Here is a 72089-nt window from a genome sequence, read left to right as displayed (position 1 = left end):
TAGTTACTTGCCACTTTCCAAAATTTGTTATTTTCTCCAACAGCAGTCCTAGTCAGAACTGCAGGGTAATTTAGGTTGGAAATAATGAATTCAGTAGCAAAACTTGAAAACACAATTGGTTTTTAGAATTATTCCTGACTTCTGAAATCATTCTGTTTATTTGCACTTTTCTAAGTAGAATTGTTAAAAAGGACTTTTAAATTTTATTAGAGAATTTAAACAGAAACAGCCTATCCTGTATTCCTGTGTTACAAGTTTCCATTACTCTCTGTCATGGCAATCAATATCTTGTAGATAGAACAGATCATATGAAAAAAAAAAACACAACAAACCAAATGAAAAATGCAGAGACCGTATGTGAGCTGCAACACACAGATGTAATGAAGTTTTCTCTCCTTGTACTTCAACCATAGAAGCAGGGATTCTCTTTACAAAAAATGCCATATCGACTCTTTCCATGTGTACTGTGTGTATCCAAGTAAAGTTCCCAGCAGGAATCCATACTGGGATGTGTGCTTTTCAGGATATATATAGACAGCACAGAAATTGATGAAGGAATAGAATGAAAATGTTGCAGATGACACAGTGTTTTTTTGGGCAGTAAATGCAGGTACCAGATACAAAGAGTTGTAGGAATTTGTGAAAGAATCTGACGTGGAAAAAAAAGGCATATGAAAGGAATATCTCTATAAGTATTAAATGATGCACACAGGAAAATTAATGGTAACTTCACATGCAAAAACTATGAGCTTTGAGGCAAGTGTGATCCTATAGAAGCAATGTCAAGACAAGTGATATGATACATGTGGTATCTTACCTTTACGTATTTACATCCATGAACCTCCAAAGTGTAGTCTTTATGAGGTGATTGATTTCAACTTGCTCTTTTTTTCAGTGGAACAACTAAAACAAGCATATAATAATATTTTGCATGTAGAAACAGTCTCATGATTTTTGTACTGTCTGTATAGCCCGAAAAGTGTTAGCTTTTCAGTCTGCCATGTTTCTGCTACAAGTACTTGAGCCTAGTGATTTCTCTATGGAAAACATCAGTGCTTATTCAAAGAGGTAAGGGAACCTAAACCAAACTAATATGTAAAGTCTGAAAAGATTCCTGAAAGCAAACCTGTAATTCTTCTTTTATAATAGTCACTGAATTTAGTTTAATATTTTTATAATAGTCACTTTATTCAGTTTAATAAACTGAAACAAAAAGGAAAACCAAAACAAAATAAAATAAAATTACAGGATATAGATACTCAAATCATGACCATAAACTTAATGTTCTGGATGATTAATCTCTTGTAACTTCTTGATAGCTGTTATAAAATATTTAAAAACATTGGCTACATGTAAAAGATCTGAAAGGCTGCATAGTGTTTTTTGAAGTTTAATAGTCTGTAGTAAAAGTTCTTCCGTTTGCTGGTTGCTTGGGAACCGACATCAATACAGAAACTTTGCATAAGAGCAAAGTAGGATTTAGGAAGATTCTGGATTCATATGTACTGTTATTCTTAACAACAAAGAATCCACAAGGAAAATAAACTTCAGCCCATCCATTTCACTGTGACTTTAAATATATTAGGAGATTTTACTGAGAAGCTTAATAGCAGAAAATGTATTAAGTGCTTTATGATCTATTCTCTTAATCTATTTTTATCTTTATTTCTATGAATACTGTGTGGATCATTGTCCTGGGTTGAGCAGCAGCAGAAAATGTTTGGCTACTGTCACGGTTCAAACACACCAGGCAACTAAGTGCCATACAGCTGCTCACTCACTTCTCCCCCCCTGCCACAGTGGGATGAGGAGGAGAATTAGAAAATGGTAAAACCTGTGGGTGGAGATAAGAACAGTTCAGTAATCAAAATAGAGTACAGTACAATACTAATGTTTCTAATAATAATGATAAGGGAAAAAATGAAAAGAGAGTGAGAGATAAAACAAACAAACCCCAACAAACAACAGTGATTGGTCCCTTCCCCCAGTTCCTATACTGATCATGATGTGCTGTAGTATGGAATACCACTTTGGTTTGTTTGGGTCAGGTGTCCTGCTGTTACTTCCTCCTGGCTTCTTGTGCCCCTCGTCACTGGTAGAGCATGATATTGAAAAGTCCTTGATCAGGGTAAATGCTACTGAGCAAAAACTAAAACATCGGTGTGTTATCAGCATTATTCCCAGACTAAAGCTAAAAACACAGCACTGTATCAGCAGCTAGAAGAAAAATAACCCTGTCCCAGCCAAAACCAGGGCAGCTACTAATTTTCCACTCTGTCTTCTTCTTCAACACAAAAGCTAGCACAGTGGATATTACACTCTCAAAAATACATTTTTGGGTTGTGCTAATGGTATTATGATGCTTTGGGGATTACCTCTTATTGCTGACTTGTCCCTGCTCCTGGTGTGAACTTTCCCTCTAAAGCATAGCAGTGAACACTGTGCATGCTTTTAGCATCCAGGAGACTTTTAACATGTGTGTGGGTCCCACATATGTTGTCTAGAGCATAAACTTCCTTTCTTATTTTTGACGCTATCAACTACATTCCCAAACACTGGACAGGGAGGCAGGGGGAATGAAGGTGAGAAATAAATATTAAAATCATGGATCTTAGTATTAAGCAAGGCTTAATGAGGGCTTGGAGTTTCAGTACTAGAAACAATTTCAAAGAGAGTGATTCAGCTCCACAAATGCGGCCATTGAAAAGCTTAATCGTCCAGCTTAAGCTAATCACCTTATGTTTTCAGTAACCTAGCTCATTGAATAATTTGGGTGAATAGCCCTTGGCTTTCATAATGAATTCAAGAGCTAACAAACTAGGTAGGAAGAGAGCTGTTGATGTGTGATAGGTAACCCTGTGTTTCAAGCTTTACTTCTCTTTGGCACTTTTTTCCAGTAGTCCATAAGGTGAAGTCCCCCACTTTGCTATTATCCTGGGGATCTTTGTGTTTGGTATCATACACACAAAATGGTGTGTATGTTGTCTCCATAGTTGTGCTAATCTATATCCAGCCTCTCATATTTGTTCCTTTCCAATTTTTGGTAATGTAGGAGGAAAGGCTGAATTAATACAGAGGAAAATTGAAAACAAATTACCTAAAAATATATGCTACTTCTCTCCTCAACTGCAACACAGAGCTAAAACATGTAAAATGTGTTGCTATCCATTCCTAAACTCTATTCTACCTTGTCAAGCAAAGGTATAAAGGTCTTCATTCATGTCAGCCAAAACTGTCTTTCTCCCCCGCCCTTTTTGGTAATATCTGTCAGTGTTCATTATGACCTCCAAGACAGAAGCATAGACATTCACTCATAGTGTTCACAATTTCAGATAAAGAATACTAAGGAAAATACCTACTTATGAGAATTGGAAATTATTCAACAGGATGACTGTTAGTAGTAGAATAACCTGGTTACTTTGATAGTAAGTAGTGGCTGCAATGTCTACATTACTGTTTAAAGGTGTTTTTCTTTGCAGACAGAATTGGGCATTGCAATCCATTGAAAAGAATACATTTCAAGAAGGAAAGCAAAAAGTGAATACAACTTGTTTCCTAATCTAGAGAGCTGTATAGTGTGAAGAATTAAAAAAAAAAAAGTGCAGATGAATATTAAAAAAAAACACAATAAACAAGACTTTCCCCCTTATTCCATTTTGTGATGTCTTCTAGATAACTGTTTATTCCACATTCAAACCAAAATGCATTTCAAGTACATTCTTATGAATAGCTCAGAATAGGTGAGCTTAAACAAACAAAAGTTTATGTCATTATGGTTACTCTGAAATTGCTGAGATTTTTTTGTGAACCAAGTAGCCTTAGGTACTTGCCTTAGAAGCACATGTCAAATTCCGGCATAATTCTGATAATTATAAATAAAGTTTTCTTTGAATGAAACATCTCCAGAGAAATCTTTGCATCCTTTAGGTATGCATTAGAAATGGATTAGGATGCTTGTTTGCTGTTTCTACTGAAATCTAGATTGCTAATTAAAACATGACATAGAATAATTGTTTTTCACACTCTTAAATCTTGTGTCTTTGGCTACTTGAATTTCAAAGAGTACAACACAGATAAGTAGTTAATTCAGTTTTTCCACCTGATTGTTATGCTTCTTGCTGAATAAGCTGCAAAATAACATCAGTTTGGGTTTAGGGGGAAATGTGCGCAAAGATTATGAAACACAGGGTAGTTATACAAATTTATGCAGATGGATTTCCTTCACACATACTTTTAAATCAGTTTTGAAACAAGGTTTATGAATATAATACACGGTGAAATCTCCTATGTAAATCTCAAAAGGCAATTCTACAGTCTTGCCATTTTCTGGGGTTTTTTATTAATTTCCTAATTTTCTCACTACCTTTGCTATTCCTGAGACATTGTTACTGTTATATCTGAATCTAAGAGGATTATAAAGTCATCTTAAATTTAGGGTAAAAAGGTGATGGAAAGACAAGACATTTTTAAGTTCTATTTATCAATGAAATGTCATGTATCTTGATCATTCATAGAAGTTTAGATAGTTCTATTAACTATTAACTATGTTAAGTTCCATTCCATGTAGGAAAAACAGATATACACGGCAATTAAAAAAAAAAAAAACTGAATTAAAGAGGATATAATAAGTTGTGAAAATCTTTCCTGTAAGTCTTCGTTCTGCCAGTTTCACCTTACACCTTCATTCCTATTCTCAGTCAAGAAGCATGAAAATGCATGCTTAATTCTGCCTGGCTTATGAAACCTAAGTATGATTCTATATGAGTATAACTAGCTAAATACAACTGATTTCCATGATACTTCAGATTTATGTTTTTTTACTTGAAACACATAGGCATGAACTTTGGTAAATATAGCTGTTCCTTTCTGATAAGATTATGCTCCTTATATTTGATAGGGAAGATAGAGATACTAGGTCATATTGCTGAGATATAATTACAAAAATACCATAAAATAGGCAAATTCTTTGATCAACAAGACTCCTTATCATCATACAGCCTCTTATAGCCACATGCTCATTAGGAAAGTCATGAATTCAAGTCTTTTATGAGAGCTTCATTGGTACAAAGTATTTATTTCAAGGACTAGTATCTCCAATTATCATTCTGATGCAGTTCAGCAGTGTTGAAAATTAATGCCAATCACAAGATTTCCTTTGAACTTTCAGAAAAGCAGAGCTGGAACAGGGCATACTACTGCCTTCTGAACTTCAGAACAGTTTAGGCACCCTTTTTGCATACTATACAGCTCAAGTCTTTTGACTCCAGCATGGATAATGGCAGGAAGCTTGAAAATCAATTACCTTTAAATACTGCACAAGGATATCCTTTTGATTCCTCATCAAAAGCACCTGGGATATTGTGTGTTTAATTGTAATTTAAATGATATGTAAATCTTGTTAAAAGTACCGAAATGAAAATATATTGTCTGATTTTGTAGCGTCGCTATTAGCTACCTGGCTTGTTGAGCTTGTTGTCTGTAGCCAATGCACTCCAAGTTTCATATTTCACATTGGGATTGGCTCATGGGCTGTATAGGTCAAATTGGCCTTGACCTGTGCTTACTCATGGTGCTCAATGGTCATAAAAATTTGCAAAATTCCTTTTAAACATGTCTGGAATTTAAAGACCATCAGAAACTCATCAAAAAGAAGGGCAAAATATCAACCATGGGTGCAGCAGTTCCTTCACCTGCAGTGCCACTGAAAGCACGTTGCTTGGGAGCCACTACCTCCCAGGGAAGGGATGTGTTTACAGCACAGAGTCCATAGCATTGGGTTTGAGGCTATATCCTTTTGTTAGCCTGTTCCTAGGTTGTTGGGTTTGTTTGGGGCTTTTTTTGTGGGGAGGTGGAGCAGAGCATAACGTGAGCACCAAGTTTTTCTGGTTATACATTTAGGCTGTGGAAGACTGCCACAGACAAAAATACAGTAAGCAGCAGCTCAATAATTTGTGCAGAAATAAGTGTGTTGGTGACGCCCGAGTTCTTCTGTAGTCATGCTCTCCCAAATGAAGGAACAGCACCTTTTGTCCATATCTGAGCTGTGTGCTCCTCCAAAGCTTGCCCAGCAGCTCAGTCAAGGCTAGGGGCATTTACTTTTTTATATGTCTCTTGAGCAATGCACATCTATAAGATGAGTTCTTGGGACTAAAGACACTACCCAAAGCAGCAAGGGAAACCAGAGACACTGGAACCAGAAGTTCAAGTGGAGATTTCCACTGCCCAGCTACCAATGCTGATTTCTAGCTGGGACAAGCGTATGCCTGGCTCTCATCTTCAAAGTGAAAACCATGTAGGTGTACTATCAGTTCAGAAAAACATGGTTGTCTGTCTTAAAAAGGTGCTTCAAGAAGAATCATGTAAAATTAGGGATTAATTTATAGTATAAATTTCTACTACTATGGTATAACCTTAGGGAAATTCACCTTACCTTTGTCAAAATAACTATCCTGACACTTGCTCTGGAAAAGGCCGTAGGATTTCCTTTAAAAAGTCTTGGTTTGGGCTTTGTTTTCAATCATGTAAAGAGATTTCAAATTGGTTTTCTAGTTGAACAATCTAAGTTCCATTTCTCTGGAAATCAAGGTTTAACCTTTTTTATATTCTACAAATATTCACATCCTATTGCTTAGAATATATCTGGGCTGCTAGAGAAGATTTTAGTGCTGATAGTAAAGACTGAAACAGAAAGATTAATATTTTTATGTGCTTAATTCAAACAGAGGGTTATTATGTTATTTATCCTTCTGTTGGATTTTTTTACAGCCATCACACTTATAGAAAGTGGCTGAGCTCCAGAAATCAATATTTATTTCCAGCATATTTAAGCTTCTTATATAACTAGAACATTAAGTTTATACAGCTATGTAAAATATCTGATTTTAAGGCTGTGACAAGTGTTTAGTGTGATATAAATATATATGTGGTGCTCATGTTACCTCCTGAGGAGTGTGTTGCATAAGAGCAGTTGTGAGGGGTGAATCTAACACTTTCTAGAAAAAGACACCCTGTTTTCTAGTTCTGTAATAGCCTGCTATAGGAAAAAGCAGAGAATTTAGTCCATCACCAAGATTTCATAAACTTCTGCAGAGTTCCTTTGGACTGGAGAGGTGCTCCTGCAGAGGTCCACTGAAATCTCAGATTTATTATCTAACTTTTGAACTACTGTACTTTTTCACTGGCTGAAGTTACAGAACTAGAAGAGGGTAGAAATAATGGAGGACAATCTGGATTATTATGGGCTTGATTAGTTGGAACAGCCATTTTTAAATCATACTTGGTCTTGTTAAAATACCCTTATACTCACCTTTAAAGGACGAGTAAGTTTGCTGGAATTAGTTTCTTTAAAGTTGGCTGAAAATTGAAACTCAAAATCAACAGTTTTTACAGCTCTGGGGTACATTATTCTGTAAGAGCTGGTTAGTTATATAGTTTTATGTGTTGAAGTTGTATTTTCTGAGTAATGCCTAGTGTAATTCTACTAAACTAGTACCTGATAGTCAAACTCTCATTATAAATTTTTCCCCCGTTATTGACATTCTTTTATGGAGTTTTGTTCAGAATTGACCTTTCTTTTTTAGTTGTCAATAGGTTAGCACGAAATGTCTATTTTGCAGCTATGATTTGGACATATAAGACAAGCACGTCATTAGAACTTGACTTATCTTGTTCTGTACAGTCCTTTTGTTCTTAGGTTTCCTGACTATATCAAAGCTACATCACATTTCCTAAATGTGTTGAAATGTTGTTCTGGTTCTTGATCCTCATTTCTTTTTCCCTGAGGCTCACAATTTCTTCCAGTCATCCCTGCTTAACCTCTGTCTTTTATCTTTCTTTTCCCTCTATGAAAAAAGAATCAAGAAAAACAACTGCGAAAAAATAGAATATATGGTAAATATTCTTTATGAAGAATAATTATATATTTATTGATGCAGCTAACCCCAATTCAGTCTAAATTCTAATCAAGTAAGTTCCTTAGATAATTTTTTTCCTTGCTCTTGAGACCCTTTCTGATGTCTCCTGTCGCTGGTGCTCTTCTGTATGGTCCTGATTTTATACTCTTTGCACACAGCCCCCAAAGAGATTATCTTGCAAAACTTATTTTGTAATTAAATGTTTTTGTAAATACTCTTTCTCACTCTCAAAGTTCTCTGTCCTGTGTGTCAGATGAGCTGTAAAATTAGAGTTTTAATTTGAATAATTTTGAAATTTGAAGGTCCTCTATTCATATTATAAGTTGATATCTATTATTAAATTTATATATTTCTATGCAGTTTACAGTCTATAAACAACAGTAAAGAAAGGCCATCCAAAAGACAGAGTTATTCAAGTGCAGTTGAAGTGCTGGTGATTTTACATCTATTTACTATCCTCCCAAATTTTAGATTAAACGACGAAGGTTCCTCCACTTAAAAATGTAATTACTCACTTGGTCTTATCAGGTATTCTCTAAGAGATTTAATGGAAAAAAAGGGGAGAAATTTAAGAGGAGAGGAAAAAAAAAATGTGCTTTGTACACAAGACGACTGATGAATTTTTTTGTTGGTTTTCCCTGATAATCTGAAAAATTCAGTTGTCAAATTAATAACATACTGGGATTTATTATTTCTAAATGTAGACTTCTTTAAGACAGCTTTGTAAAAAGACAGTTTTTAGTTTACTTAAGTTAGATCCTGTTTCAGCTTAAGGCTGTGGCCCTTCTAATATCAGTTAAAGAACAAAAAAAGGAAATATAATAAAAGGCAAGACCCTCTTTCAGCAAATCTGTATTTTAGATGTGCATAAATGCATAAACAGATGAAATAGCAGTCCAGATCTCTCACAAGAAAACATTATTGCATCGAGTTTTGGGATAGGGAAATCTGATTAAAAATTAAAAGGCCCTCTTGCTCTTCATAAATCTGATTTTCACAGGATGCTCATGTTAGTCTGAACCATACTGTAAAAGATGTTCTCTTCTTATTTCTTAATCTCTCCAAAAGACAGCATTTTAATAGATGCTGTCCCAATTTAAAATGAAATTCTATTTAATGAGAGTCAGCTCTAAGCTGCATCTGACATTGATGTGGAAGTGACTTTTTGAATTACAAAGTGGGAGCATAGACATTTCGTCTTTGCAATTAAGTACTCAGTTTTTCTTGAGACACCATGAGATTTCTCTGTACCTCTAAAATCTCTAGGTTTTGCAGAGAGATATTCCTGGTGGGCTAACAATTTCTGTTTGGATTTTCTGTCAATCCATATGAAATTGTTAGGTTTATAGTGATTCTTCCCAGTATCTTCCTCCAGTAACAATCTTCTAATTTCTCTTTCAAGAAATAGTACAAAATCAGAGAAGCAATGGTTTTTACAGGGAGAAATGCTGTCATAGTATAATCATTATAACCATAATAATAAAAACAATAATACCTGTTATATTATTAAAATCTCACTTTCATTGTGTGCAAGAGATACATCAAGAGTATATAATAAAGAGCTATCCTTCAGGTTTTATATTCTCATTAGCATGGATATTAATTAACACCACAATTAAGGATAATATTACTATGAAGGGAGTAAAATATGTTATGGTACAAAGATAACTAGAAATTTAAGGAAAACAGCAGGACAAAACTAAGGCAATTGACAATAGAACTAAACATGCTATTAGAAACTGACAAAATTATTTTGATAATGCTTTACCATCAGTAACCATATGGATTTATAGGCAGCTTAAATACCTAGAAATAATTTGCCTCGGTCTTCACTGGCAAAGGCTCTGACTGCACCACCCAGGTCTTAGAAAGTAGACACAGGGACTGTGAGAATGAAGACCTTGGGCCCACTGTAGGAGAGGATCTGGTTCGAGACCGTCTTAAAAACCTGAACGTGGACAAGTCCGTGGGACCTGATGGAACCCATCCGTGGGTCCTGAAGGAGCGGGCAAATGAAGTTGCTAAGCCACTGGCCATCGTATTTGAAAAATCATGGCAGTCAGGTGAAGTTCCCGATGGCTGGAAAAAGGGAAATATAACCCCCATTTTCAAGAAAGGGAAAATGGAAGACCCGGGGAATTACAGACCAGTCAGTCTCACCTCTGTGCCTGGTAACATCTTGGAGCACATTCTCCTGGAAGGCATGCTAAGGCACATGAAAAACAAGAAGGTGCTTGGTAACAGCCAGCATGGCTTCACTAAGGGGAAATCCTGCTTGACCAATTTGGTGGCCTTCTATGATGGGGCTACAGAACTGATGGACAAGGATAAAGCAGTTGATGTCATCTACCTGGACTTGTGCAAAGCGTTTGACACTGTCCCACATGACATCCTTCTCTCTAAATTGGAGAGATATCAATTTGATGGATGGACCACTCGGTGGATAAAGAACTGACTGAATGGCCACACACAAAGAGTTGTGGTCAATGGCTCGATGTCCGGCTGGAGACTGGTAACGAGTGGTGTCCCTCAGGGATCAGTGTTGGGGCCGGTCTTGTTTAACATCTTCATCGCTGACATGGACAGTGGGCTTGAGTGTGCCCTCAGCAAGTTTGCCGATGACACCAAGCTGTGTGGTCCGGTTGATATGCTGGAGGGAAGGGATGCCATCCAGAGGGACCTTGACGCGCTTGTAAGGTGGGCTGATGCCAACCTTATGAAGTTCAACCATGACAAGTGCAAGGTCCTACACCTGGGTCGGAGCAATCCCAGGCACAGCTACAGGTTGGGCAAAGAAGAGATTCAAAGCAGCCCTGCAGAGAAGGACTTGGGGGTGCTGGTCGATGAGAAAATGAACATGAGCTGGCAGTGTGCGCTCACAGCCCAGAAAGCCAACCGTAGCCTGGGCTGCATCAAAAGCAGCATGACCACCAGGTCGAAGGAGGTGATCCTGCCCCTCTACTCTGCTCTTGTGAGACCTCACCTGGAGTATTGTGTGCAGTTCTGGTGTCCTCAACATAAAAAGGACATGGAACTGCTGGAACAAGTCCAGAGGAGGGCCACGAGGATGATCAGGGGACTGGAGCACCTCCTGTATGAAGACAGGCTGAGAAAGTTGGAGCTGTTCAGCGTGGGGACCTCATAGCAGCCTTCAAGTATCTGAAGGGGTCCTATAGGGATGCAGGGGAGGGACTCTTTGTCAGGGACTGTAGTGACAAGACAAGGGGTAACGGGTTAAAACTGAAACAGGGGGAGTTTAGATTGGATATAAGGAGGAAGTTCTTTCCTGTTAGGGTGGTGAGGCACTGGAATCGGTTGCCCAGGGAGGTTGTGAGTGCTCCATCCCTGGCGGTGTTCAAGGCCTGGTTGGATGAAGCCTTGTGTGGGATGGTTTAGTGTGAGGTGTCCCTGCCCATGGCAGGGGGGTTGGAACTAGATGATCTTGAGGTCCTTTCAAACCCTAACTATTCTATGATTCTATTCTATGATTCTATAATTATAAGGGGGCCTATAAGGATGCTGGGGAGGGACTCTTCATTAGGGACTTTAGTGATAGGACAAGGGGTAACAGGTTAAAACTTAAATGGGAAGTTTAGATTGGATATAAGGAGGAAGTTCTTTACTATAGGGGTGGTGGAGGCACTGGAATGGGTTGCCCAGGGATGTTGTGAATGGAATCCCTGGCGGTGTTCAAGGCTGGATTGGACAAAGCCTTGGGTGACATGGTTTAGTGTGAGGGGTCCCTGTCCATGGCAGGGGTGTTGGAACTAGGTGACCTTAAGGTCCTTTCCAACCCTAACTGTTCTTTGATTCTGTGATTCTATAATTCCACCACAGGACTGTGTGGGACTTATGCAAACATATATACTGAAGGAGATGCCTGCTACTTTTAAAAGTACTTTTAGCTTGATTGAAGTTCTAAAAAATTAGTTTTCATATCAGCTGCTAGGTGTGAAGAAGAGGCCTTTATAGCAGAAATGGGAGTAATTCAGTTACTGATCAAGGACTTTGAGGGCCTTTAGAAAGGGACATGATATTTTCACTAGTACTCTAGCCTGAGGTTGTATTCAGCATAAATTTATTCAAGTACTTGTGTATGTCTTTTTGCAAATATGATTTAATATTGTTGAAGCACTTTACCTTGCTTTTTCCATTCTTCTGTGCAGAAAAATGGACAGACAGGCTGAAGAGCCAGCCACCTTTCTCAACTCCATCTCTTGCTAGCTTTTCTGTCAACAAAAAACGGTGCCTAATAGTAGCTTTTCAGTTTGACTATATATTTGAAGGACCATGTTTGAGGAATATTGAAAAGAGGATCTAATTAAATCTGCTGCTTCTAAGAATGTACAATGAAAATAATGGTAATTTACTTTTTGCAGTCAGATTTTGCTTTTTAAAACTCACACTACAGATATACAGTATGAGTGGTATTTTTCAGAAAGCTAGTTGGAATAATTCTGCTTCCCTTAAATTCATAGGATTTCAATGGTGTCGTGGTTTAAGCTCAGTCATAAATCATGCAATTGCTCTCTCACTCCTCCTGGCCTTTCCTTCCCCTGCTCCCTCTCGGCTCCCTGCAGCCTCAGGAAGACAGAGGCGAGGACAAGGGCCAGGACGGTGAAGAGCAGCGGGATGGCCAGGTACAAGTCCATAGCCACATCCATCCCATCCTGCTGCCGGAGCTAGCCCGTATAACAAGTCATTGCCTTAAAGTAAAATGAAACAAGAACCTTAGCTCAAGCCTCCCACGTGATAAACACTAACACAGCAAATACCGGCTGTAAGGTACGACATGCTGAAACTGTGAGATCAAGAGCAACAACTTTGAGAGCCAATAAATCAGCATTGTGACAAGTGACTATTAATCCGAAACAATTAATGCTTTTCACAAATAAGATTAGACATACTTTGGTCAGATCTGTAGTTATCTCAACGCTTTGTGCCCCATGTTGGGTGCCAAAAAGAACTGTTGTGGTTTATGCTCAGTTGTAAATCATGCAGTTGCTCTCTCACTCCTCCCCTCTTTCCTTCCTGCTGTTCCAGAGGGATGGGGAAGAGAACTGGAAGAATGTAACTCCCACAGGTTGAGATAAGAACAGTCCAGTAACTAAGGTATAACACAAACCATTACTGCTACCACCAATAATAATAATGATAAGGGAAATAACAAAGGAAGAGAATACAACCACTCACCACCCACTAACCAATAATACCCAGCCCGACCCTGGCAGTGAACTAGCCCTTCTGTGTAACTCTCAGTTTACATCCTGGGCCTGACATGCTGTGGTATGGAATACCTCTTTGGCTAGTTTGGGTCAGGTGTCCTGTCTCTGCTTCCTCACAGCTTCCCCTCCTTCCTGACAGAGCATGAGACTTAGAAAGTCCTTGGTCAGACTAAACATGACTTAGCAACAACTGAAAACATTAGTGTTACCAATGTTGTTCCCAGGCTGAAAGTCAAAAACACAGCACTGCACCAGCTACTAAGAAGGAGAAAAATGACTGCTACTGCTGAACCCAGGACAAGAGAGAACCAATACAGGCTCTGGTTTTGTATTTGTAAATTAAGCACTTCATAGCAGTGAAGGACAGGCTGCATGAAAATCATTTCTTCCATTTTTATAGTCATCTTCTAAGCAGAACAGCATTTTAAGCTTTTATTATCATAGTGTTATTGTATAAAATGATGTTGTCTCCTGGTTATAATGAGACTGTGCTTACACTTCTGTGCATCATACCATATTGTACTAGCTTAAGCTTTTAAAATGCAAGTATTTCAAAGAAATGGCTGGTTTTGACAATTTCAGTCTTCTAGATCGTTACATAAACTCTTATTACTTTGGAAGATTAATTGTGTGTATGTTTACTTGTTATTGCAGCAAGTTTCTGAAGTAAGTCAATATTACTAATTTATTTAGAATCATAGAATCATAGAATAGTTAGGGTTTGAAAGGACCTCAAGATCATCTAGTTCCAACCCCCCTGCCATGGGCAGGGACACCTCACACTAAACCATCCCACACAAGGTTCTGTCCAGCCTGGCCTCAAACACCGCCAGGGATGGAGCATTCACAGCCTCCCTGGGCAACCCATTCCAGTGCTTCACCACCCTAACAGGAAAGAATTTCCTCCTTATATCCAATCTAAACTTCCCCTGTTTAAGTTTTAACCCGTTACCCCTTGTCCTGTCACTACAGTCCCTAATGAAGAGTCCCTCCCCAGCATCCCTATAGGCCCCCTTCAGATACTGGAAGGTTGCTATGAGGTCTCCAAGCAGCCTTCTCTTCTCCAGGCTGAACAGCCCCAACTTCCTCAGCCTGTCTTCATACGGGAGGTGCTCCAGTCCCCTGATCATCCTCATGGCCCTCCTCTGGACTTGTTCCAACAGTTCCATGTCCTTTTTATGTTGAGGACACCAGAACTGCACACAATACTCCAGGTGAGGTCTCACAAGAGCAGAGTAGAGGGGCAGGATCACCTCCTTCGACCTGGTGGTCACGCTCCTTTTGATGCAGCCCAGGATATGGTTGACTTTCTGGGCTGCGAGCGCACACTGCCAGCTCATGTCCATTTTCTCATCGACCAGCACCCCCAAGTCCTTCTCTGCAGGGCTGCTTTGAATCTCTTCTTTGCCCAACCTGTAGCTGTGCCTGGGATTGCTCTGACCCAGGTGTAGGACCTTGCACTTGTCATGGTTGAACTTCATAAGGTTGGCATCAGCCCACCTCACAAGCGTGTCAAGGTCCCTCTGGATGGCATCCCTTCCCTCCAGTGTATCAACCAGACCACACAGCTTGGTGTCATCGGCAAACTTGCTGAGGGCACACTCAAGCCCACTGTCCATGTCAGCGATGAAGATGTTAAACAAGACCGGCCCCAACACTGATCCCTGAGGGACACCACTCGTTACCAGTCTCCAGCCGGACATCGAGCCATTGACCACAACTCTTTGCGTGTGGCCATTCAGTCAGTTCTTTATCCACCGAGTGGTCCATCCATCAAATTGATATCTCTCCAATTTAGAGAGAAGGATGTCATGTGGGACAGTGTCGAATGCTTTGCACAAGTCCAGGTAGATGACAACAAGTGCTCTATCCTTGTCCATCAGTTCTGTAGCCCCATCATAAAAGGCCACCAAATTGGTCAGGCAGGATTTCCCCTTAGTGAACCCATGCTGCCTTTCACCAAGCACCTTGTTGTTTTTCATGTACCTTAGCATGCCTTCCAGGAGAATCTGCTCCAAGATGTTACCAGGCACAGAGGTGAGACTGACTGGTCTGTAATCCCCCGGGTCTTCCATTTTCCCCTTCTTGAAAATGGGGGTTATATTTCCCTTTCTCCAGCCATCGGGAACTTCACCTGACTGCCATGACTTTTCAAATATGATGGCCAGTGGCTTAGCAACTTCATTTGCCATTTCATTCAGGACCTGCGGATGGATTTCATAATTTGGATGGATTTATACACTTAATTCTCTTATTATCTCTTTGATTTCAAAGACAGGTATATCAGTTCATTAGAGCCATAAGTAATTTGCTAAACAAAAAAGGTCAGTACCTTTCTAACACATCTACATAGTGAACAGGAAGGACAGCAAAGCAAACTGTGACATCTTTGAAAACAGCAAATTTCAGGTTTAGATAGATTAAAAAATACCCTAACAATTACTAGTACTAAGTAAAATGTAGTTTTCTGACTCTGATATGAAGTGTAATGACACAGAATGAATGTATAGTGGAAGTAGTGAAAGAATAGTTGATCTGTATCAGCCAATTACCTATTTTATATATTTTTGATCCCAATTTATCACTTACAATTAAGAATTAATAGCTAGTCTTCTAAAATAGGATATATTCTTCATTGCTTGTATTTCTTGCAAAAAGATCTTACGTAGCATATAAATATTACATCACATTGAGTTTACTTTTTATTGGTGATTATTTTATTTGTCCAAGAAGAAAAATTCAGTCAGCCAGTGTCTTTATTTGAGGGTGAAAATAAAAATGACAATGAAAGAAACCTCAGTGCAAGTGGTAATTGTGATAGAATTTTAATTAACTGATAATTACTATTTAAAATTCTGGTTAATGTCACTCAGACACAGAATGCACTCCTTTGTATAAAAGATTTATGAAATCTTTATATTTTTTATACAAATTTCAAATTTCCTTTCATGTTACTATTAATTCCACATGAAAAATAATTTAGAAATTCTCTTCCTTCCTTTCTTTCTCATAGGCATAGCATGTTTTAACATAATAATTGAATTAATTTCTTCCAGTTTAAGTTTGCAACTGCTTTGCATTTTGCCCTCCTCCTTTAATCCATATGCTTCAACTTGAATAAATTTTTAGCTTTATTTTTTAAACTTCAAAAGGTTTGTTTTCAAATATGCTTATATACCTGATTAAATAAAAGTCAAGATATTCAATGGACTGTGCAAGGTCACATAGCTGAGTGACTGGAAAGATGAGATTTGTACTACCCTGGAAATGACTGGAAAATCTTATGAAATTTGGACATGTCCTATCATTATTTATTTAATTGATGCAGAGCTTACTCTTTTTTTTCCTCAATGTTTCCTGTAGCTTTCTCCCTATCCCCAAGCACCTATTATTTGATAATTTCTCATTTTATTTAGCTTCTTTTTTGTTTATTAATTTGGGGAAAAAAGTCTTTGTAATTAGAAAAGATCTCTTAGGACAAAAGGCAAAGCCCTGCCAATACAGAACTGTATCCTCCCTTGTGTTTTACCCATTTCATTTTAATTGTTTTGAGGAAGATCTAGCACATTGTGGGATAATCTCTAGAGAAAAAAGTGGAAATACCCTTTCTTATCTACAATAAGTCATTCTTCACATTCAGACTACATTATCCTTTTCTCAATCTGATCTCATCATTTCTAGATATATCCCATTTGTATTCTTAAATAATTACTCTTGCCCCTTGGTGTTTACCTTCTCATTGTTTTTGACAGATGTATCTCCTCCCTCTCCCCCCACTTAATTGTTGGTTAGTCAAGCTGTACATATTTAATCTTTTTAAGCTTTTCTTATGTGTCATCCCTTCCAACCCATTAACCCATTTTCCCCCGCTTTGCTCTGAGTTCCTTTCAATACATCAAAGCACAAAAAGTGGAGCTGATAGTACTTGTCAGGTGTTTTGCAGTTCAAATTTGAGTGGACAGTCTGATATTTCTTGACTTGCAAAGAAATGACAGACACACGTCCCTTGTTTCTGCTAAGGTCCAGTTTCCACACTCTGACAATGCTAAAATGTCTTCATAAGGATACTGATTTCATTTCTGCTACTGTAAAATAGTCTAACAACACCATGGATCTGGTTGATGCTTTATTAACTTAATTTTAGAATAGTTCAAACTTTAAAATGCACTTTTTTTTTTTTTGTTGTTGTATAGATATCTGTTCATGTGGAGGGGTTATCATCATGAGAGGACTAACAGGAATAAACATATTTTCATGTTGCAACTCGAGAACTTGCTATATGTGATAGAACAATGTGAGACTAAATGCATGTAAGGTTGCAAGGTTAAAGTGTCCCAGAAGGCACTGTTAATTCCTGATCATGAGCTGCAAGAGGGATTCTGCCACACAGATTACAACCCAAAATGTGCAGCTTTTGAAAGAAAAAATTACTGAAACTAGCAGAACTATCAGACTGGCTGCATTTGCCAACAACACAACCCTTGAGGATTTTGTCTGATTTTTTTCTTCAATTATGAAGTCTGAATTAAGTTGGGAGTGTTTGTCTGAAACCCGATCAACCTTATCTGAAACCTTATCGACAGGTGATATTTCAGCTGAAAAACAGATGAGCAGCTCTTGCTGTTTCTCTTATGCCACCGGCTTCTTATACAATCTAAATAAATTGCTGAGAATGGCGCTCTAAATCAGGGATTTATATTGACCAGCCTTGAAGGAGTAACATGAAAAAGACCCAACCTGGAAAGAAGATGTGAGATGAATTTTCGCACTAAATCAAATAGAACAACCACCAAAGAAAAGGGAAAATGCATTTGGAATTCATATTATACACACAAACTATGGAGAGTATGTATTATATCCGTTTCCACATGCTTATTGGCAAGTTTCAATTTCTAACAAGATCTTCCGTCTTTATTGGAGTGCTTTGATGTCTGATGTCAAAAAAATAAACCTATAACAGTACTGATCACTAGAAATGTAACACGCTGAAATCTGTAGATATATCAATATTAGTTTTAATTAATATAAATGAACATATTTCAAAAATATTTATATCAACATCTATTAATCTGTTTCTACACAAACATCTTGACGAAAGCTTTAGCCAAATGTCTGTTTGTAGACACTGATACCCTACCATCATTACTGTTTAATGTCCAAAAAAATCATTAAAACTATGGTATTTACATTTAGGTCAAGTCTAAACATAAATATTTAGGTAGACTCTAAATACATAAATAAAAACAAGAAAAAAATAAGAATACTCTGTTCAAGAGATTAATGAAATCTTTATTAAAATAAGGTGCTCCTTTGAAGAAAAAGAACATGAATGATATGTCCTTGCTTGATATATATATATATGTGATGTTGGATGGTTTAGTGAGAGGTGTCCTTGTCCATGGCAGGGGGGTTGGAACTAGATGATCTTGAGGTCCTTTCCAACCCTAACCATTCTATGATTCTATGATTCTATATATGATATATATATGATATATATATATGAAATATATATCTGATATATATTTGCTTGCCTGTGGATTTTAGTTTCTGAGATAATTTATTTCTGAATCTTTTCTTTATTTCTGTTTAAAATATTGCTAGAACTCCAGTTAAATTTCCATTCGATTCTCTTTGCTCACTAACTCCTTAAGCTTTCTACTTCTGACAGATTACAAGGGTATCATTAAGTAATGCAAGTTCATGTCTTATTAGTAGACAATCCTGTTGACCTTCATTTCCCTATGTTCCATCTTGCATCACATTTTAATGCTGGCAAGTTCATTTTTACCTTATCCAGGCTTTTAGCTCTTCACTTATAAAACAGGCACAGAAAACTATGAGAGCTTTGGTGCTCTGAGCTCACCTTGGAACTGTGGCTTTCCAAGGCATGTTAAAAGGTAAAAGTTCTTCTTTTATTTATATTTGCATGCTATTGTGTGGAAATGCACCTTTTCTTGCTGAAAAGACTGTAAAGTGTAAAGGCATTGGTAGTTTGTGCTGTCATTGTCATTAACTCTGGTGAGTCAAGATGTGAGAATTATTTTTAAGTCTCACCATTCTTCAGAATTATAGCCTGGTCCATTCTGTGACTTTGATATTAAAGTCCCTCTATGGAACTAATATGGTCATACATATATTAACCTGCAATATTAATACTTGATGATAGTGGTTAGCTTGAATTTGTCATGTTTTTTCTCTTTCTCTGCACAGGTCACTTTGACCTGGCTTTAATATGCATGATTTGACTGACCCTTGACCAGCAATATGTATAAGCCCTGAAATAAATAAGGTCTGGTAGCAATACTAATCACCCTCTAAATCTCAGTAAAACAAGCTGGTATGAAGAGGACATAGCCAATTTAATGCCAATAACTTTGTTTTCTAAGCAGAAGGGTATTAAGCAAGCTTTTGCAAAGTACGTGTTGTACTGCCCTTTCATTTCAAGCCAGTGAAGGAAGCAAAGGCATCATCCATCATGAGGATGAAAATCTGCCAGGTATCTCAAAACCTCATCTTTCATCTTCTGTGTGGAAAACTGAAATTAACGCTGCTGATATGAAGGTACAAAATCATATGAGTTCAAGATGTGGATCTTGATATAGACATTCACCTAAAAATATGAAAGTGGAACTTTTCAGCTGGTAAATCTTAGTAGTTCTGTATATATGGGAAACTGCATCATAATCATAAAGCATGAGGAAAAAACAATTTCAGATACTATACTGAAATCTCCCTTTTCAATACAGGAATGAGTTACATCAGAATAGTTTTAATGGGAACACCTATTTTACTTGTTTTGGAACCTTCTTTCAGCCAGACAGTATAAACTAGACAAAGCATTTGCATTTCTGGATTAAAGAAAATTGCCTGGTTTATTTCTTAAAAGCAGTAAATAGGCATGAGCCATTACCAATTGTTTAGTCAATATCCACAAACAGATTTTCCACTTTTATTATATATGGCACCTCTATTCAAAGATACTTATACATGCACCTTATTTTTGTAAATATGTTTTAACACCTCATAGGAAAGCACAGTATTTCACAATAATCTTGTATTGGTTTTTAAATACTATCTATAATACAACTTTGATTAAATGTAAGCTTTACATACCTGAACAAATGTAAAAATTAGTTTTCTATCTAACCTAATCTTGTTCCTCCAAAGAAAAGGTTTCTATCAAGTATTCACCTTTCATTCTAGTTATCTGGCAACAGACATTCTGAAATACGGAGCTGCTGGCTGGGTGCAGGCTCTTACATGCTGTATGTATCATCCGCTGGGTTGCTGACAACCACTTGAGGATTGAGGCCCAGAAAACAGCAAAAACTTGCTCCCAACCAAGTATGCATTGTTTTCTGTGCACAGAAAAGAGACAGTAATTTGCTTTCCTGGGATATGCATTTGAATAGTCACATCTGTATGACATGGAATTAGATTTTTCTCATAATATTGGAACTGATCAACTGTGTAACAAAAATTTCTTTTTAAGAATTGTGTTGTAAGCTTGGACAGGATTTACAAGAAGTGAAGAAAAAATGTTACGGTGAGGAATGATTTGAAGTGGCTTTAATATATCCAGCCTCCCCTTCAGACAGGAATATTTTATGTGTTATATCAAGTAATTACTGAATTAATAAATTCTATTATATGGCATTCAAATTCATCATAAGTAAATTTCTGAGGTATGACCTTTTTGTAAAAGTTGGCTACTGATAGCATTGGGACACCTGATGTAAGAACAGGCTTAGAACTATGTGACATAGGCTTTCATTTGCTTGTTTACTGGAGATAGCAATGAATAATTTTTTTTTATTAAATTTCTAAATATATCTTCCTTTTTGTCCTGGGTTTACCAGTAGCTATTTTTCTCCTTCTTAGTAGCTGGTGCAAGCTCTGTGTTTTGACTTCCAGCCTGGGAAGAGAGCTGATAACACCGATTGTTTTTAATTGTTGTGAAATAATGTTTATTCTGGCCAAGGACTTTGTGAGTCTCATGCTCTGCCGGGGACAAGGGGAGGCCGGGAGGAAGCAGAGACAGGACACCTGATCCAAGATAGCCAAAGAGGTATTCCATACCACAGCACGTCATGCCCAGGGAGGTAACTGGGAGTTACCAGGAAGGGCACAGTCTCTCTTTGGAGGGGTCGAACTCATTCGGCGGTGGTATCGTATTCTCTTCTCTTGTTATTTTCTCTTATCGTTATTATCATTGGTGGTAGCAGCAGTGATTTGTGTTATACCTTAGTTACTGGGCTGTTCTTATCTCAACCTGTGAGAGTTACATTCTCTCAATTCTCCTCCCCATCCCTCCAGGAGCGGGGAGGGTCGGGGTGGGGGGGAGGAAGGAAAGAAAGAGGGAGAAAAAAAAAGGGGGGGGTGCAGAGTGAGTGAACAAGCTTTGTGGTTGGGTTTAAACCACAACACCTTTTAAACAAGAAAAAAATATCAGGATATCAGGGAATACATATAGTTAAGTAATCAGAATACCAATCTCTTGGCTCTTTATTCTAGAGAAATCTGTAGTTTTAAAGAGTTCAGATGTTTCTCAGAAGCTTGAAATCATCTGAACAATTTACCCTTATTATGCTTTTTGTTGAATATAAACAATATTAAGTAAACAATTTTTTTTTTTTCCAGAATTGTGGACGATAGTGTTGAGTTTAACTCATAATTAGTAAACAAGAAATAGCATTTTTCCTTCAGTGAGGTGCTTTGTTTTTGCTCATGTAAGATGATAAAATGGAAGGTGAAATTATTTTCTCTGCTCCAGAAATTCTGTTTTGATTTTGTCTACAGAACAGCAGCTTGATGTCATATGTAATGATTTAATATGTGCTGTATCAATGAATATCTGCAGGATTAGGTATTGAAGGAGTGGCTACAGCCTCTCTAGGTCAGAGAATTTGCAGATGGAGGCCCTGAAATGAAGACTGCAGGAAGGCAAGTAGGGTATTTCAGTATTTTCAGATTATGTGCATCTGGAGCAGGCAGGCTCTGAAAATGCGTCTCTGGACATACAGGAAGAAAGCAATGACATGTGGTTTAATTAGCAACAGAAATGATCAAGCCCTCTGAAAATTTTTGGTGATTAGCTTTTATGGATAAAGTTATAAAACCTCCCTCGCCTACAGGACACTCTGGTCTACAGCCAGGTCTCCAAGCAGCTTTGCAGAAAGTATAAAGGCCACAAAGAGAGAGCACTTCTCTCAGCCAACCCATCATTAATAGAAATAGAAATCCCAGTCCTTTGAAGGCAAGAAAGAGTATGCAGAAAGTTATTAAAGAAAAAAAAATATATTCAAGGAATATATGGCTGTTATTCCTAGAGATGACAACATGGTAACTTATGTCCCAAACATGACAGAAGGATCAGAGTAGTAAGATTAGTTTATATATGTCTGATGATAATGTGTGACCAAAGAGGAGAAATGGAGCAAGCAGTATCATTGGGAGATCTTTTCAAACTGCACTCACACAGCACTCCCTTGCTTCATACCTTGCAATGGGAAGAGGAACCCTGAAATGAGAGGTTCTCCCAGACTGCTGTGCATTATGCCTTTGTGCACACTGCCTGCTGAACAGGGGATAATTCTGACAATGATTGTGGCTTCTGCAATAGATCTTTGTCTCTTGAGAGCTGCTAAGAATAGTTATGTTCATGTAGCTCTTTCTTTGAATATTATTTGGCACATGGAGCCAGGTGTTTTTAGCATGGGGTGCCAGAAAGATGGCCCTGGGATAACATGAGCTTTAATCCAGTCGTTATCTATACAGAAGGCTTATCTGCAAGGAGAAGTGGGATGTTGACTCTAGATGTACTTTAATTCATTACGTGATCAGGGAAAATAAAAGAGGGGATACCAGGAACCCATGAAAGAAGGAGTGGGTAAGTTAATGTTACTATGTTGTCTTCAGTATGTATCATAGGTTAGAATTCAGACCAGTTTTTGAGATAGTAATTGGTCCAGTTTTGTACTGTAGAGCCCAGTAGTTATTCAGAAGGATCAAGGTCAACCTAGAAATCACCTTAGGGGCTACAAATATAATTCTGAACCACTGGATAAGATGAAGTCAAACGCAACACCTTGTGAATCAAGCAGTTCTGTAGCTAGATTGTTGAATGTTGTTCTTTGAGTGATTTTTTCTTCTTTTTCTCATTGTGACAAGGAAAAAATCAAACAAAATAATTAAAGTTTTATCTAGCACTTATCTATTTTTCCCTAACTGAGCATAGCCACCTTTAACAAGTAAATAATCCTTCCTGCCTTGTAGCTGTTGTGAGTTGGCTTAGATTAATCGTTTGAGGAAAATTACTGCTTGATTGACAAACTAACGGGCTTACATCTTCTTTTAGGACATAAGTGTGTCCTTTGCATATGAAACATAATTACATGATCATGTAAGAAGCTCCAGCAAAAATGTCAGCCCTAGAGTTAAGATTGACTGTTAAAAACAAGACTTCCGATATTATAACCTCTGAGCAAAAATTAGCATGCTGGTTCCCTAGGCAATCAGAGCACACAGAAAGCACAGAGGATCAGGATTTCATCCTGACAGATGTATTATTGAGAAAATGGCCACTTTTGGCTTTGTGATTATTTGCTCAGATGTTTAATCTTCACATGATAGCAGAGCTTGCAGAAACTGGTTGCAAGGCTGTTCATATGTGCCTGAAGCTGAGAGCACACATCAGGCTTGCACTTACTGAGCTAAGAAGCGGCCAGGTGAATCCCTTGCCCTGACAATGAGGCAGCACTCAGAGATAGGAGGAAGTCAGGTTAAACACACTGAATTCCTTATGCCAAATGGACCAGACCTAATCACAGAGACTGACGGCATGTTTACACTACCCAGCGCAGCATGACACAGAAGCTTTGCAGTAACTAGCTCCAAGCACAGAGCCATGCTTATCCAGCTGTATTGCTTCTGGTTCGGGCACTAGATGAAGCACAGCTAGATCAATGAGGTGCTGCAGGACAGAAGAGCTTCCTGGAGAACCTGGACTTGGAATAAACAGCAGCCTGCTAAGCAGAGCCTCTTCTCTTGAGGTGTGGCCCTTCTGAAGCCAAATCTGTCCCCTGCCCACTGTGCAAACCAGGTGCTGGAAGAAATGTTTAAAATTGCTTATCACATTTCCAGGATAACTGCCCAGGCTGTTCATGCTGTTGTTAGCATTTATCATGTGCTCCATTCTAAAAATCTGAAAATGGTGAAAGGACAGGTTTTGGTACTGGTTTGCAACCTGCAGGGCTGGTCAGCTCAAGCCAATGCAAGTACATGGAGCAGGACTTGTACTAAATGTGCCTCAGTACTCCAATTTGATGTGCCTTTACTCTTTTTTCCAAATAGCCAGCAACTTTGGGGTTTTGACAAACCACTTAGACTCAGGAGTTCAGATCAGTTCAAGGATAGGAATTAATTTTCGTCTTTCCTTGATATAGCCATGTCCTCAGAGATAAGTCCTCCCTTCTCAGCTGCCTACCATTCTGATATTGTCAATGGTTAGGATGGTTGGAATGTTTCCTTTATTTAACATTTCTTCTATTTATTTACCTATTGTGACATTTGTGACATAAACACCAGGATGGACTTGGCAGCTGAATGATATTGCTGTAGCCCCAGCTCTCAATACAGACACAGTGTGTGCTGTGTTGGTACTGTGCTGCACAGCCTCAGCACCCATTGAGGCAGCCTTGAATGCCGTGCAGTACTTTGAGCAAAGATGTTGGAAAAAATGCTAACATCCAAATGAAATCCTACCATTTGCACAATAGGATTCTCTAGCTGTTAGCATATAAAAGTAATTTTGTCTTAACTCACTAAATTCATTCTCTTAAATGTCTAAAATGAATTTACCAAGTGAATGTGCAAGGATGGAAAGATAAAGTCTAGTGAATCTGCTTGGTCTTACACATCAAAGTAAAATACCATTTACAAAAATATGAGGTGAAATAGGTCAGTCACATGCATAATAACTTCTCTAGTATAGAATGGTATCTATACAATGTGTGTTGTATGGTATGTTAATTATTAGCTGTTACCATAGTTCATATTTAATTCAAGTCATGTTATCTCTGGTCATTAAAGAATAATATTCATAAGCATCAATTAAATGTAAGGAAGTGTGTGGTTAATATTGAGCTGTTTAATTATGTATCTTGAGTTGGCCTCTAGTAACTACATACTTAGAAAATACTATGGAATAAAACATGCATCTCAATGCAATGCTTCCACAAATTCTAACAGAATGCTTTCAGATTAGGAGACAAGCAGCACAAATCAAAGCAATAAGATATGTTTGTAAACATGTAAAGCAATGCACTCAATAAATACATAGAGCATTTATATATATATATAATTTATTGTCAGGTGATTAAATGTCAGTGCAAATATTTCTCAAGTAACTCCTAAATATTTTAGTCTTTTTTTTATGTTTTGGTATATGCCCAAGTAGATGTCTTGTGTAAAATGTTGGGCTTGATTCCTTATCACACATTGGCCTACTCACATTAATTTTTCTGCTGTTATTTCTGATTTACTTCAAAATTACTGGGAGGGGATGATTCAGGTCGTTCATAACTTGGAATAGTAGTACATCTCAAAGACATTTCACATTCCAGAAATACCAGGATGAATAGCTTCCAGAAATGATGATGTGGTAACGTGAAGTGAATAGTGACTGTATGTACTACTATTGTTAAGTACATTTTGAGCTGTTTCATAAAATTCCTAGAAAATTTCTCAGTAACAGATTTTTACTTGTAGCCTGCATATGAAATCTGGACTCAGACAGAAGTACTGCAATCAGGTAGCTTGGGTTTCAATTCATTCACATTTCCAAATTCCAGAAAAATCTGTTCCTGCAAATTATCCAGATGCCTCAGACACACAGGTTACCTTTCCTAGTGATTATGTTGCATCAATGCAATCGATAGAAAGACAAGAAGTTCTGGACAGAAAAGATTGACACATAACTCCAACAAGGGCACACACAATGAATTCTAAGAAAGATTACTTTCAGGAGAAATGTATGTGAAAAATAATCATATTTATACAGGAAATTATGTTTGGATCTTAGTATATTACAAATCCAACTGCTGATTGCAGGAAATTACATAATGGAAGCTCACCTGCTTGATGGAGAATAGCTGTCCTTGTGCATAAGGGCATATGCCAACAATCTGGGAGTCCAGCCAACATAACAGATCAGAAAAATGAAGTACGAGATTTGCAGCACCCATAAGGCATCGTGGCAGAATACCAGAATGGCAAAAAATTCCAAGTTTGATCTGCATAATTGATTTCATGGGCTGTCATTCCCCTCCTCCCCCCAGTTAGTGGAATTCATATATTTAAAAGAGCAATCGATACACATTTTTTTATGAAAATACAAGCTGGAATACTCTGAGCAAGTCCAATGTCTATTTTTTATCTATTTATGGTCCTAGAAATATGTAATTCTTTTTAATCCAGACATCTGATAATTGTATTCAAAATCTTAAAAAAAAAAAAAAAAAACAACAAACAAAAAAACCAAAAAACCCCAAAATACTAGAATCAATCACATTTTAAGAAGGAAGGAAAATCTGTTTTGCAGTCCAACTCTAGGTGGAGCTTGGTTAGCCTATCATGAAAACTTCTGTATAAAATCACCAGAGGGAAAACTTACCTTTTCTGTCTGCAGTCTTCTCTTCTCAACCACACCGAGGTGAAAGACTTAGGGATTTCTTTAGCTCCATGAGAACTCTAATTAATAATGGCTGGAAATGTAGCAATTACAACACAAATATAGTACAATTATGTTTAATGCTTAGTTTAATCGTTATTCTGTTTTGGTAATCATTTATCTTTCCCCAAATTTAAAGCTTTGCAGAGCTAATGAATGGCTTTCATCTAAGTTCTGTAATTTTCCCTTACTATATATTGTTAATTAATTTCAGTGAACACTGGATGAGAGAATGTTACTATCTACATCTCAAAAAAAAGTTCTACCCTGTGAAAAGTTGCTATGTATGGAAACTAACTATTGCAATCTCACTGTTTTTTACTTGGGTGAAATACTAAATTATATGAAATAATCTGAATCTGGAAAAAGCCTTGAGAGCATTCATTATTTTCAAATTAACAAATGAATGCACTTCTCAGATCACACATTTTAACGAGAAAAATTTAATTTTAAGTTTTTAGGGATACTGCAATACCAGAATGTTCCTAAAAATCTTTCCTAGGCATTTCATTCTATTAAAAAGGCATTGGGAATTATTGTGACTGTTTTGCTTGTTTTCCTGTATATATGCATATATGTTTTCATACACACACATACACACATACACATACGTTTTCAGATACATACACACACATAGAAAAACAAACAAAATATGTTTATGTTTGTATATATACAAAGACACTTGTGCATGCAGGTTTTCTGTATATATTTTCAGGATGAGACTTACTGATTCTGCACAGTTCTCTCTCTACAAACCTCCTTACTGCTCTGCACTGCCCAAGAGTGAGGTGACTTCTCTGCCAGGATTCAGTGTCCCTTCTGGCTGAGCATCTCCTTGTGCAGAAAGAAAAGGCAGAAAACCCACTTTGTTGCAGTTGGCTACTCTTGTAAGCAATTTGTATCATGCGCTGTTTACATACAAACACACAGAAATAAGTATGCAGCAGAAATGATGGTCCTTAGCCATATTTGAAGTTTAAAGACAATGACATACCAAACCCGAAAGAAAAACCTGTGAATCACTGACATGTTTTCACTACTTCCAAAAAACTGAGAAAAAATAGCCTTTTTTTAAAAAAACCCAAAACTATTGGCTTTGTTGGCTTAAGGGAAATGTGACAATTACAGTCTTAAAGGTACAGCCTGTAGTATTTAAATTATTTTAGTTATGTTTGCCTCCAGATATGTATATGTTCATAGTGTTCACACAAACACACACGGACAAACTGGAAGTTAGGAGAACAAGGCAGTTTGGAAATCTATACATTTCAATCTAAACAGTACCCAAGTGCTAAAACAAAGGGGGTCTTGCCTGTGTAACCTAGAAGAGTTTTTCCTACATATGTTTAATTTCTCCATGGAGATGCATTTAAATTAATCTTTATTATAGTAAAGTGACCAGTGGTCTGGTCATGACCATGCCATTGTTCAAGTTGCCCAACAGCTTTCATTCATTGCTCTTTAGTCTTGGAAAATTTCACCGTTCAGACTGAAAAGCCTGTTTCTTCTCTACCTGGGGCTGAGTTTTATGGAAAGTTTGGGCAAAGCCAGTTGTGCCATTTGTCTGTGAGTGGAGAATGAATGAATACACAGCTCTTTTCATTACAAAATTATTGCATCTGACCTTTTCTAATTCATTTTTTCTTTTTTCTTTTTTTTTTTTTGTCTTTTGATTGAACTGAAACACATTTTAGAAGTGATTTTCTTTTGCCAGCTGCTAATGTGCAGACACTGAATTGTATTCCTGAGAAAGTTTTCTGCACTTCACAGTCCTTTCATAGTGCAACTCATGTATATTTAGAGGAAAAGAATGGAGAGTGGTTGGTCTTGTCAGTAAAGCAATAAAGCAAAACTTAGAATACTTGGATTTAGTTTCTAACTAGGTTGTGCATGTCTTGAATGGTCAGGATGCTTAGCGATCTTTCAAAAAACACCTGAAGGCTTTCTGATGAAACTCACTTGCTTTTTGGAAAACAAAAGGCGCATTTTTCTTCTCTCAGTGTAATGCCAAGGTATTTTTTTGTACCTCCCCAGGAGGATGGGCATGTAATAGATTTTCATACATTCCATTGAAATTATTTTGAAAAACAGAGGTGATAATGCTTTCTTTCTTTCCTCTATCTTGTTTCTTTGTGAAGGAAGCTGTCTTTTGTTGAATTTACTTAGTACAATGAAGCTGGGAGCCGAATAGCCATCTGCTGAATAGTGATGATGGTACTATGGAAAAATTCATAATTCCTATGCTATCGATTTTGCAGTATGAAGGAAACGGGTCACAATTGGTGAATAAGTTACTCAAGGGCTTACAAAAGGTAAGTTACAAGAGGAATAGATGGTTAAGTATTTCCACAGACCTGTGAAACTTAGAAATGAAATAAATATAAGTGACTTAACTCATTATGGAGTTGAGTTAAATCATGGACTTAAAACTCCAATTAGTAAAACATGCTTAGGTCTCATCGCAGGCAGAACAACATTTAAGCGAACTCTTAATAGGGCTTCATCTTGCATTTAAAATTAAACCTGAATTAAAGGCTGCTTTTTCTATAAAATGCTAATGTCCAAAATGAAAACTTGCAGTAATTTATGGGTATCTGAAAGCAGTTTAATATATGATACACAATTTTAACTTCAGTAGTTATTGCCAGACCCACTTCTGCCTGTATACCCATGTGCAAAAGTACTTAAAAATGCACACTGATGAGAAAATACAGCGTTATAGATACAAAATAAAACCTAAATGAGATTGTCATAAGTTATTTGCATTCTGTATACTGCAGAATATCAGGATAGAAAGTTACATTCTTAGCGTTAAAAAATAAAGTAGATTATTAGCTACCGATTTTTTTTTTTTTTTTTTTTTTTCTTCAGGCCAGGAATATAAACCAAATTCTGATTAGGCCTGATTTTGCCTAGTAGTTAATGAAAATGATAATACGAGGTCCATAAGTACCAGAGCCTGCTGCTCTATATGCTTGTCTTTTGGAAAAGCTGCTTCTCTTTTTTACATATGCATTCTTGCAAACTTTTTTCAGGGATTTCTGAAAAAGGTTTCAAACATATAGATGTGCAACAGTTTCTAAGTAAGTGTTCACTGTCTTGGCTTTTAATTATTTCAGAGATTGAAATGCCTCTGCACTCTTTGGATCAGTTGTCAGTGAACCTGACATTCAGATAATATTTGAGGGGGGTATATAATACTTTTAGATGCTATGATTATGAAAATTCACAATACAGAATCAAAGAATCATAGAATAGTTAGGGTTGGAAAGGACGTCAAGATCAGCTAGTTCCAACCCCCTGCCATGGGCAGAGACACCTAACACTCAAAAATGGCAGAGACACCTAACACTCAAAAATTTCTTACATTCATCTTTGCAGAGTGTGCTCCAAACAGTTAATAATGTTGTGATGATTAAAAAAACTGTAGAGATGTATGTATGCAGGCAACATAATTTTCTCATCCAGTTAAAGCAACCAGGTGTGGTGTTTCTAATGCTGTTATTTGCAATTTTGCTTAAGGACTTGCTGTAAATAGTCTTCATCTTTTAAGCTTAGAAAACAGTGAGTTAGTATGTAGTATCTTCTTACTTAAAATGTGTGACATGCTGCTTTTACTTCTGGTTCAAGCAATCAGACGCAGGGGAAAAAAGTAGAAAGTGTTAGTGCCACAGTATTATATGTTGTGGGTGCTGTAAAAGGCACTCAGGGAAGCAGGGCTAGTACCCGTATTCCTTCAGGCATCCAGTTAATATGCAAAGGGGCTCAAAGGCATCTTTCCTTTGTTCTGTGGGAGATGGGTCAGGAGAGAGGCAGCTGGGATCCTGGCATTGTGTGGCTTGCGTTCTTTGTAGTGATAAATGAACACTGTCGTGTCGTGAGGATCCAGGCTGTTTGAACCACCTTTTTACAACAGCTTTTGCCAGCATATATTGCATTAGTATCCAGACTGACCTGTTTAGTCAGCTGATCTTTTAATAAATCACATCTGGTGCAGGGGAATCACTGTAAGACCTGTTTAAACACAGGTTAGAGAAATCAAAATTTTGGCAGGCTTGTGATGGGGGCAGGAACCCCCAAGTGGATTTAATTGAAAGGACTTGGATGGCTATAATATTTGTCCCATGTCAGTTCACTGGGAAAATTATAATCTTTGTGGAGTGATTTTCTTGGGCCAGTCACCTGTATTCCCTAATCTCCATGAACTCTCTACATGCCTCTCTGGCTACTGCCTCTCCCAAAAAAGCTGCTCCCTTACAGATAAGTTTTCAAGCTTTCCTCACTCTTCCAAATGACTCTCATCCAGCCCTCTTATCTCCTCCTGAATAAGAATAACAGGATACTATATAAAAGCAGTTTCTGGGATGTTCAAGGATACTTCTTGTTGTCATTTATCTTTGTGAACACCCTGATTATAATGAAGTAAACAAGATTCAAACAAATGTTTTAAATTATATATTTATTTTGCTATACTACATTTGCATATGCTGAAATTTTACAAATAAAAAAGTCCCAAATTAAGTGTACAAAGTAGAATTAGTATAAACCAGGAAATTTTCAGATGTCATTTCCACCACTGGATATAACCAGAACTATTATTTTTCTCCTACAAATGGCTCCCAAGTTGGCACAAAATACAAATCGATTCTTTAAATAGCATAATTGGTGACTGCTTTCAGTTTTGGTTGTTTCTGAGGAAGCTTTCTACCTTTAATTCATTCTTTATAGTAATGGGGTATTTCCTCACTGTGCCATTGTAAGTTATGATACAGATCCAGCTGAGTCCTCGGAATTGAGTGTAAGTTTAGTATTAAAGTTCCTTGGGAATGTAGAACTTAATGAATAGGAAATTTATAAAGTATTGTATTCTACTGAAGCACTATGCTTGCAAGCTCTTCATTCTGAATACCATCCCTTGTGCACAGCCTCAAAAAATCCTCTGGGGGTGATGAGTAATTCACCAGTGTGAACAGAAGCTGGATTTGGAGAGAAGACAGGACATTTCTATCTCTTTGGAAAGAGACAATGTCATTACATTAAGTGAACACCAAAGTAATCTATCGGGTGGAAATTGCAAGATAAAGCTGAGGGTTTTATTTTTAATCCTCCATCCACATGCTTTAGACCCTTCAGGAAGTCCCTGATAGTTTTACAGAATGTTGTATTTCAGATAAATATATAAACATTAGATATTAAAAATCAGTGTGGCTTTAGGTAATGTTTTTAATGTTCAGCTCTGTTTGACACATCTGTCTGGAGCCATGGGAAAATTGCAAATTAAAAAGATCCACAAGATATGCACACCCCAGTGTCTGGGAGAGACTAGTCATTTGGGTAGGCCTTTTTTTTTTGCATGCTCTGACCCAAATAGCTTATTTTTCCCCTTTGATTTAGAACACAGCAGAAGTTATTTGCTATTTGTAGATCAAGTTATTTGGGTCAGAGCACTGGAGTAGGCCTGAAGTATCTGAACGGTGAAGGGTTTTTTTTTTCTATTCTGCTTTTTTATTTTTTTTTTTCATCGTCTCTGCTCTACTTCACTGCTGCTCCACACCACGGCATCAGCAACTGGTGCCAGCTCCCTGATCCCAGCACAGCAAAACTCCACCTGGGTTGGAGTGCAGGTGGCATAAATATGCCCTGCAGGTATTCGTGGTGGGCACTTATCTTTTCAAACGGATTCAAACAATAGTTGGCGAAGAAAACGAGCTGCTCACACTGCACATGATCTTTGATAGGCCACTTGATGCAACATTTCTTAAGTGAAAACATAATACAAAAATTATGCTGCATGAGAACTCTGCCATTAGGCAATGACGAGTAAAGTGTAATGATCAAAAAGTACTGTAGCTAGCAGAGAGCTGCAGGAATCATCACTTAGTCCAGTCGTCCCTAACATCTGTGGAAGAGCAGGAAGAGCATATTACTATTTTGGAGTGGATAGTTAGCAGGGAAATGTTGAAAATACCCATACAGATAAAGAGAGAGGATTGAAGTGGATCTGGGAAAAGATAAAAACTGCTGCTTAGAAAATTATCAGAAATGAGGACAATGTGGGGAAAAGTGATAACGTTATAGACGTCAAAAGAGCAAAAGAGAACAGATTATTAGATGGGCTTCTGTATGTCAGTGTAATAGACAAAAATCAGTTTGGTTTTATATATGCAGAATTAATGAACTGGGAAAAAAATAAATGATAGTGTGAAAGAACACAATATGCACACACACTCCAAGTTCATTTTGCCTGATGAGTCTGATGATAACTTTTCCTGTTAACTCTACAGGGAGTTAGCTGAAGAAAGGACACCAGGAGACAACCTCTGCTTTGGAGTTGATCCTCAAAGTAGGTGTGTGACAGAACACTGTGGTTTATTGCTGCAGCAAGGAGTGTCCTATAGTCCTCTGTCTCTGCTTTTCTTTTCTTTATAGCCTTCATTATTGTCCCACAAGTAGCATCAGAACAGGAGCTTTAGATTTCGCGCTCATCCGTTACTATTCACTGGGGGAACTGAATCCGGGAATGTTTGGCAAATGTTGTTTATCTGTGATTTAAATATATGAAAAGTAGGTGTGAAGTGCTGCTCAGCTGCATGCCAGCTATGTTTCGAGTTTCTGTATTTAAGCTGAAGTCAGTACCCTTATCTATCCACTTCTTAATGAAATTACATGTACTCACACACCAATTGTGCATGAATTTTTACAGATCTCCGTAGCAGCTGCATCCTGCAGGGTATACGGCTGTTTTAGCTTTGCTTTTGAAGAGGGAAGAAAAAAAAGAGAAGGAAAAAAAAAATCGTTGTAATAAGATGTAACACTTCCATCAAAGTGAACTGTGGCCTTTTATCATCTTCTCTTATGTGCTGCAGTTCTTTACCAGTCCAATTAGTCCTAATAACACATGTGAGTGTTCCTCTCCTTAATTCACTGTGTTGGGACAGTAGCAACAAAGTGAGTGACCAATTTAACCAACTTTTGCCCAACAGAACTCAAAATGGTCTTTTGTTGTTCTATCACCTTTTTTTTTTTTTTTTCTTTAAATGTCTTCTAACACCTGAAAAAGGGCCAAGGTTTCTTGTTCTCTTGTTTGCAGAGTGCCGTGTTTAATAAGGAAAACACAGTTGCAGTGTTTTGGCATTGGGCATGGAACAAGGCTTGGGTAGGAGCCACACCTAAAATTAGTATCCTCAGAGAACACTTCAAGGGTATCTTAGGTGCATTTAAGCTATGGAGAGAAATTGCTGAATGGTGTGAAGACTTCTGCTCATCAGACAAAAATGTCATCTATTTAGAAAAAGGAATTTTCTGCTGGGAAGCAAAGGAAAAGTTTTACTTGCATAAAAGCCTAACAGGGATATTTGACAGACTTTTCTGAAGATTTAAAGAAGATTCATGCTATTGAGCTTCATAATTAAGGAAGGAAATTATGTGCATTTCAACTATAATTTTGCCACGTAATATTGTTAATTTTGCACAGTTATGAATATCTAGGGTGCTAAGATCAAAAATAAATATGCTAAAATTAATGGAAAACTCCCAACCTTATTGCTATCCGTAGATTAAAAAATAGCCGAAGAAAAAGCCACACAAATTTAAATAGTTTTCTTACAGATCCTTGCATTGTATCAAGAACATCCTAAATGAATCCTTACTATATATAAGAGGTTTTTGTGTCATCCAGTGAGTGATGAAATTACCTTCAATGGTATTTTGTTTTTTTTACAGGCAGCTGTTTCACATGCATTTCCATTAGAAAGAACAAAGTGTTCAGGATTAAGATGAGAGTACTCTTTAGTGGCCTCAATAGCTGGCTCATTCAACTCTTCAAACTGTCAATATGCCAGATAGTGCTATGTAGTGTTCCCATTAAACATTTTAATCAAGAAAAACTACTGTAATAACACCAAATTGGGCATATAATTAAAACAGCAAAATTTTATATTTTCTCTTTCATGTAACTGAACTAGTTCTCTAATAAATTTCATAAAGTTGACTCATAATTCTACTTTGGCATTCTGACAAAAGAACGGAATTCTTTGCAAGTGTTTGCTTAATTTCCATTTTTCAAACCTAATTTCAATTTTTATTGCTTCATTTTGAATATACTGATTAAAGTAACATTAAGTCTTGCGAAGCTTTGCCAAAGAAAATGAAAGAATTAAATTATGTATATTTAATTAGCTACAGTTCTTATTTAGGCACAACTTATTCTCTCTCTTTTAAGGTTGATTTTTTTTATCAAGTAAACTCCTAACTCATTACTCAGCCCTGTGAGAAATATGAGGGTTGAGACAGATAAAGCACCGCTTTCGTATTTAAAACCTGTTCATTTAAACAAGTTGATATATATATACATTATTTAAATAAAATTCAGAAAGCTATTTTATACTTAATATTTATTTTATGTTTATATATATATTTTTTTTTTGTCCTTCTCAGTCCTCCTTAAGATCTATATTTCAATTTGTACCACTCCAGTGCTGACTTCAACATTGCTACTTCCAAGTAACAGGTTTCTGAAGAAACAAAAAATAAAACATGGCAACATATGAAAAACTGTTTATAAAAAAAAATAGTAGAGTTTAACTCCTGAAATTCCTAATCATTCATTTCAGTTTAAAATAGATTTTTAGGTATGGCTGCTATTAAAACAAGCAGGTATTAATGTTGTTTGTTGGGGAAAGGGGTGTGTTTCTGTGTTTTCTGGCTCTATGTAGCCTTCAAAATGCTTAAGTACATAAGTAGTTTTCTTCCTTATTTAAAAGTGGTTTTGATTTTATGGTCAAATATTTTTGGGGAATTGGGATTATGTTTAGCACCTTTACAAAGTAGTTTGAAATGATCAAGCCACATTAAACTATTTCATGTGTAACATTACAGCATTAGCAGCAAACGATAAGTCAATCGAATATGTGTGACTATACCAGTTTTCAGTTTAAAACTAAAATTAATTTCTATCAGAAAGAAAAATATTTAGAATTTACAATTCAGCATTATACTTATTCAGAACTAAGGGAATTAATTTAATAAACCTTCATTCATAGGAACAATTAGAATTGAAGATGAAAATCTCTAAAAGTTTAAATTGTATTGTCTCTTCTACAATAGCTTTCTCTTTACTCTGAAGAGAAGACTACAGAATACAAACTGCCCTCTTTTCCCCAGATCTGGGAAACTTAACTTATTCCAGTGGAGCCCCCAAGAAAAAACAATATATTCATACTCACAAGCAACATTTATAAAATAAAAAAATCAGGGGTAAAATCAAAACATGATTATAAAGCAAAACAGAATACTCTATCAAAACTGAGAATGAGAACACTTTGAAACTTGACTTCTGCTATTTGCAATTGTAGAGTAGCTGATGAAGTAGTTAGTTAGTCCCTTCTCCTGGATAAGTTCCAACAAATTTCTGTCCAAGTCCTGAAAAAAATCCATCTGTCAGTCATTTAAACTCCAGCAACGTAACCACTAAATAATGTATTTTCTATCATATAAATAAATTCCCCAAATCATGAGTAATATTTAAAGGGAGCTCAGAAGAATCCAACCACTAGAAAGACTAACCTGTTATCCTTGAAGTTATCTGTGATTTCCTCTTGCCACAGACAAGCATTTTAACTAAAACCTAATCCCTACATAAAGGCTTCTCTTTTTTCCCCTTTCTTTCCTTTTTTCTCTCTCTCCCTCCTTTACTGCTGCTTCATTTAACTGTGGAAGGCTGCAGTCAAGACAACACACACATCAGTCAACTTGAACATGACATTTAGCTATTCCAATATGAAGATTAGTGTCATATTCATGCTCATATCAGACTCTAACAACTCAACTTATCCACAGAACTGATCTGTAATGCACAAGCAGGTTAGGTATGGCCCAGGCTGGCAGTTTCTTGGTGCCAAAATATATCAGCAAGAAGGTGTTTCTTTAGTAGGACACATAAACCCTGGGAACTCTGGGCTGCTCTTACGGCTTCTGCCAAAAAAAAAAAAAAAAAAAAAAAAAAAAGAAAAAAATTAATATCTATTAAGATTTGGCCATAGACTTTCACTTACAATGATGAAAGTTCTCTAGTGTATGTGTAGTGCTGCACAGCTTCCCTGGTCATGATTTCTTAAGCTTTTTAGTTTAAAACTCTAACAGTAAGCACGGGAGCAAGGAAAAAGAGCTTCTGGGTACAAATGGCTACAATGCCATAAAATTCTGTGTTTTTCCCAGTCAATTCTATCTTGAAGTACCACTGAGAGACTAGCCTGCTTTCTGTATTCTACTGCTGGAAATGTCTCTCAATATATATGCCAAATAAAGTGCATACTGCCTTATAATACAATTTAGCTTTACTTAGTACATGTTTAATAAGAGTGTCTCAACCCACTAATTAGAACAAGTAATCCAGAGGTCCATTATGAATTGCTAAAAGGACAGACACGATATCCCTAGGAAAGAAATATGACTGCCTTTATTTATTATTAATCATTACTACAGTTAACAAATTAACAAAGCATTTTATCCTTTCGGGATTATAAGGATAGGCCATATATTTATGTTAATTATTATCACTGAGTTATTAATGCTACATAATAAAATAATTAAACATTTTGTGTTACTTTGCTCTAAGCAAACAATAGCCCTTAAGGTTTGGAACCGTCAACCCCCTCAATAATTTATTTAAATAGTAAAATAATTAATTTTCTAAATGATTTAACCATCTTTACACTGCAAGTAAATGGGTAAACATTCTGCATTTAGGCAGAAGCACCTCGGTCTTCACAGCAAGGACTTTTGCTTTGCCTGCTTCTATGACTCAGTATGTTGTTTAAGCTCAGAATGCATGGAATAAACTTCATGTCTACTTGCTGGAGCCCTACTGTCAAGCTTTACTTTTGCATGAAGAGATTAATCGAAACATTTCATGCATATCTCTAAAAGGACTGCTATCCTGGCTAGGGAAGTAGGATGTGTCCTATTTTGATCTCTGTGTAGAATAGTTCACTCTCTTGAGAACAAATACTTTAGTTCTTGTTTCCCTGATTACCATGTCAAGGTTTTCAGTGGAGCAAGAACAGGACTTGTGGCTCTTCGTCTTCGGGGGGGTACCCATAGCCCTTGGCTACGGAATTGCTCTCAAGTTTAGTCTTTTTTTGGTGCACTGAATATTTAATTAGTTATTGCAAAGTGGAGCAGCTTTCAGGCTGAAATGGGAGGAGGGGAACATTTTCCTCCCTCATGAATATCTTATGGGATATTCTCCTGGAAGGTAAGAAGAATTCAGATCTTCTCAAGCAGCAAAGAGAGCGAACCCAGGTCTCTTACAGTCAAGCTCAGGGCATAGGCTTGGAGTTAAATTAACTAGAAAGCTGCCTAGTTCTAAATGGGTCAGACTATGTGTGAGTAAAAATAGCCCAGGTAAGTTAAGTCACCTTGCTTTTGCTGCAGTAGGCAGTTGCCCAATGAATCCTAACTAATTCCCGTCTGCCTCTGATTGGATCCATATCTGAGGTACAGTTTTCCACCATACAATTTCTAAAGGTTTCCTTAACCATGTGCGCTGAATTTTCCTGAGTCCTACTGTAATTTTACTATTAGAGATTTAATTGTCCTTCTGCAATGCGTAAGAAACACCCAAACTAAAGCAAGGATGCAAACTTGACTAGGTAGCTACATAACAGAAAGAAGTTGTTTTCTATTAAACATGTTTGAACCTTTACTGGAGCAAATACCAACAGGTATCATGGCCCCCAGGAAAACCAAAGGGAGTACCCTAGATGCCTGGCTTTTTCAATAGTACCCTAACCTGACAGACATTGTTGAAAGGGAAGTTTAGGGAGTGAGTGAATTCTCTTAAAAAAGTATGCTTGACTGGACATAAGCACCGTGAGAACCCTAAGTTTATACATAGTATCAGGTTTAGCTTCAATATTAGTTTCTTATTTTTATGTGTGTGTGAATTATCTGTATATTTATCAAAATGGCATAGCATTAAGCTAAAATATTGTAATGGATCTGTGTCTAAAATGCATACCCATCCGAGATTTATCAAAAATAGAAAGCACAAAGTGTTTCTCAATAACTTTCCACTTTCTTCTAACCTAGATATTACCTTTTACTTCTGAAAATCATCAGACCTTGACAGATAGCTTGGGTGTTCCATCACTTTTCTTTGCTAAATATTTAAACACTCAGCAGGTTTCCTCTTTTCGTGTTCACGTACCAAGTGAAAGATACAACAGAAATAATGACAAACTTTTGTTAAATGAAAATTATGTCAGTTTGAGGCTTATTTTCCCATTGTGACTATGTTTATCATTCAGTTAGCAAATACATTTTGGGAATCCATTTACGGTAAGATCTCCAAATGGAAGATTTATCTGAGAAAATATTCTAGCAGCTCCAAATTGTGGTAGTTGTTAATGATGTAAATAAACAAATATTTTATAAATTGATAATGAATGCTTACTTTATGATAACAGAGAATTCACCAGCTTTCATTAAAACCACTTAACCACTTTTCCTTTACAATTACACTTTTCCTTTACAATTCCTGTACAATTTGCATTTTTTGTTACTTTCCAACCTAAACTTAAGTCATGATGCAAAGCCTTTTTTTGTCAACATATTTGCATTTTAAAGAGCATCTATATTACATTTTTACTACAAAGACATTGTAGAAAATATGTGGATAAGAAAGAAAAATGGAGTCAATGAGCTTGATTTCTCTTTGGCGCTTTCATTCCTTCTATATTCTTGATAAGACCTGCCAAATTTGATTCTGAACTGTGCGTGTACAGCATATATCAAAAGTGCTAGTAAATTTACAGAAATCAAGACAATAATTCCATGCAAAAAGCTCATTTCTTAACTGATAGATTAGTTGATATTTCGTAGGTCACTGTACATTATAAGAGCTCACAGAAGATGCTGTTACTAATCACAGGAAAATGTTAATCTTAAAAGAAATATTTATTTGTTTAGGAATATTGACTTCATAATATACTTTCTTCCCCAAAGGTCAGAAATATATGAAGCATGGATTCTTGCTACACTCCCAGGACAAAGGCCACAAAAGCAACACATTTGGAATAGATCTTAGGAAGTCTACTCTCCTGCCAAAAAGCAGGATCAGCCATACCTGTCTCTGTGTGGACAGATGTTTGCTAATATATGTTCTTTAAAATCACTCATGACTGATGGAAATTCCACAGCCTCCTTGAGTAATTCACTTCAGACCATAGCTATCTGAACTGTAAAAAATATTTGTTTATCTTAATATCTAAAACAGGGTAGGTAGCTATTAACATCAGTTTTATACATGGCAAAAAAAATCTTTAAAAAGTCCTTAAAATGTAACATTAAATATATCTTATTTTTCTCTTCCTTTTAGAAGAAGAAAGGTTTTAAGAGATTAACTGATACAACTGAGGTAAACACTGCAAGTCCATGAAGGAAAACCTGGGTGGAGTGATCCATTTCAAGCTTGTTTCAAGGTAGTTTAACGCAAAAGTCTTTTCCAAACTCCTCTCACTTTTCCAGTCATATAAAATTCTACAGCACACAGATAAGCTATCTTTCTACACTCTTCATGTAATCAATCTGTGTTGTTAATAGCTCACCCGTGAGTTATGTCTGCGTCACCAACCCTTTTGATGGACAGCTTTTTATCAGTAAGTTTCAGAAGCTATATAATAACAAATTCCAAATGTTCTCTTTTATAGAACAAAAATGATTTTACACAGCCACAGCTAGAACTGTGTTTAAAATTTACAGGTATATACATTTCCTCTGAACAAACCCCACTTAAACTGATACATTTGCTAAAATCTGGTATTTTGTATTCCTATTGATGAAAGTGAGTAATTTTTTTTATCTCCTAGTGAATCCTCCCTGTCTCCATCTCTTGCTCTCTCCATCAGTATCTATCTCCTCAGTATCTCCAGGAATCTGGATCAAAACTTTAAGGGTTGTTGAATGCAGCAGAATGTGTCTTCTCAGCAGTGTAATGAATCAATAGATTTACTAAATGTCACACCAGGCTCATACCTGAAAAACAGAAAAGACTCTGAACATAATGAGAAATAAAATAAATCCTTATTTTCTGTCTCATTCATTTCAACAAAAAACAGTTCTGAAGAGCTCAGCAGCTAATGGCATTAGCTGTAGGTGTGTGTAGTGCTACTTTTTAAAGATTTTATTTTTTTCATGTATGAAACTGGTGTTAATAGCTGCCTACCCTGTATTAGATATTAAGATAGACAAATCTTTTCTACAGTTCAGCTTTGGCATTGAACCTTATTCTTCAGCTGCATACAAACCCACTGCTTTACCAAGCCAAACTTCCAATTATGGCAAAATTCTCCATCATGAGCACTGATCAGAGTTCTTATCCAGGGGAGATTAAGTTACGAAGATCCTAATTCTGTTAGCTATCCAGTCGTACCTTTATCCATAACAGTTTCTATCGATCTTCAATTAAAGCATGTTTTTGAAAAATTTACCAGTTTTGCTGGCAAGTGAGAAAGAACAGGGGGAATAAAGCTATGGTCTTGTTACTGCTTGGGTATCTTTTTATCCAAAAGATATCTGGAAGAAGAAAAGCTAGGCAAAACCTGATCCTTGTTGTGAGACTATGGAGGAAGATCAGATTTCTGGCAGCTAAGAAATCTGTTCAGATTTGCAAAGCTTATAAACAGAGGACAGATGTAGGGACTAACAGCTCTTTTTTGAACTAACTGTAACCTGTAAAAATAGTCCAGTTTGAGTTTGCATGAATCATAGTTCTGGTTTATCCATGATGTTTATTTTTAGTGTGGTGCCCCATGCTTTTGCTGATTTTCATCAGGTAGCTTGCAGGCTATTATCACCCTCCCACCTGTTGTGTCTATGCCTGAGGCTTTTTCACCTCTTCCCTACCTCCAGATGCTTCAAATGGTGCAGCAAAGTGTGATGGTAATGAGGTCTCTGAAGAGCCATGGGGATAGCACATCAGAGGTCTTGTTGCTTCTATGGCTGTGGTGGCTGGCTGGGAGCAGAGTAGCTAGGTGTGTGGTGGAAGGAAATGGAGCAGCAAAGTGGAATTACCTAACGCTAGGGCACTGGAGCCTGCATTATTGTCACTCTGCTACTCCTACCAGCAAAGGTCAGAGGGGGACATGGTGAGTCTCAGTGCAGGCTCAGCATACCTGCCAGCACCAACCTGCGCTGCACACCTCCACCTCCAAATGGGAGCAATCTCAGATGCTGCACTTACTCCACTTTTCATATCCTAGTATCACCCCCTATCCAAGATATCTGAAGAAAGTGTTAAGAGATGGACAACACACTGATTTATATCTTCTTTTTTTCCTTAGCTAAGGAAAATAAGAACAGTGACATTTTTTGGTACGATTACGCCAGGAATGTTAAAAACTTTTTTGGCATATAAACTACCTTTGGCTCTAGGTATTACATAGTAATTAGTTATTTGCTCATACTTCAAAGATGTTGCAGTTAATATTTACTAGATGTGCAATAAATGCTAGTCAGCGATATGATAAGTAATTTAGTGAATTACTAAATTACAAAGGTAGAACCTTTGTTTCACTGTGGATTTAATTATTTTATCATCTGAAAGCTTAAATAAACACTTGATCATACCCACTTACATATGCTCATCTTGAATGTGATAAATGTGGTATTATACCAAATAAACATCAGATAAGCTGTATCTGAAATTTCAAATTCACAGAATGTACATGACTTATATGACCTCCAGGTGGACTGTTATGGTAAAAATGCTTTAAAAATTCCTAGCATAGATGGCGTTTTTATGACAAAGTTTAAAATCTACTTTGAAGCAATGAATTTGCAATGCAAGTATATGAGTTCCCTGCAGGACTGATGTTTAAGGACTAAGTGTTGATTTGCTGTAATTCTTGTCTTTCACTGAAGTTTGAAGGGGTGAGGAGGTTTTCTTATTGCTAGTTATCAGATGTGTGTTGAAAGAGATCCCTTCATGTGTTATAACCTCTTCTGTAATATATTTTTGGTGCTTCAGGTAGTTCAATTAAACTAAGAACTGTGATGCAAATGCAAGACGAACTTTGCAATATCACTTAAGAAGGTTCTTTGGTCACAGTAGGGTTGTGGAAGTTTCAGAGGAGATCATAAAGAGCTGGAGAACCAGTAATTCTTTACTGATCATTATTTAATTGATTGAGTTATAAAAAGGGAAAAAATAATAAGGAAATTTCAAGAAAGGCATTGAAATTGAGTTGTGCTGTAAGATGAAAAGCAGCAGTAATTATTACTAAATTATTTCCTCTAGTCAGAAAACTGCCGACATTTAATAAATGACAGCAGCTCAGCTCCTTCAAGGCAGAAAAAGGAATAGGGAAATACTTCCTTTTTTGCCTATAGTAGATTATAAATGCTTAAGGAGAACGTATATTAAGCAGTGACTGAATACTGAAACTTTCTGTGCCTTTATTTGCTCTGATTTGCTTTCTCCTTAATACAAAATAAGAAAAACAGGTTTACCTTTAGTATTGAGAAATACACAACCAAAAGTTTCCAGCTTTCTGTAGGATTCAGCCTCTTTAGTGACAATATCATGATGAAAAAATCTTTGGGTTTTACTGAAATTATGTTATTGTTTTTTATGTACTCTGTTATATGCTGTATCAGAAACATCTCATTCTGAATGTTACTCTTAATAACCATTTCCAAAAGGTTTTTCTTGGTATGTCATGTTTAATACTGAAAGTTTTGATTGATTTTGCTACAGTTTATTTTCACAAAGACTTTCAAATGCACTGCTTGTCTTCATGCTGAAACGAAAATGTAAGCAATACCAGTGACAAACATATTTTGCTTTTCTGAAGATTTTAAATACTTTCTAAGGTCATGTGGGTATTGCTGGCCAAGCATCAGTAGTTTATTTGTTGCTTGATTACAAGTGGAATTGTAAATGGAATGAAATAAGATGGATATGGAGGATTACCAACTGCTGTTGGCATACTACTGCATGCTTAAAGATGTCTTCATTCATTAGCAGACTGTTTTAGCCTGCCAAGGTTGGAAATGAAATGCATGTCACAGCTTGTACATTTATCACTGTAAGGAAAGCATCCTGCCAGTACTGGTTAGGCAAAGTGTACTCTTAGCCATTAGTAGTCCAGTCTGATTATTGGGCTCAATCTGTTTCTAATGGCAACCTTTGCAGTGACAGCATTGTTTCCATCTGTGCTCACATGAGAGATTTTAAATCTTAGTGTTTAAAGTAAGTTCTTAAATAACCTTACGGACACAATTATTTACTTTCTTAGGGATTGTTCCAGCTGGTGTACAGCAGAATGGTGTACCTGCAATAAGCAAACTGGCCCTCACCTTCTGCTTAGCAAGCCAAATATTATTGCTAGCCAGTACTGCTTCCATTTACAACAGGTACTGTGACTTAGTATCTTTGGTTCGTTCTCTTAAACAACCTGCAGTCCTCCTACCAAGCACGATAGTAAATGACTGTGTCCCTTCTCCTTTTGAGAGAAAGCTGGTAAGTGCTTTAAGTGCTTTTTAACAAATCTAAAGTGAAACTGGGGGAGTGAATACATATGGCAGGAGAAAACTGAGATAGGGTAGGTGGAGGGAGGGGAAGAAGGAGGAAGGGAAGAAAGAAGGGCAGGAGAGAAAATAAGGAAGATAGGAAGATGCAGGAGACAGTGGTGGGAGTGTGCTGATTGGTCATGGAAAAATTATGGGACAATATACATAAAAAAAGCAGTTGCCTATAGCATGTTTTTACTGAGTTTTGCTGTTATGTCTTGTATAATAAATTTTGATCACATACATGTCATACCATACATTATTTCAGCTTTGCTAAATCTGTTTATAAACTTTCTCTTTGTAGTACATGTAAATATTTTTCCTTTAGTAATTGTTTTAAGTTCAAAAAGCTGCATTACCAAGTGGGTGTATCTATCTATGTATTTTCCTATATTTTAAATGTGTCTGATGAAGTAGAAATTCTTTCTTCTGAGAGGCCTATTTGTAGTTACCTTGAAGGTCAGGAGTAGTAGGTAAACAATCAATTAAAGTATTATTTAAAGTATGGGCATAATAATGCAAAAGAGAAGAGAAAGGTGCCAGCTCTTTTTTAATTCATACCAAAATGAAATATGCTTACCTTTGGAAATGATGTGTTTTTAAAAGGCTCTGCTTTTCTCCTTTATCTTGAATAGGCGATGGTAAATTTACAATTGGAATACATCCTCATCAGCGTTTTATTACACTGTAGAAGAAACAGCCAGTTTAAGACATTACTAACTCCCGGCTGCCAGTACCTCTATAGTAATTTATTGCTCTTCCAACACAACTGGAAAAACAAATTTATATCCCATATGTGGCCATCTTCTTAAAAGAAGGGCTGGCACTAACAACGTGTCACGCTAAAATGGCCTGGCTGACTTGGCAATGAAACAGGCAATCTGGGATAGATGGGCTTTGTGGTTAAGCTCCAGGAGAAGTGAGATGTCAGGCTTCCCTGAGCATCTGACAGCAACTCAGGCAAAGTGAGCCCTAGCTGGTACCTCTGCCCCAGGAGGAAGGCCAATTTGCCAACTCTTTTCAGTTCTTGAGTAGGATAATAGGAAATATTTTACTCTCCTCATGAATATGTGAGGATGGTAGGAAGCATCAAAGTGTCTCCATAACTGAAGACTATGGAGACTGTTTCAATATTGGTTAGTATGAAAAAAGAAGAGCAAGTGACAGCATTTATGTGCAAGTTAAAATTAATGTTTACGTTGAAAGGCTAAAAAAGCAAATCCTAGTACAGCACAAAGAGTAGTTTCCACAAGGCCAGAGTTAAAATGTAGCTGACTTATTGAAAGTCAAAGCCAACAAGGAGACAGGGGAAGGCAAGGCACGTAGGGCACAATGTCAAAAGAATAAAAATGGAACAAAAGAAAGGAAAATCAAGAACAACTATTAAGAGAAAAAAATGTTTTCATAGATCTATAATAAGACTGTACCTGCTAAGTAAAATAATACTACAAAAGTTGAAAGGACTGGATAACACATTATGTGTTCCTGAACATTTTTCTTTCTCCATCTCTAGTAATACCTGACAAACTGTGCCTTTTGTAAAAAAAAAAAACAAACAAAACACCCACAAAACCAAACAATTGAATGACAAGGGCCTGTATAAAACAGTCTTAACCTCAGTCTCTTTTAAAGTCTGAATGTATATCTCCATCCAAATTTCATAAATAACTAACAAACAGGCCAAAAGCCTTTGAAATATGGGTTTAAAATATCCCATTGCCACGATCTAGGGTGAGGCATACCTGCCCATGGGAGGGGGGTTGGAACTAGCATGATCTTAAGGTCCTTTCCAACCTCAACTATTCTACGATTCTATGAGACTGGGTTCATTAAAAGAAAAAACATTGAAATAAAGCTCTAATATCTCATTTATCCAAATTTTTCCAAGATTTGTCAGTTGCTACTGTGCACATTGCTTTTATGTGATAGTAATTTAGCGCAGGTTCCTCCTCCAAAACCAAAATTCATCTTCCTTGACAGGAATTGAGAGAAAAAGGGGCAGAAGAAAGTGAATGTAACTTCCAGGGTTTAAAAAATAGTAGAAGAAATTCACCTGAAACAAGCACTCATTCTCTGGAGATGAGGGTAGGATATTAAGAGTATCATTACCTTTCAAGATACTAGAGACCAGTGGGATGTTTTGAGCAAATAAATATAATTTAATTCTTAATGAATTATAAAAAAGAAACTCTCCCAAAACACTAAAAACCCAACACACACACACAAAAAACACCCCTCCTAAATGACTAACATCAAAAACTGAGTTACTACTATTTAATTTTAGCACAATTCTTTTGTAAGCAATCTTAATACTGAAAAAATGAATTGAAACCATGCTGTCTGGTTAATGAGCAGTGTAATAATTAAAATGCAATAAACAGGAAACTGGGTCAAGGAGCTCAGGTGTATTAAAACAGGCCAATGTTTAGAATATCTGAAATTAATGTTATATGGGAAATAACTAAGCAGTCACTATTTCATTTCTATGAAGATCTCATTGAGACAGCAGCAATATTTGGAGAAGTTACAAGAGGAATATTTTGAGTGCTGAGGTGTGTATAGAGCAATTCATTAGACAAAATGTATTTCTCAAGAGAAAATAAATGCTGAAATAAGGACACTTCGCAGATTCTTCCTTATTCTGTCCCAAAGTCACATCCATGTGCTGCAGTTTTAATGAAAGTACGTCGGGGAGAGAGAGCATGGGAGTGAGTTTCCGATTTGATTACAGTTAGTCACAGTTTAAAACAAAGACATGGAATCAGCAATAGTTGAGAGAAAAAAGGCACAGACATGCCAAAAATAATAAAATGTTCTGATTTGGAAGAGACTTTAAAGATCATCCAGTTCCAACCCCCCTGCCATGGGCAAAGACACCTTTCACCAGACTAGACAATGCTACGGAAAAAAGTTGAGGGAAGGGAGGTGGCTATTCACCAAGGGTGATGGTGTTCAGAATGTTCCTGGGAAGGTGGCTGCTGGCCTGGATGGACCATGTTAAAACATCCTGGTATCACATTCACCCCAAACCATTCTGGTGTGTTTTATCAACACAAAATTGCGTGTGCACCCATTTTAAGGGCAATCCCGCTGTCAAGTCTCTGCATGCAGTAAAAGCAATCATCCAAAGCAAAGCCATCCAAAGATTTAGGGGCAAAATTTGTGTCATGAGGATTAATTAATCTCACCTAAGCTTAGCTGCCTGTGGTGCAGACATCACAGCAGAGCTTGTCATCCTCAAATTAATTTAGTCAATGAAGACATTCTTTAGGGTGCAGATCATCTGACTGATTTTAGGTATCTATTTTAAGATGTGCTGAATCTTACCTTAAATATGTTTTTTTTATTATTATTATTTCATGTACTCATACGGTGAGTTTGACAGCTGAAATGAAGTAATACCCATGGTAATTCTCTCTTGTCAAATGAACATGGTTCTTTGTACCTATATTATGTGCTCAGGTGAAAATTTTTAAAGATTAATTAAATATTCTTCAGAAACATTTTTTTTTGGGGGTATATAAAACTGCTACTAAAGATGCTGTTATAAAGATTGTCAACTATCTATGGACCCAAGCCACTTGTTCTAGGAGTTCATACTCTCAGCAGTACTCTGCTTCACACTCACATCTCAAAGCAGACACAAAACATCTATGACATTTAAACAGTACTTGGAATTCAGTCAGTATAAAAACTATTTCATATTGTTAAAAGGCATTTTTGTTTTATTTTCCCTCCTACAACAGTTGGTTAACTTTTTCCTCCTTATCAAACCCAGATTAAATATTCAGTGGTCTGAATTAGCATAATGGCATTTATCTACATTGATAAATGTAGAAACCAAACAAATAAAACAGCTAATAAGGAAAAAAGACCCCAAACCCATCCTCACATCTCTTGTGTACTTATACTCACATCACAAAAATGCTCAGAAATGAACGTAGAGAGGGTTAAAGTTGAAACATAAACTTGGCTATATTCAAACTAATTTGAAGGCATGAAATAATCACTGTTTAAAATTATGCTATTAAAAAAATTAAATTAAGATTTGTGAGTCACTTCAGTTTTAATTTTATCCCTTCTGCTCTAGAAAATTACAAACTGCATATCAAGTGTCCAGTGGGGTTTGGGAGGCAATGACTAACATCCATTCCAAGATAGATCTTTTGGATTGAGAGTATAGACTCTATGAAAAAGGGAATTAAGACACTTCACTGAATTTCTTACATATCGCAACCCTGCAATTGACCTGTTTTTATTCAGTGTTGATTGTCTTGAGGTTCATGAGTCCTTTTACAGTGTTTTGAGAAGGAAATAGTTTTCAGGAGCTTGATGTTGCGGGATTTAACATTTATGATATATTTTGAGTAAAATATTTATTTTGAGAAACAAGCAGCAGCATGTTTCCAACTTCATCATTTAATGTGTTTTCTAGTGTTAGCTATAGTAGAAAATCTAGAACTGTTAAGCCTCTCTGACATCTACACAAACTGTTCAGCTGTGAGAGACAAATACACAGATATAGCTATTTCTGTCATCTTAGCAGTTACAGTATTTCTGTTGCTTTTATGGCACCTTCTCCCACGACCAGCTGAGCTCATGAGAAACTAAGGAAGAAACATAAAAATGCTGTTTGGAAGGAGCTCCAGTCTGATCCTTGGACCAGGACTTATACCAGCAGTAGTTTTTGGAACATGTAGTAGATTATTTTTACCCCACAAATATGAATTTCAGATTATACAGTATGTTCTGTGTATATACATGAATTTATAGTTACATTAGAATATAATGGATATTAGTTAAGCAATTTTTTTGCAGGAATGTGAAAATAATACTGTGGAAAAACCAAGAGCCATTTAAAACCACGTTATATGTGTATATACTCTGTGGAAAACTAGAAGACTAGAAACAAGCAAGCATGCATTTATATATTTATACATATTTTAATAAAATATTAATTTTCTTAAGGTAGATTATTATGGATCTTATAAACAAATCCAAATCAACCAATATTTGATCTTAAACATTATAGCTTCATGTTAAAAAGATTACACCTATGATTTCAATTTTCTGATTAATTATTAAGACTCCATTCTAAATAAGCCCCTGTCTTCCAAGAACCATATGAGCTCAAATATAAACTGTTACGAGAGATACTGCGTTTACAATTAATTTATAACGTATGGAATTAATCTTTGGACAAGAAGAAGGAAATTATAGATTCTGAATCATGGCATTTTTTTCCCCCTCTAAAAATCAAGTACAGATGCAATCTGGGTTTCTTCACAGTGTAGAAGAGGCAGTTGGCCCGGTACTGATCTTATTTGTGTTACTAGTATTATGCCAAAGTCAAGGAAGGTACTCTTCTGTTACTGTGGAACCACTGAGAAGAAAATTAGGCCAATTTATGCATACAGACAGCAATGAAGAAACCATTTGGGAATACCACATCTAAATTTAATAAATCTATGCCACACGTGGCTCTGCAATTTAGACTAATCTCACAGAATTTTCATGTCTAAATGACATCAGAATCCGACCTACTAATTCTAGATTGGAGGGGGGGGGGGGGAAGTGAGAAAGGTAATTTCAGGCATGTGATGGCAAACTCTGAAACAACAAGAATTTGGACCAGGTTTGTGATGGTAGGAACATAATTTTTCTGTATGGGGCTTGTCTACTTATAGATAATGATTGATATCTGTATGTAGAAAGGTAGCAAAACCAAGAATAGTATAAATGAAACTATAATAATTTTACTGCCTTAGGATCTTGAAGTGAGAGTTGTGAGAAACTGCAACAAAATACTAGTCTGATGCTAGATGACCTTTTTTTTATATGATTTCTAAGGCTCATGCCAGGAGTGAACCTCTGCATTAGAAGTCTGCATTAGAATTTCTAACCCAGACAATTTATTTAGCTTCTACTACAGTCAACAGAGGAAGATGGCATTTGAAGAAAGCAGTTTCATCTCACCCACATTACAGCACAGAAAAATGTGGTCACAGCAGCAGTGAAGCAGAAGAGGAGGATACAATCCTAAAAGGAAAGTGAGATGACCACTGACAGGAAAAATGCACAGAAAATGGCTGCATTATGATAATGGTGGTGTATTGATTTTATAGCATCCTGCAAAAGAATCTTAGCAAGACTGTGAGGAGAAGGTTGTCATGTGTTCCCCCTCCAACATCAGCTTTGTCATTAGGTCTGAAAGGTAACTTCACATGAAGTAATAAACATCATCTTCATATAATTGTAAGCATAATGGAAATACAAAATGTGGTGCAAAATTAATGATGTAATGAAATCACTGAAAAAGCTCTCTTTTGTGGTGTATTAGAACAACATAAGAGGTGCCAGTTGGCTTATATAGGCAAGGCAAAGCATGATTAGCCTGACTACTTCAGTTTATCAGTATTAATGTATAAAGAGTACTGTTTGTTGTGGGCATTAGTTGTTGTCTCATTTCGCCTAGTGTTCTGAATAATAAATGTTTATGCATGTTGCCTTCAATATAATTTGCCATATAAATTTTACATAATTTAGTTATTAAGATACTATGTGACAGTATTTTTGTAACAGTATCCTCCCCATCACTCAACCTGAGTTATAGCTGAATGCTAAGGGGCAATTAGATGATTTTTGCCTCTGAGACCTGGTATTCATTTGTTGACAGATATTTATTAAATGATTCATCTAAACACATTCAACTGTTTTCTCCCATGACAGAAACATTATTTTCCTTTTTTTTTTTTTTTCAATGTAGTGGTTAATTAAAGCTCAAGAAGTTTAGAGAACCCAACATTTGAATTGCAGTACACTTCAAAACTATGAGCACTTAATTTATAGTGCACTTTTTAAATTAATTGCAAGCCCTGCCATTAAAGTTGCATTATTCTCCACTAGGAGAACATTTTGTTCTCCAGCTGCTTAGTGCTGCAGCCACCTCTGCACAAAGGTCTACCAAGCAAGCACATTCATCAAAAGAAAGACATTGCAAGACACTTATTATGGCAAAGGTATTTTATTAACAACATCCAGTGCTGCGTGTTGTATAGCATCTCTGTAAAAGCTCCTCAGGTTTGCTCCTTTCCCTGTGGTCAGCAGCAGGGCATTCCTAAAATGGGAGAAGGGGTTGTAGCTGAAGAAAAAGAGTGGTGGGCTATGTCATCCCTTCCAGTTTCAGTACCACTAGTAACTGATGTGACTACTAGAACCTCTTGGGCTCCTCTGACAAAATGTGAATAAGAAACAGAAGGGATGCGGGAGAAAGAAGTTCTCTGCAGTGCCTGGTCTATGGTCCATCATCCTCTGAATACCACTCAATGTTCCTCAGCATCACTGATGCATTTAATGGTCTTTTACAAAGGCTTTCTTATTGGAAAGCCTACCCACTGGCTTGCTAGTCAGCAAAATCTGCTAGTCTGTTAGTGAGTTCTTATTTCATTTATATAAAAGGATAAAAAGAGTCATTTTAACAAAACCTCAACTGATTGCAAGTTTATGAACTGCATCCATCGTAATCCAAGGCAGTGATTTTACCTTGAAGTATTATACCCAGTTAGGTTTGGAAATAAACTGGCAAGAAACGTGAATAAAACTGTTACAGTAGTTGCTTTGAAGTCTGTATTCCCTACAAACTCACTGGCTAATTAAGTTATTACCAGAGCATTATGGCAGCATAAGTGAAAATTATGTAGTCTTTGTAAACAATGCTGTTCCGATAGCTTTGAGTTTTGGGTTAGTGGGTTTTTTTTTGAAATATACTACTTCAAAGAATCAAGAAACAATACAGCCCAAGTTAAAGGATCCAAAAGATTGCATCTTTTAGCTATAACTTTTTGTATTGTTGATAACCATTTTTATCATCTATTTTTCAATTAAGATTAATATATATACCTTTATGAATGAAATACTTATGTATACATGTATGACTTTCCTACTTTAAATCTAGTTTTCTATTTGCTATACGTTGTTTTTGTCTTCCTCCTAGAAGAGACTTAGTAATACTTATGTATTATGTTTATAATTATCTATACAATATATTTAAGTATATATATACACTATATATTATATATACTTCTGCATTATAATTACTTATGTTTAGTTTTAATATGACATATTCACTTTTCAAACTTAGGTATGTGTATTACAGGGGTTTTAAAACAGTATTTTTCACTTCTTGCTGTACATATGAGAATCTGTCCTTCGCTGTCACCACCTGGCTTACTGCTTTTTCCTGATGTCAATCTAACTGCAGGGAAATTTTTCCTAGTTTTAAAAAACAAAGAAAAAGAGCCAGCCTTTTCCTGCAAATATAAACACATCATATTTTGTTTGCAATTTGCATTGCCACCCACAGAGGAACAGGAGGTGAATTTAAGCCATCACCACCTTTTTGCATGTTTTTACTAGAGCATTTAACTTTCTCTGTTTAGCCACAGCTATTTGAGAAGCCTCCCACATTCACCGTAGAAGGGACACTGATAACTAACTTCTTGTTTAAATAAAGGGCTATGCTGACAATTAAATGTAGGATCGTGCATGCTTCAGTGCCATACCTTATTATAATCAACGTGAGTAGAAGCACAGTGCTGAAATTACGGGTTTTAGTCTTCATCTGCATGCCATTATTATGCTTATCAAGGTGAAAATGTCAACGCTGAAGAATGTAATTGTGTACCTTAAGCTGCAGCGATAGTTAAACTGAGCTCCTGCCTCCACTATTAATGCATCGGAGTGCTACTCATAAGAGGCACTGTAGCTCTTTATGTATGCAAAGCTTTCAATTCATGATTTTATTTCCTTCCTTTCTTTTTTTCTTCCAGAGATAAGGATTTTCTGTTTGGGTATTAATTCAGTATAGATTTTCTGATGCATTTTTTTCCTTTTTAACAAAGTCAGGGAACAGAAAGGCTCATGTATGTTTGTATACAGCTTCACTGCCCTCCAGGAGGTCAAGTGTGAAATGAGTTGAGAGACACATTGACAGTCCATGCGTGAGCTGAAATGACTCAAGCTAGTTATCGGTAATTTGGATCTGTGGCTGTAGCCTGGGTTCTTATTATATAAAATCAAATCAAAGAATAAAATAGTTCAGTGAATTATCTGGATTTAGTATACTACCATTTTCATCTTTACATTGTCTCATGCAAATTCTAAATGTTTTATTTCTTGATTTTAATGTTTAGTCATCTTGAACATTTTGATTTGTTATTAATTTACATTGCAAAACAAATGCAATTTTCTTACTGCAATATATTTTTTTGTTGGGTTTCATATACATGCAGTACTTCTAAGGCAGTCACCTGTAAGTTTGGGAGGGAACGGTTTCCTCTCCAGAGTCACCGTGATTCTCCTGAGCTACTTACACCATGCTGAATCCACAGCATTGCATCAACACATACACCAAAAATCAATCTCCACGACTGAGCACTACTATTTCTCAAATGATAATATTGCAAATTCTGTAGGTCCTCCTTTTTTTCCCCCCTCCCCTTCACTATTTCCTTATACAATATATGCTAAGTCAATATGATATAAATAACCTCTTTTGAAATGGTTTCAATCTGTTTCAATTACATGGGAAAAAAAGAAAAAAATAATGAATCATGATTTTCAACTTATTTACTTAGTTTTAAAATAGTACGTTGCTACTCTCAATCTGACTTTTGCCATGAAGAGCAATACAAAGGCCAGTCAAGTTGTCTAAGGATTACATACATGATTGAAGTTTGCTTTTCTACATCATGTAAAAGGAAGAAATTAGTTAGAAAATATTTGCCTTGAAGCAGTTTTAGTATTTATGAATTATTTGGTTATTTCCTTACAGATAAAATTAATCTCAGCTATATAGAGAGAATGTGTCAGTTGTTTCTGTTTAAATATTTGGTAACCTAACTGAAAGACCTGACCACTTGTACTTTTGAGAAGCTTCAACGAATTACCTGTGGCATCTAAGGAGGACCACAGCTATGCATTAAGCACAGGCAAAGCTCAGAAAAATGAGCTCTTCTAGGCTAACTCCTATGTCATTTATTGAAGAAGTTACTTATACCACTCAAAATATTTAAGAAAAATAGTTTTGCCTTTGAAGCAGTGAACCTTGGCATGCTTTTCAGTCACCAAGAACCAAATTTCTGTTCACCCATATATGAATAGAGCATGCTGAAAGAATTAATACACTGTCTTGTTCTATTTCATGGCTATCTCTGACTGTAGTTTTAGGTCACAGTGATTAGTGACGGACTCCTTGCCTCTGTGTAAGCAAGCAGCTGAAGTCCATTGATGGTTAAAGGGCAACTCACAAGAGTCTTTCATAGTCGACTACTGGGATCTAGACTAACACAAATTACAGGTGATGATGGTATGTTCCTGCTGCAGTGCTGCAGGTGAAGACAACTTACCAAGCTAAGCAAGAGCATTAGATTTCTATTAAATGCTATATCATCACAAGTCATAAAATATATTCACTGCTTTTTAGCAGGAAAGGCATATTATGGGACTGGGAGGCTTGGAACAGTAATGGATCAATCTGAGAATCACAGTTTTCTTAATAATAAATATAAAAGTTAATACTAAATATAAAAGTTGCAGATGTCAAGTTTTTCTCTAATCTTGCTTGTACTGATATAAATCTTGAATAGCTCCATCAAACTGATAAAGTAAAACTAATATGAATCAGTATTTTAAAATGAGTCAGCCACTTTTTACATATTACTGTCAGAGCTGCATATCTCCACTGATTTTATTGGAGTTATATATCAAGATCAGACTTTTAAATCATTCAAAAAGCAAACCTCCTGTGTTGTAGTGACAGCTAAGTAGTTTCTATAACATACATTGAAATATATGCGAGAGGCCATTATCAATTCTGCAGTTGTAAGGTGGAGCCTGCTTCTCTTTCTGTCTTACTCCCCATAATAACATGAATAATAATAATAATATTGGTAATATTTACAGGTTTTTCTTAATTATTTTCAGTTGCGTAAGTATCTCATCTCCTTCACTTCCACAAATGATACAGGAGTAAATCTAGAAGCACTCATTTTCCTGACCTCTGCCTGTGCTTAATATCTAGCTTTGGTGGTCCTTTGCTGATGCAGTCAGTTCACTGAAGCTTCTCTATGAAGGCCAATATTCCTGTACAAGCAAATGTTTCAACTGATTTCCAGGAGCAATAAGGCCTTTGAGAAACAGAATCACAGACTGGCTCAGCTTGGAAGGAACCTCTGGAGACCACCTAGTCCACCCCCTTCCTGCTGAAGCATGCTGCCCATGTCCAGGTGGCTTTTGAACATCTCCAAGGATGGTGACACTGCCACCACTCCACACAACCTCTCCCTGTTCCTGTAGTACAGAGGGAAGAAGCTCGATGTCATATAGCTGGAGTATTTGTGCTCTACATGCCTGCAAAACAGGTGGGAAGGGGGAGAAAGAGAGGAATAGGCTGTGACATGACATTGCTTTGAAGCTCCTATCAAGTGCAAATAAGGCTTGTATTAAATAAGTCCCTGCTAGAGAGCTGTCTATTTTTATTTGTAGTGTTTAGCTTGCAACCAAAAACCTGGTTTGGTTCAATTCTTGACACATTTAGAAAAGGATCAAAATTACACTTTTGCTTCAATAAAAACAATGGTTTGCATGATTACTAATTGTTTCATGTTTGGTTTGATTACAGAAGGCCACGATTTTAAAATATTGAGCTTAACTCTGCCAAAGGACCAGGCCTCATATTTTTTTATCTAAACCCAACACTTTCCTAGTGTATGTAACCCATCTCTGCCCTTTCTGTTTCTCTTTCGATAACAAACTGCTGACAAGCCATGTTTGATTGTCTTGTGAAGTCGAAAAGATCAAATACTTACAGAGTATTAACAAAAAGGAAAGAATGTCCTGAGGGAAAAAAAACATTGCAGAACATGCATTCACTTGTACTGCTAGAAAAAGTTGTCAGTCACTGCAGAACACCAGTTCAAAGGCCTCCTGCCATGGGGAGGGAGCAGGACCCTGCACCCAGAGAGGGGTTCTTTGAGGAGACTTGCTCACCCGCTGCTCCCCACCACTGACGTTATAGCTACTCTGCGTGTCTTTATCACAAGCAGATGGTGAAAAATCCTGCTCCGGCATGTTACATTACCAAGAACCAAAGATCATTTTCTTCCCCAACAGCACTGTCTATCTGCTTAATTGTTTATTCTTTTTCTCATGTTTTATGATTTGCTGAGGTCAATTGCTGAGGTGAGTAGCTCGAAAGAGAACGCCTTCAACACCATAGCAGGGGAGAGCTCAGCGTCCAGAAGCCTCAACTCAAAGCGGCCAGAGCCACCAAGGCAGCTTCCAGCCCTCGACAGGACCTGCCCAGGAGCCGGCAGCTCCGCTGACGCGAGCAGGGACTCACAGGGGGCGGAGCCACGAGCAGCGGCACCAGCCCTGAGTGGTTAAAAACCTGCCCCAGGGAGCGCGAGCGATTGGGAGCGCGTTAAGGCGGTTTGCGTGGCAGGCAAACAGGGAGGGCTGGGGCAGTTTGCACGGCAGTTTGAGCCGGGTGGTGAGCACCCGTCGTATGACCAGGGCCAGGTCCGGGAGCTCTGCTCTGGCTGCCCCGGCGGTGGCCAGCGTAGGCACCCAGACAGAGCAGATGGCAAGGGAGGCTGCAGTGCAGAGCTTGGGGTGTAGAGGGTGCCTGCACTGGTCTGGTGAGGGAAAGGTGCACGACGGGCAGGGCTGCGCTCGGTGCTCCCTGGTGGAGGTCCTCCTGCAGCAGGGGCTGAGCTGCGGAATGCTATTAGCGGGCTTCAAGATGTCGGGGTAGCTGAGAAGAAGCAGGGCTGCTTGCTCTAGCCCCAAACTGTGCAGGGGCCTCAAGCTTCCCCTCCAGCTCATGAAGGAAAGAAGGAGGCCGTTACCTCGGGAAGCTGGGAATTAGCGACAAAGCAAAAAAAGAAAAAAAAAAAAAAAAAAAAGGAGGAAAAGGTCAATTAGGAGCAAGGGGCTTCCTCCTAAATCTGTTGTCCCCATGCAGAACCGCTTTGCTGTCCTGCAGGAGGCTAATGAGGAAACACACTTGCACCTGAAACAGCTGGATTATGCACAGGTAAAGATGTCTACTGGCGCTGCCAAGAAAAAGCAGCAGGTCGTAGTAATAGGGGACTCTACTTTGAAAGGGATGGAAGCACTCGTCTGTCAGCCTGACCCAGTCTCGAGGGAGGTGCGCTGCCTACCAGGGGCACAGATCAGGGATGTTACAGAGAGGCTGCCTGCTCCAGTAAGTCCCACGGACTATTACCCACTCCTGGTGATCCATGTGGGTGCTAGGGATATAGGTAGTAGTAGACTGGGGACCATAAAGAAAGACTGCAGAGCCCTGGGAGAGGTGGTTAGGGGCTCTGGAGCTCAGACAGTCTTTTCGTCAATCTCCAGGACACAGGGGAGGACCTAAAAAAAGCTACGAGGATTGGCCAGGTTAATAAATGGTTAAAAGAATGGTGTTATAGTCAGGGGTTTGGGTGTCTTGAACATGGGACCCAAGTCAGTAGGCCAGGTCTACTGGGGGCTGGTGGAGCTGCTCTGATAAAGAAGGGGAGGAGCAGTTTTGGTAGAAGGCTTGCCAGACTGGCCAAGGAGGCTTTAAACTAGATGTGTTGGGGGAGGGGGGCATCATTCCATCCTAACACACCCAGTCAGTTGCCAACACCTATAGTAAATGCTCGGAACAATGTAGATATATTCCAGCCACTCCAGCCAACGAGCCAGCTTCATTTGGAGACTGGCTCAGGTGACTCTATACAAACGCCCGTAGCATGGGGAACAAACAAGAGGAATTGGAGATGTGTGCATGTCTACGGGGTTATGATATAGTAGGCATCACAGAAACATGGTGGGATGGCTCCTATGACTGGAGTGTTGGAATGGAAGGTTACAGGCTCTTTAGAAAAGACAGGCCCAGCAGCAGGGAAAGGGGGGTTGCCCTTTATATTAGGGATGGGCTGGAGAGTATGGAACTCTATGTCGGGGGACAGGTGAGCAGTTAACAGAGAGTTTGTGGGTCAGGGTTAAAGGGAAAACGGCTATGGGAGACATTATTGTTGGGATCTGTTACAGACACCCTGATCAAGGAGAACTTGTGGATAGGAAAGACAGATAGGAAAAGCCTCACGCTCACAGGCCCTTGTTCTCATGGGGGACTTCAGCCACCCTGACGTCTGTTGGAACGACAGTACAGCCTGGCACAAGCAATCCAGGAGGTTCCTTGATTGTGTGGAAGACAACTTCCTTCTGCAAGTAATAGAGGAGCCAGCAAGGAGAAGTGCCATGCTTGACCTTGTGCTCACCAACAGGGAAGGGCTTGTTGAGAATGTGATGCTCCAGGGCAGCCTTGGTTGCAGCGATCATGAGATGGTCGAATTTGAGATCCGCAGGACAGTGAGAAGAGCGTGTAGCAATCTCACTGCACTGGACTTCAAAAGAGCAGACTTCGGCCTCTTCAGGAACCTGCTTAGTAAGGTTCCATGGTATATAGCCCTGGAGGGCAGGGAGGCCCAAGACTCTTGGTTGATATTCAAGGATCACCTGCTACAAGCTCAGGAGTGTTGCATCCCAACTAGAAGGAAGTGCAGCAGGAGGGCCAGGAGACCTCCTTGGATGGATAAGGAGCTGCTGAGGAAAATTCAAAGGAAAAAAGAGGCTTATAAAAAGTGGAAGCAAGGACAGGCGGCCTGGGAAGAGTACAGAGATGTTGTCTAGGAAGCTAGGGACCAGGTTAGGAAAGCTAAGGCACAGTTAGAATTAAACTTGGCTAGGGATGTTAAGGATAACAGGAAGGGATTCTACAGGTATGTAGCAAATGAAAAACAGACTAGGGACAACGTAGGCCCCTTGAGGAAGCTCTCAGGAGAACTTGCTACTAGGGACAACGTAGGCCCCTTGAGGAAGCTCTCAGGAGAACTTGCTACACAGGATTTGGAGAAGGCTGAGGTTGTCAATGACTTCCTTGCCTCGGTCTTCACTGGCAAAGGCTCTGACTGCACCACCCAAGTCTTGGAAGGCAGACGCAGGGACTGTGAGAATGAAGACCTTGGGCCCACTGTGGGAGAGGATCTGGTTCGAGCCCACCTTAAAAATCTGAAAGCACACAAGTCCGTGGGACCTGATGGAATCCATCTGCGGGTCCTTAAGGAGCTGGCGAATGAAGTTGCTAAGCCACTGGGCATCATATTTGAAAAATCATGGCAGTCAGGTGAAGTTCCCGACGACTGGAAAAAGGGAAATATAACCCCCATTTTCAAGAAGGGGAAAACGGAAGACCCGGGGAATTACAGACCAGTCAGTCTCACCTCTGTGCCTGGCAAAATCTTGGAGCAGATTCTCCTGGAAGGCATGCTAAGGCACATGAAAAACAAGAAGGTGCTTGGTGACAGCCAGCATGGCTTCACTAAGGGGAAATCCTGCCTGACCAGTCTGGTGGCCTTCTATGATGGGGCTATGGAACTGATGGACAAGGGTAGAGCAGTTGATGTCATCTACCTGGACTTGTGCAAAGCATTCGACACTGTCCCACATGACATCCTTCTCTCTAAATTGGAGAGACATCAATTTGATGGATGGACCACTCGGTGGATAAAGAACTGACTGAATGGCCACACACAAAAAGTTGTGGTCAATGGCTCAATGTCCATCTGGAGACCACTAATGAGTGGTGTCCGTCAGGGATAGGTGTTGGGGCCGGTCTTGTTTAACATCTTCGTCGCTGACATGGACAGTAGGATTGAGTGCGCCCTCAGCAAGTTTGCCGATGAAACCAAGCTGTGTTGTTTGGTTGGTACACTGGAGGGAAGGGATGCCATCCAGAGGGACCTTGACACGCTTGTGAGGTGGGCTGATGCCAACCTTATGAAGTTCAACCATGACAAGTGCAAGGTCCTACACCTGGGTCAGAGCAATCCCAGGCCCAGCTACAGACTGGGCAAAGAAGAGATTCAGAGCAGCCCTGTGGAGAAGGACTTGAGGGTGCTGGTCGATGAGAAAATGAACATGAGCCGGCAGTGTGTGCTCGCAGCCCAGAAAGCCAACCGTATCCTGGGCCACACCAAAAGGAGCGTTACCAGCAGGTCGAAGGAGGTGATCCTGCCCCTCTACTCTGCTCTTGTGAGACCTCACCTGGAGTTTTGTGTATAGTTCTGGTGTCCTCAACATAAAAAGGACATAGATCTGTTGGAACAAGTCCAGAGAAGGGCCACAAGGATGATCAGGGGACTGGAGCACCTCCTGTATGGAGATAGGCTGGGAAAGTTGGGGCTGTTCAGCCTGTAGAAGAGAAGGCTGCATGGAGACCTCATAGCAGCCTTCCAGTGTCTGAAGGGGGGCCTATAGGGATGCTGAGGAGGGACTGTTCATCAGGGACTGTAGTGATAGGACAAGGGGTAACAGGTTAAAACTTAAACAGGGGAAGTTTAGATCGGATATAAGGAAGAAGTTCTTTACTTGCAAGGGTGGTGAGGCACTGGAATAGGCTGCCCAGAGAGGCTGTGAATGCTCCATCCGTGGCAGTGTTCAGTGCCAGGTTGGACGAGGCCTTGGGTGAGATGGTTTAGTGTTAGGTGTCCCTGCCCATGGCAGGGGAGTAGGAACTAGATGATCTTGAGGTCCTTTCCAGCCCTAACCTATTTTATTCTATTCTATTCTATTCTATTCTATTCTATTCTATTATATTCTATGATTGTAACCTCTTTTTTTCTCCAGTTAGTTCTACTCTATGAATGAAGCAAACGAAGAAGAATTGCAGCTCTCTGGATTTAGGGACACCTGAGTGACAGTTGGGAAAGCAGGCAGGGTACTTTTCTTAGAAGTTTGGCATCAGCAATGATTCCCACCAACTCTTTTCATGCCTGTGTGATGACAGCATACACAGGACCCACATCACGGCCACTTGATGTTGCCAGCTCTGTACTGGGCAGGCTGGTAGCACTGCTCAGTGTGTTTAAAGAGACAGGGAACAAAAGCTGACTTCAAAGGCTGACTTTCACGTTAACAGCCTCTGACATGCTGAAACATGTTCTATGAAAGCCCTCACTGAAGTTTAAGTAGCAATAATTTTGGCTTGGAATTTTGTTTTAGAATTACTTTGTACAGATTTTCTGCAAACATGTTTGCATTTACTGTTCTACACAACTGCATATAGAAAAATATTTCAAACAATTTTCTATAGCTGATCCTTGACTGGTATTTGTGATTTCGGTACCTCTCTTCAGTCTTGTCCATGCCAGGTTATGTTACAAAAATATTAATTTGCTACTAACCTCACAGCAGGTCTCCTCCTATCCTCATATTCCAGCCAGAACTCAGAACTCAGAACAGAAAAAACAAAGGAAACATTGAATTAATAACATAGAAAGATAGAATGAAATGATAGAATCAAAGTGAAAGTTTTCTTAAAAGAACAAGAAAATGAGGTCAGCGGTCTTGAATTATTCACAAAAGGCCAGGAAAACTCAGGTTCATTTAGCATAGTATAGAAGTGGTCTGTTGATTCTGATAAATCGATTGCTTTATATGTTTACCAAATGATATATTTGGAAAGCTTACAAAGAAAACTCTATAGCCTCAGAGACAAACATTTGCCTTAAACATGGAGGAAAAAAAACTTTAGAAGTTAATATTCATGCCTCTCTGCCTACGTCAGTACCCCTTGATTAAGAACTTTCTCATTTTCATCATGAGTTAATATTCATACTTATTAGAAGCACACGCACACACATTAAACCTTCACATGTTCAAGCTGAATAATGCAGCAATTTAATATGAATGAAAGTGTGACTCATGCTTGACTTGAGCTTAATTTGAAACCAAAATTCTCTGGCACTATGAGTGGACTGTAACTTCCCAGCTGCTGCCTTGACACAGTTGACAGGTGAATCAGGGACAGCTTTGTTTCTCCAAGGTTACCCAGTCCAGGCTAAGTTTTCTTTTGCTATGCAGGCTTCCAAAACCACCCTTTGAAGATGTGGAGTTGTCTTGCTCTCACTAGATCTTAAGCTTCCTTTAAACTCTGATGAATTTTAGGTAAAAGAGTTCTAATCACCAAAGAAATCCTTTAAAGCATTGATGTTCTCAGCTGTTAGATCACCTTGTAAAAGCAGCAATAAAGAATTAAAACTCTTGTCCAGTTGTGTATAAAACTTTGGCTATGCATGCAGGCCTCATATGTGACAGTAAAAGGAATCAAATATTGGACTTACATCTTTTTTTGTGTCAGTCACTGTAAAAAAATTCCAGTACTAATATACTTCAGTTTACAACCTAATTCATTACTGATAGAGCAAAACGAAGCTAGAAAACAAGATATTTTACTATGTGTAAGCTTTTTATTAGAATAGAATACTCCAGTCAGAAATACTCAGAAATAGTAAGTATTTGCCAGTTTGGATAACATGCTTGCCACTATAATTGGCAGAATTGATCTTGCTGAGTATTCATTTCACAGTTCAAAATTGGCCCTTCTCACAGGCAAGTCTCACACAGACAGACCCACTTCCTTTTCAGAGTTGTACTGAGGAGCAGCTGATATAAAATACAATTTCACTCCAGGTTAATTTAAAATTTATTAGGAAAGAAGGTGAAGTTTTAGCTGGAAAAAAACCCAAACCAAAACACATTACTTTTCAATCCTCTTTTCTGTAAGGATGCTTATTTGTCACATAGCTTCAATGAACATGATAATAGTATTTTATTGTCAACTTCTTAAGAGACATCTTATTTTTTTACAACCCTCTAATACAGAAATCCCCAAGTTTGTTTAACATACTTGGTCGCTGATCCAAGAGGAATTTTAAAATCATTTCACAAGACATGAATCTAACAGGTTCTGTAATTTCACAGCTCATTCAAGTTTGCTTTATCTTACACTTTCATTTGCACCTCTGTAAAGTAATGCATTAAAAACTGAAGTGAATGCCAGCACTTTAGTTTTCATATGGACAACGCAATTTGCACAGACACAAAAGACAGATGCTTTAGTCTGGTCAGATGTCTTATGAACTATCCTGCTTTTTCATCAAAACACCTGTCAAGTAATGACAGGGAAGTATGAGTGATGCTAAAACAGAGATTGCAGGTTTGTTGCATTTACCAAGGGTTGTTCCAGATGTGCTCCAGCTACTCAGGTTTTTGTTTATGAGAGATCAGTTGAACAAACCACAATTATGCTTTATGTAACTGTAAAGTAAAAACTTAAGAATCAACAATGACTTCAATTTAAACTACAGCACTGCTGACAGTTCAGCCTTTTGAAACTATTAATTTGGGAAATTACTTCAATTTGGCCAACCTCTCCAGAGATTTGGTATTACACCAGGAGGACCTATACGCATAGAGCTGACAGAAGCACTTTAGTAAGCTTCCTTCAGTTATGATAGTCTAAAGCAAGTCATGGTTCTAGTAAAAAGACAATTATTCTACTTCCAAAGCCAAGAAACTGGAGTATGGAATCTATTTTACTGATGGAGAGCAAAGTTGCTTTGTAACCACAAAAGTCAAATATGGCCATCTATACCAGATGATTTAAAATTAAGTACGTGACTGAATGCTATGTAAGACAAGCCCTTATTCAATTTAAGTGAAAGCTATAAACATATTTTTAAAATACTAATATGATAAAATAATACTTTTCAATTTTTGAGGAACTTCTAAACAATTTAGTGACTTGGCTTCATATTAAAAACTGTTTATATTCCACACCAAACTTCAAGAAGCACGATGAAAGGAACAGCTTGCTCACCCTTCAGTTCTAGCTTTAACTGATCCATCCAACCACCCAGTGAAATAAAGCAAGAACACTTCCTAAGTCTATTACAACAGATGACAGATGTTTTACTAGCACTGGCTCTCAGCTGAGGTGCTGCGACTGATGGTGTGAGGGTGGTTTCATAGCCATGAGCAAGAGAATGCATATGTCATTGCACAAGAATCCTGTGCCTGTTGCTCAATTTCGTCACCTTCTGAGTGCTGCTGGCTATATTAAGAGTGTGCTTTGATATTTCATATGTGGGTACAAACTTATCACTTCCTAACTTGTCACCATTCCTAATGCTGGGGTTTTAATCATCACCCTAAACTGACATAATAGTAGGTGCCTGATTAAGAGTCCTGCCTTCTCCTCTTCCCTGTTCTCAGGTACACATGGCCATCCCTATGTTTTGCGAGCATCAGAAGCCATGTTTCCTTATCTTAAGCTTGATCAGGAGCACCAAGAAAGATGAAAATCTCTCCTCCCCGCGCCCCCCCCCCCCGCCCCCGCAAATCAGACCCAGGGTCTATCTCCCCATGTAATTCCACTAATGTAGTCTGCAGGTACAGAGAAGGATGAAAGCAGCAAGTGCCGGGAGAAGAAGCAGTGGATGGGAATGTCCTGCTGCGCACTGGCCTGCATTTCCATGATCATTATCACACTGCAGCCCAGAAGGTAAAGCTACTAGGTCTACTATCTCTGATATTATCTGCTTTTCACTGACAAAGAAGTAAAATTTTTTTAGTGCAAACAGCTTAGAATTTCACTTCAAAGTATAATTAACTAAGCAATTCACAATAACTGTTTTGTTTTTCTGTACTCACCACTCAGTAATTACCACTTTTAAAAAATTAATGGTTTCTTAATGTGAACTCCTGAGAGCAAAAGTAAAGAGGAGCTAACATACGGAGTTGTCATCAGGCGCACTGATTTCCTGAGCATAACATAATGGTGTGGACTTAGATGACCAGGAAGGTGAGCTGCAAAGAAACCTACACATAAATGAGAAAAAGCGTAACATGGAGAACTACTGCAAAGGCCTTATAACATTGTACCATGAGTGAGATTTAATGGAGAAGAATTATTTTGCAAGTGTAAATGATTTATGTGCTAAATAGAAAATAACACTGAGGAAAGAAGGAAAAAGAAAAGAAGGAATGTGTGATAATATGGAAGAAAGGAAAGGAAGTGAAATGGCAAAGTGAGAAGCAGGAAAAACAAAGTGATGGGTTGTAATTCTGTGGCATTATGTAAAGGAATAAATATGGAAAGAAAAAGAAATTTAAAAGCCTGAAATTCAAGCCAATCCATAAATTTACTTTTTATTTGAGAAGCTGTCCTGGTTTCAGCTGTAATAGTTCTTTTCTTCCTAGTAGCTGATGCAGTGCTGCATTTCAGCTTTAGTCTGAGAAAAATGCTGATAACACACTGATGTTTTAGCTGTGGCTGAGTAGTGCTAACCCTGATCAAGAACTTTTTCAGTCTCATGCTCTGCCAGTGAGGAGCGGCATAGGATGCCAGGAGGAAGCAGAGACATAACAAACCTGAACTAGCCAAAGCGGTATTCCATACTACAGTATGTCGTGCCCAGTATATAAACTGGGGGCAGACACCTGGAAGGGACTGATTGCTGCTCAGGTTGAGCTGGGTATTGGTCAGCGGATGGTGACCAATTGTACTGTGCATCACTTGTCTGCCTTGAGTTTTATTCCTCTCTCTTTCTTGATTTCTTCTTACTATTATCATCATTATTATTATTCTATTTTACTTTATTTCAGTTATTAAATTGTTCTTATCTCAGCTTGCGGGTTTTACCTTTTCCAGACTCTACTCCCTATCCCACTGGGGTAGTGGGAGTGAGCGAGTGGCTGTGATGTCCCTGGTTACTGGCTGAGTAAAGCACAGCAGTCTAGGCAGAAACCAGGAGAGATGCAAATGATTGCTTAAGCCTATTTTTCTAGTAGACGTTGCTGTGCAAAATCCAATTTCTCTTGTAATTTTGTTGATTTCTTTTTTTTTAATTATTTTGGATTGTTATAATAGTATTTAAATATTTAAATATTTATGTGTATCTAAAAGCAGTTAAAAGAGATAATAACTAAGAACTTAAATTTTCTGACATTTTACAGTGCATGTAATGCAGAAGCTTCATAGAATGCAGATAAATTTCCTTGACCTATTGCTGAAATTTGAATAAACATATAATTATGGGCTTTAAAATTTATTTATAGTGGGATATTAGGACCTGATGTTGTAGGCTTAAAGTAGCATATTAGAAACTCTTTCAGCTTACAGACAATTAGACCTATTGTGGGGTCACTGTGGGTTAACAATTTATTTCATAACTGAATGTGGTTTTGTCACTGATTTAACAGGATCAGTAGAGTACATTTTGCTGTTTCATTTTTTTTAATAGTTCTTCTGAGCAGCAGGTCTCAATCATGTTGCAAAACTAGCTATGGAACAGTAAAGCTAAGAATCAAGTACACTTACACTGTGAGCTGGTGCTTCTGAACCCAGAAGTACTTGATGACAGCAGTCCGGTCGATGACTGAGGTTTCTCCACATCTTTTACCTAATAAAAACGCATGGGTGAATTCAGTGAAATAAAGTAAACCAGAAAACATCAAATTCCTTCAGGCACAGGTACTAGCAGAAAGCCCATTCTACACTTCTGCTTCCAACCAAGGAATCAAATGCATCTAAGTCACTTCAAAAGCTGATGTACAACGGCATCAATTTCCAAGTTACCCGTGACAGTAAGCATATGCACACAATGTTCATTAAATAACTTTGAGTTATGTATTAATTAGTAGAGATCTGCTATTTTATGAATCATTAAAAAAGATTGGTTAGTTTAGGAAAACTGTGGCATGGGGGTTGGAATTAGATGATCCCTAAGGTCCCTTCCAACCCAAACCATTTTATGATTCTCTAATTTATAATGATACAGTGGGCAAAACTATTATAATTTTGTTGGATCGTGCTTTTCTAACATCTTACAACCCCCTGAAATTGCAAAGAAAATAATAGGTAGGAACAAATTCACACTGAAACTGTGAAATTATTATCCAATTTGAATTTTAAAAGATATCTTGTTGCTTAATTTTAAATTTTCATGTTTCTGATGCTTAAATATATAATGGCATAACATAATAAATATACAATAAAATACATAATTGTTGCATACTATGATTTAAATGCTCTATTTATATATTTGATTCAAAATCTTGGGTCAGGATGAGAGGTGTTGTTCCCACACAAGGTAAAGGGTATTTCTTTATTGCAGGACATGAGAGGTGACCTGCAAGGTTAGCTGACAGCATGGTAGAACAGCACTAATGTTTACTCAGCAAGAGTTATTGCACGCTTTAAAGTTCACATAGGGAATTGATATGGACTCACCAACATGCTGCACTTCCTCGCTAACTTCATTGTCACTTCAGAGATAAACCCTAAGGCTAAGCAGATGAATGCGTCTTCACTATAGCCTAATTTCCTACTGAAGGTTAAGTGTCACAAAAGTATACGTTGCACATGGAGAAATAATTTGCTGAACGGGAATGTGCTAGTAGGAGACTTCAGCGTGGTTCTGTGTTTTGCTGAAACAGGAGCTTTAATAGAAAAGACAGATAAAAATCTGATTGATTCATGAATCTAAGTGCACTGACAGCCTCAGGGTGTGTTCTGCCGACTCATGTAGAAGATGGATGGGACTGTACCTGCAGTCTCCCCTTCCAAAGAAAAGTGCTTTCCTGTGTGGACTCATTGGCAGTCAGACTTTTTATACCTAGAGTTGAAGGATGTTGGATTCTGGCATATATCTATTCCTTGCTTACAATACATATATATATCACTATATGATGGATTGCAGCCTGCCTTGCCAAGCTCATGGCAAGTCTCTGTATCATCCCTTACCTGTGGTTAAAACCAGTAATATTGCTAATGTACTGTTCATTGTTAGGGTAGTCTGATCTCACCATTCCAACCATTGTCCCCTTTGTCTAATAAGGAATTTCTGCTTTGGTCTCAAACTCTATATTAAGTTATGATAGTAATGTAGTAGTAACGTATGTCATGGTTTAAGCCTAGCCAGTAACTCAGAACCACACAGCTGCTTGCTCAGTCCCCCTCTTTTCTCCTCCCCACTTCCAGAGGGATGAGGAGGAGAATCGAAAAAATGTAACTCCCATGGGATAAGAACAGTCAAATAACTAAGGTATAGCACAAATCACTACTGCTACCACCAATAATAATAATGATAAGAGAAATAACAAAGGAAGAGAATACAACCGCTCACCACCCGCTGACTGATAATACCCAGCCCGACCCTGGCAGTGAACTAGCCCTTCTGGGTAACTCTCAGTTTACATCCTGGGCATGACGTGCTGTGGTATGGAATACCTCTTTGGTATTTGAGCCAGGTGTCCTGTCTCTGCTTCCTCATGGCTTCCCCTCCTCCCTGGCAGAGCATGAGACTCAGAAAGTCCTTGGTCAGAGTAAACATTACTGAGCAGCAACTAAAACCATTGGTGTTACCAGCGCTGTTCCCAGGCCAAAAGTCAAAAACACAGCACTGCACCAGCTACTAAGAAGGAGAAAAATGACTGCTACTGATGAACCCAGGACAACATAGGTGTATCTATCTCTAGTATCAGATCTGGTATCTGATAAAGATTCAATACAAGCAGAGGGTAAATGTGATATTCAAAGCTGATAGCACAATTTCATTCTTCTAATATATGAAGTGAAAACCCAGTTGAAATGAATGTGTGTGGCCTTAGAGGGGACTGAAAAGAAAGTGATTATGGTCCGTCTTCGCATATGTATTCAGGGTGGTGTAAATGCCAAGAAACAGCTTCCAGCTGCTGCTGCTGCTCACTGTCCAGGCTGTCTGGGTATCCTTCTCCCATATCTACTCTTCCTTCTCAAGTATGTTCCTTAGGGCTTAAAGAACGTTTGTAATGTTAATCATTCTGCTTAGAGGGATCCTTAAAATTTGTTCTAGAGCAGTTACCACTGTATAAAAGCAATTTATCTGCTACTCATCTCCACTGAAGGAAACAGCACCTGAAAACATTCTTTAGCCTTATGCACCAGTGCATAGCTAGGCCAGGACTGCCCCATAAGGCAGCGACTCACACTAAGGACAGCTCATGGAAAACTTTTCACAGGCAACACAGTGAAAGGTGTTCAGATTTCGCAAAAGTGCTCAACATCATATTTAGATGCAAAGATGAAATCTTTGTCAGTATAATACTGACTTAAGACATCCATAAAGAAGAGCTATTTTTTCAGCTCATATTATTAAGCAGAAAATGCCAGCTGAACACTGTGGATGGTTTTGAAGAGACTTGCAATTTCCTGCAATATCAATATTTGCAGAGTGGTTATTCTGAAAGGTTATTTTAGCTTAAGCCATTTTGTAGATTTCTTGGTTTTGTTTACTATACGTTGAGTCCCTTACTCTGACTGATTAGAGCTTTTTCAAGAGAATGATAAATTAATCATTTTGATTTGCAGAATGCATCTTTTCAAAATAAATGTTAGATTTACTTACTTTTTCCTTCTCTTTAAGAGGCCGGTAGATAAACTTCACCCTTTCTTCTGGACACTAACAATTAATAGTGTCTGTGCAATCATTTACTGAGGCACAAACAATAACTTGACCTCTCTTTATGAAGAGCATGAGAAAACTGTGTTAACGAAGAAAATTTCAGAAGCCCCATACGTCTCTTTAAAGACCTTTGTTTGAACTGTGAGCATCTGAAGAGTAATTTTTGCATACTTTGAGACTTTTAACCACGGAGGTCAGCACACGCTCTTGTGCAAAGCTCAGTCTCCTTAATGACACTCTGTAAAATCAAAGGTAGGAACTGAAACAGAAAGACAGCTTTAGAAATCTTCTGTGCTACCTTATCCATGACCGAAGTTCTTTGGAAATTTAGCAATAGGTGGTCAGCAGAAATAATTGTAAAAACTTGTGAACAAGTGCTTCTTGAACAGTTTACATCATTTGCTATGGAATACTAGTGTTTCTACTGCACAGTTTATTTAAAAAATGAGGAATCTTGTGGAAAAAGGCCAACTTTTGTTGCAGTTCTGGGAAGGTGATTGATTTGGACTATTTTTTTCATACTACTTAGCTTTGCTTTATATTTGAGATATGAGACTTTTCCAAGTAAAAATTTCATTGCTCACTTGTCTTTTGGGATGTTTTTAATGTTATTATCTATTTTAGAATAGGAACTTCTACTTTTTTTTTTTTTTTTTTTTTTTTTAGCCTCTATGGAAGATCTTTAAAAGTCAGTACAGTATCTGCTTGTCTATGCATACAAACAGGAATAACTATCTGGGGAACATAATCATGGCAAAAGGTCATGTTTGCCTTTTATTTGAAATACTTTTAGACTATCAAGTGGTTTACAACTCGCTCAAATCAATACTACAAGTCAAAGAAAACAGTTCATTTTATCAACATTAATATATTTTGAGTTTTCTTAGATAGAATGCTCTTTCCTTCTGCTTTTTAATTCAGATTTCATAAAATTGTTGATTTAGTCTATCTGGCAATGGTATATTAAGTTGCACTATACTGCAACAGTATGTTGCAGGCACTAATGATTTAAAAACCTTCAAAACCCACATGAGGACCCTTGCCCTCCTCTTTCCCTTTCTACTTTCAACAGGCATCAGAATGAAAGCTAAGAATATAAACATTTCCATAAACATGTTACAATACTACAGAGTGCTGAGGTATATATATATTTAGTCCATATGTACCATGGATTGATCAGTTACGATTTTCTTGATGCATGTTCCATTGACAAAAGAGGGACTTTTGGGTGCACACTGCAAGGTGAGAGTAAGTCCTCCAGTGCATCCACATTTCCTAAACAACATAAATGGTTTCATACAAAATCAGAGATGGCTAATGGAAAGAAGCATGTCTGAGATTCTGAGGTTTTGGAATAGGTGTTTTCAGAGTGTTTGACCGTATAGTCTGAATTACATTAATTTAAACAATTTTAAACATTTGTTGCTATCTGCAACTTATTGTCTAGTTAAAGAGTTTGCTTTCAGGTAGAGCAATTATACTAAAAAGCTCCCTCCTAAAACAGAACTCCAAGTCTATCTACTTCTTTGAATTAAACCAGACACATGAAAAATAGCATATTTTCTAAAAGACTAATGAAGGATCATACTATACAAAACCATGAACATGGACAGGTTGACAATAATAAAGTATTAAAGCTTTTGGGGAATTCCACACATCTCTTTTCATTCTGACAATTGAACATTGTCAATTAAATAATGAAATGGAAGACTAATGTCTTGAAACTGTAGAAATAGCAAAAGTCCAGAGTGACCAGCACTAATATGGGCTACCAGACTTTGTGACTAATGAAAGATTAACTGAGTAAATGCTGAGTGCAACCTGAAAGATTAAGTGTTCAAGGCCAGGTTGGACAGCGCTTTGAGCAACTTGGCCTAGTGGAAGGTGTCCTTGCCCATGGCAGCAGGATTGGAACTGGATGAGCTTTAAGGTCCCTTCCAACTCAAACCATTCTGTGATGCTATAATGGAGAACTGGGTCCATGTCCTGGGTGCTGTGCTTTTGCAGAGACTGGATTTCTGGAAATATGGTATTGTACACTGAGTTTTGATGTATCCTTAAAATTAACCTCTTCCATTAGTCAAGGAACCCGAATCATTATTAAACTCAAATTCTTACACTATGCTTTCCCAGTCTTCTTATTAAAAATACAAAAATACAAAAATGCAAAAATACCTGGAATGCTATGCTAAGAATTACATGCATTCAAATGAAAAATAACTTGGTTAGAAAAAAATGTAAATGCTCAGCC

At 37.7% G+C, this 72089-nt stretch overlaps 1 long non-coding RNA gene across 1 annotated transcript; it reads left to right on the top strand.

The window, feature by feature from the left end:
• The first annotated feature begins 29046 nt into the window (after window positions 1-29046).
• Window positions 29047-50470, top strand: LOC136007276 (uncharacterized). Its single transcript, XR_010609575.1, has 4 exons — window positions 29047-29179; window positions 33152-33210; window positions 40246-40348; window positions 50359-50470. It is a non-coding gene; the product is annotated as an uncharacterized LOC136007276 (long non-coding RNA).
• The last annotated feature ends 21619 nt before the right edge of the window (window positions 50471-72089 follow it).

This window comes from Lathamus discolor, chromosome 1 (genome assembly GCF_037157495.1).
Source record: "Lathamus discolor isolate bLatDis1 chromosome 1, bLatDis1.hap1, whole genome shotgun sequence".
NCBI lineage: Eukaryota > Metazoa > Chordata > Aves > Psittaciformes > Psittacidae > Lathamus > Lathamus discolor.
This window is presented reverse-complemented; position numbering and strand designations above follow the sequence as displayed.